The following is a 72,089-nucleotide window of genomic DNA, read 5'->3' as shown; positions in this document are numbered from 1 at the left end:
TTTTTTTTCCACTTGGAAGTCCTTGAGCACCGTGGAACATATTGATATCTTAGGAGGGTGATTCGTATGTGCTCTATGTGACTATGTGTTTCGGTGGTTTGCCTGCTGTGGAAACAGATACATGTATAGGCATAAGTACAAATCGTGTGTGTGTATGAGATCTCGAGTGGAGTATCTAAGTGTGGAAAATGAGTCTTGAATTTTATTTTTACCTCTATTTCTTATAGGATGTCTGGGTGCATTAGAGGCTGTGGCAGACCTTGTCGAGAAGGTCGGAATATTCTAGCCCAACCAGAGATCTCTCCACAAGAAGAAGGAGTGGGTCATAATAATGTGCCCTCTCCGCTGGCCTAAGATGCAATGGAGGCTTTTGCTTGAGAAATGACAAGGGCTCGTAAAGAGTCCATAGATATACTGAGAGCCGAACAAGCAGCTAGGACTGTCACAGGGGAGACTAGAACTTCTCTCCCAAAAAGGAATTCTTTCGTTCAAACCTCATTGAGTTCAATAGTCGGTCTGGCCCTATGAAAGCAGATGATGGTTAGAGCAAATCGTCGAATCTTTTGAGATTTTGGACATTCGTAAGGGTGAGATAACGGTGGCATTACCAACCTATCAACTGAAAGGAGAGGCCGAGCAATGGTGAAAATATGCCAAGAACAGTGTATAGCACATTTAGGAGGCATTAACGTGCACCTTCCAGGAGAATTCTTCCCTCCCACAACTATGGAATGGTTAAGAAGGCAGTTTAAAGAGCTATTATAGCTCGACACTCCTGTGGCCAAGTTTGAAGCCACATTTACTAGTCTTTCCCACTTTTCACCTGAACTTGTGGCGACGGAAAAGCGCTAATGTTTAGAATTTGAGAAGCAATTGAGACCAAAAATCTTGATGAAGGTAGTGGGTAAGATGATTCATGATTTTGATCGGTTAGTGGAGATCGCGACACATGTAGAAATCATGGTAGAGGTAGAGGAGGCAAGGCAGAAGTTGAAAATGACGGGATACTCGGAAACCCGGGGTGATTTGGGATCCTCTAAGAAGTCTAGGGGTTCATCATCATCATTTCAGTCACCACCATAGCAGACCAAGTCTTCTAGTTTTGTGATGTGTGGAAGTTTAGGGAAGACGGGTCAAATCCATGGTGCATGTTACCAATGTGGCTAGTTGGGTCACAAAGTTTCAGAGTGTGGACAGAAGAGTGGGCCACAGTCTTAGTCTGCTCATTCTCAAGGCCAGTCTCAGAATAGAGGTCATGCTCTTTCGTGTTACCAGTGTGGTCAACCAGGACATTTGAAAAAAAATTGTCCACAGAGAGTAGGGTCAGCCAGTGTGTCGAGGTCTTGTCAGTCATAAGGTTTTTAGACGAGTCTAGGGCAAAGACAATCTCACCAACTGGCCTAGTCGAGTCAGGCGCCTAGGGCAGTACACAGGGCCACATCTGCATAATCCATTTAGCAGGCCTATGTTTCGAGAGACGATCTAAGGGAGCAGAAGTTACAGAGAATGGTGTATGCTGTCACCGTATTAGAGCAGTCTTTAGGACCATCGGTTGTGAGAGGTACTTATCTTATTTTTAATATTTAAGCCAATGTGTTGATAGATATCGGGGCATCCCACTCATTCATAGCATCGACATTTGCATCTTTATTGGGGTTAGAAAGTGAGTAACTAGAGTCTTCGCTTATGGTGGAGTCACCTGTTGGGGGTAAGACTGCTTTGAATTGGGGATGTCGCAGATGTATAATTGAGGTCGCTGGTCATCAACTTCTATTCAGCTTTGTGTTGTTAGATATGTCCAGTTTTAATGTCATTCTCGGCATGGATTGGTTATCCTTTGACCGTGCCATCATAGATTGCTACCGTAGGAAAGTTACTGTGTGTACGTCGGGTGGTGATTGCTTATCTTTTCTGGGAAATAAAACCGACGGATCATTGCCACCATTATATGACCCACGTGGTTAAGGCGAATTGAACTCTCTCTTGACAATCTTCTTAGATGATGGAAGTGGTAGGGTTTGAGATGCGTTTCCAAAGTGGTTTGTGAATATTCAGATGTCTTTCTTGAATATCTCATTGAATTATCGCCTCACCGGGAGGTTGAGTTTTCCATAGACTTAGTGCCGGGTACGACACCTATCTCCATGTCATCGTATAGATTTGCACTAGTTGAGTTAGTTATCCCGAAGGAACAATTACTAGAGTTGCGAGATAAGGGCTTCATATGCCCTAGTACTTCACCGTGGGGAGCACCGGCCCTGTTTTCTAAAAAAAAAAGATGGTTTGTTGAGATTGTGTATAGATTATTGCAAACTGAATCGAGTTACAGTTAAGAATATGTATCCCTTGCCTAGAATAGATGACCTTTTTGACCAACTCAAGGGTTCGTGTTGTTTTTCTAAAATAGATTTGAGGTCGGGTTGTCATTAACAACGAGTCAGGGATGAGGATATTTCTAAGACGACCTTTCGTATGAGATACGGTCATTATGAGTACCTAGTTATGCCATTTGGTTTGATAAATGCACCCACTACATTTATGGATATGATGAACCAAATCTTCCAAGAATTTCTTGATGAATTTGTAGTTGTCTTTGTAGACAACATTCTCATCTACTCGCCTTCTAGGAAGAGCACAAGGAGCAGCTCCGCATTGTCCTACAACTCTTTAGGAAACATCGTTTGTGTGCGAAGTTTGAACAGTGTGAGTTTGGCTATTAGAAGTGAAGTTTTTGGGCCATGTAGTTTTCGGGGACGAGGTTACAGTGGATTCTTCAAATATCGAAGCTATACCGAATTGGGATCAACCTAAAAATGCTTTTGAAATCCGTAGTTTCCAAGGTTTAGTTGGTTATTACCGCTGCTTTGTAAGGAATTTCTCTTTTATAACACTACCTTTGACTGGATTGACTCGTAAGGGAGTGAAATTCGTTTAGAGTGAAGCTTGTGAGAAATCCTTTTGGGAACTAAAGCTTAGGTGGACTACTGCTTTTATTCTCATCATATCGAAATGTGGCTTGGGGTACACGGTGTATTGCGATGCTTCAAGAGAAGGGTTGGGGTGTGTGTTGATGTAGGAGGGTAGGGTGGTAGCATACAGTTCGTGACAATTAAAAACTCATGAGAGAAATTACCTGACCCATGACCTAGAGCTTGCCGCTGTCATATGTGTCTTGAAATTATGGAGGCATTATTTATATAGAGAAAAATTTGAAGTATTCTCCGATCCTAAAAGTCTTAAGTACCTATTTTCTCAGAAAGATTTGAACTTGCATCAATGGAGATGGATGTAATTTATGGAGGATTACGACTTTAAATTACACTATCTTGTCAGAAGGGCCAATGTGGTGGCTAATGCTTTGAGTAGAAAATCTATAAGTGCTATAGCTAGTCTAGTAGTGAGGGAATGGAAGATGATGGGGGATATTAGTGAATTTGACTTACAACTTCGTGAGTCCTCTAGACAGGCCACTTTGTTCACCATTGTTGCACAATCTACCCTAGATACACAAGTAGTAAAAGCACAACGAGGTGATCCAGAAGTGGGGACTATTCGGGAGAGAATTTCCAAGGGAAAGGAAGAGAAATGTTTAAATGTTTATGCTGATGCGAGTGTTCGTTATTTTGACCGATTGTTTGTGCTAGAATCTATTAGAGATAAAGTTCTTCAGGAATCTCACCATTCTCGCCTTACGGTGCATCCGGGAGGCACCAAAATGTCCTGTGACCTTAGTCGTCAATTTTGGTGAAGGGGTATGAAAAAAGATGTAGTATTGTTTGTGTCTAAGTGCCTAACATGTCAACAAGTCAAGGCTGAACATCAAAAACCTGCTGGATTATTACAACCTCTCCCAATTGCCAAGTGGAAGTGGGAACATGTTAATATGGACTTTATTACGGGTCTTCCAAGAACGCAAAAGGGGTAATGATGCAATATGGGAATTGTAGATCAACTAACCAAATCAGCCCATTTTCTTGCCATGAGTGTGGGGGATTCTATTGAGCTTTTGGCCGAACTTTACATCCATGAAATTATTCGACTCCATGGGGTTCCAATGAGCATAGTGTCAGATAGAGATCCTTGTTTCACTGCCAGGTTGTGGTAGAGTCTTCAGAGTGCCTTGGGTACCCAACTAAATTTTAGTACTGCCTATCATCCTCAGATTGATGGACAATCCAAGCGCACCATACAAATTCTAGAAGACATGTTGAGAGTGCGCGTGTTAGACTTCAAAGGGTCTTGGGAGAAACACTTGCCATTAGTTGAGTTTACTTACAACAATAGTTACCAGGCTAGTATTGAGATGGCGCCCTTTGAAGCTCTTTACGAATGTCCTTGTAGGTCACCTGTTTGTTGGGTTGAACTAGGGGATTTGTTTATGCTTGGGCTTGAGTTAGTCCATGAGACCACTAAGAAAGTAGCTCTTATTCGGAAGACATCAATCATGGCTCAAAGCCATCAGAAAAGCTATGCCGATCAGAGACTAATGTAATGCTCCAAAAATAATTAACATGAACCCATTACGTAATAGTGTTACAATAGATCAACAATCTCATATCTTCAATTCATTTTATTAGCAATGATTAAAAAAGATGACACATGCAATATATATTCACAAATCCAAGATTCTAAGTTTATAGCATAGGCATGGATACAAGAGCAAAAAAAATCAAAATCAAACAAGGAAATACCCTGATGGCTTACAACTTTCCAAGACGATGCTTGGTTACATCAAAACGAGTTTAAACTCAATACAAGTAAAGCTCGAGGCTTGAACAAAAATATTTACATCAAGAAATAAAAAGAGAATCCTTAAGCTCCGAGTCCTCACAAGTTATGTTCTTGGTAGAGGCATATCATCAGCACCTGAAAGTTTTTTTTCCATATAGGGTGAGCCAAAGCCCAGTAGAGATATTCTAACACAGTATATGAATTTTAGCAAAATCATAATTTGAATGCATATACATGCCACTTTCCAAACATTTCTCATTTTCCATCTCAAAACAATACAATGTCAGATTTTATATCAATTCATGAAAATAATTCTTTTATACAGAAAATAGGGCAGTGGATACAAAAAACTGGGAATCTCTAGGTATGTGTCTACCAGTAGGCTATACAAGGACTACCAAAGTCATTTTACTGGTACTAATCGGAAGAATCGACACCTAATTGCACGGGTTTTTGGACTTTCACGAAGGACACATAAGCCAACATAATAAAACCATAACCACACCTCCTAACCAGATTTACTACAGTATTCACCCCTTTTCTCAAAACCAATACATTTACAATGTTCAATGTATAATGATGCTCAATGCACAATGAATGAGAAATTAGTTTCAATTCAACCTAATCCTCATGCAAAATCTACAACAATCAAGACTATCCTCCACCGATAGTCCAAAACATATATTTCTATTCAATAGATAAATTCTGATCAAAAGATACATTTTTATTAATTACAATGGAAGTGACATTACATATCCAACTCTACCATCATCATCATCATCATCATACCCATTATTCCAATTTCATAATATCCAATATCATTTTCCATTTCCCTTTCCCTTTCGTAATTCTAGTATCCAAAATTAGGGCAAACCCCATTTTTTTACAAAATCAATTTTAAGAAAGATTTTCATCATTTCAACCAAACTCATCCATAACCATATTTCCACAACCATTTTCAAGAGTCAATTTAGAAAACCTCTTTTTAATTTCAAACCAAAACCTATGTTTTCTAAAAAAATCTCCCAAAGCAATAACCCTTTCGAAGAGCAAATAATTAAGCTAAAAATCATATAAAAGAGTCAAAGAAATTCCTATCCCAAAAAAGAAGACATGAAGAAAATATGGGTAGAACTTGACGGTGTCAAAAACACTAGATACTTCGATCAAAATGAAGCCCTCAACGTGCTCAACATTTTTCTCCAAAGGATTAGGGTGAGGAAACTCATGGATTGAGAGTATTTGGAGCAAGATATGAGAACTAGAGAGAGTGGTTGGATCTAGGGTGTTGGAATGTTTAGAGAGAGAGAGAGAGACAAAGAGAGAGAGATGAAAAAGTGATTAAAAATGGCTTCTTCTCGAATTGATATATGCACAGATTGCTCAAGCACAGGAATGGTCGTTAGAGCAACATAAGTGACATCGCTCGAGTGACCAAAACCATCTCTCACAATGACCCCCTCCTAGAAGTTTAGACCTGCAAAAGACTGCTTGAGCGCAAGAAAGACCACTCGAGCAAAAATATCAAACTTCCAGTAGTTTTGCAAACTATAAAAGACCGCTCGAGCATAGGAATGGTTGCTCGAGCGAACAAGCAAAATTCTGAGCAACTCTTTGAAAAACGGACTTTCCAACCTATTTCGAATACAACCAAAGCTTTCAATAGCCAAACCCAACAAACAATAAGATGGAAATGAGCTGGACAACAGTTAAATATATGGGTTCTCGGATGCAAGAGCAATAAATGGGTTGGGTCTAAACAAGAATCGTTATAACGAAGGTCGTTGTCCTTTCAAGTAGGAGACCATGTGTTTTTAAAGATCTCGCTAGGAGGGGGTTGATGAGGTTTAGTAGAAGCAGAAAATTATCTCCCTGATTTATTGGCCCTTTTAACATCATAGAGTGGATGAGAGAAGTCGCGTATCGTCTTGCCTTACCACCACAACTCTCAGGAGTACACGATGTATTTCATGTATCAATGCTCCGTAAGTATGAACCCAATCCTTTTCACGTCTTAGATTAGACGGATATTGAAGTTGATGAGGATGCATCATATGAGGAAAGATCGATTCAAGTCCTAAACACCCGAGAGCAAGTATTGAGGGGCAAGACCATTCCATTAGTCAAAGTGTTGTGGTATCATCACAGTGTTGAGGAAGCGATTTAGGAGCGTGAAGCCAAGGTCCGCAAAAAATATCCAGATTTATTCCAAAATATGTGATGTATCTACTTGTATTGTTTTATTTTATTTTAACTTTTTTATTGATATGTGGTAAACCGAGCTTAAACCATATTTTCTCATTCTTTTGTTTCTAGAAATGGTTTGTTGTTTATTTGGGGATTGTTGAAAACTGATGATTATTACGTTGTTATCATTTTATTGATGTTGTGTTGAGGATTGACATTATTTCAAGGGCGAAATCCCTTAAGAGGGACGATTGTGACATTTTGTTTTAGGTGACCGCTCAAGCGGTGGAAATACTGTTCGAGTGAAAATTAGGTGCTCCTAGTAGTTTGTTTTACAGGTCTAAGGACCGCTCGAGTGAACAAGTGGTTGCTTGAGCGAAGATCAGGGGCTCCTAGTATCTCATTTTACAAATAGAGATATTGAGAGGTATTGTTCACTACTCGAGCGATCTGCGCGAATTCAGCGTTTCAAAAATCACTTTTTAGATAATTTCTTTCACTTTCTTTTTCTCTCTTCCTTCCACTCTCTCTAAGTCGGGAAACCCTAGATTTCGCTCTCTATATATATATCTCTCATTTCACTAAGTTTCAAGCCAAATCACTTGCAAGCAGTGGAGTCTACATAAGGATCTTGCTTTTTACCAATTGGATTTTGATTCTACGAAGGATTCTTCTAGTTTTCTTGCCCTTCCTTGAGGTAGGGTTACTTTTAACTTAGTATATCTTTATTTTGAGGATGATTATGTGGTATTGTGGTGACTATGACACTTTATTTTGATGATTAAGCAAAAGTTGAGTTTATATTTAACACAAGGAGATTTTAACCAACAATTATTAAAATTTCAAATAAATTCTTATAGATTATGAGTATTGGTGTTGAAAAGTATCACATATATGAAGAGGAGGTAAAAGCCCCAAATTTGTCAAAACACTAGTTCTGGATTTGGGAAAAATATGATGCTTGGATGGAATTGGATTTCAAATCTTGAATTGTGTGTATAATTAGAGTTTTGAATACATTATTAATATGTTTTGAGTTGAGATTGTGGACTTGAAAATTGACAACCCATGTATTCTATTTTCACTATTCATGTCTTATTGAATAGTAAAAGGGGAGGTAAATAGGGTCTAGAGAGTCAGTTTTGAGAACAACGTGTTGTGTTGGTACCCGCGCAAGGAATTAAGGTGCCCAATTGCCCTATTGTAGACACCAAATTTTTGACCGCCCTTAAGACTTGGGAGTCTTAGGTTGATCACTCGATGATGAAAAGTTAAGCTGTACAATCGTTCGAATCTTCAGTAAAAGGCTTCAATTTTTTAGCTTCTAATCCCAACCTTACACCCCATTTTGACCAAAACTATTTTAGACCTTAAAACCCTCATTTTCAAAATATTTTTTTCAAATGTTTCTACGATGTTCTGAGGCTCGCATTTCTTTTAAAATATTGCACTTTTCGGTGAACTGAGTAAGGACAAAGTGGAAACAAATGTAAGGGAGGTGAACTCTTTGAAAAACATTTAAAAACATCTTATTTATTTGTTTGAAGTTGAAGGAAATAGGAGGTGTTGGAAAAAAAACTAGTTGGGGGAAATGTTGGGCATCAAATCGTTGAGAAAGAAATGAGCAGCCTTCACTAAATTAGGCATATCTCTTTGTACACTTAGAATTTAGATGTGAGGCCACAACATTGGAAAGTAGACTTTTGGGGCTTCAATTTGGACTAAGAATCACCTAAAATCGAGTTCGGATAAAAGAGATATGCTCATTTGACGTCGGGTTTGAGAGCAATTTTTTGTGGCCAGCCAGCCAACTTTTAGTGGCCGACCGTTCCCCACTTGGCCGGCCGGCCAGGTGTCCCGACAGGCAAATATTTTTCTGCCAGCTGTCCCCTCCATGTGCATGCCTTGCACCAATTGTCTCTATACAGATATTTCCGATTGGAGAAGTTGTTTTTCTATAAATAGAAGTCCACCCCTTTTGATTTTAGGTTGGAAAAATTTGTGAAGACTCCGAAACTTGCTAAGAACCCTTCCTCTCTATCTTGAAATATACATACATTATACATACACTTCCTAAACAAAAAATTTGAGTCTTCTAGCTAACGTTCTTGAGTTAAAATCTCAGCCCTAGAGAGTGAAAGTTTTGTAGTTTATGAACAAAAGAGTTACTCCTCTTCAAGAGGTATAACTTGTGCAATCCTTATACTACTTCTCCTGTAATAACCCAACCCTCGTATGTGTTTTTGGTATATTTTCAGTCCCTCATTCTGTGCATTTAAATGCTTACTGTGAAATTTTATGTGACATTAAGTTTAGTTAAGTGAATCTTATGAATATGGATTCATATTTGTCTAATAGGAGAAAAACCTGTTACAATTGAGATGATTAGAACAGAAATTGAAGACCTTAGAAGCTTAATAATCTGAAATTGATTTTACATTTGAGATCAGCATGATTTTTAAGTCATAATATGATTTTCTGTGAAATTTCAATTTGGAATGATTAAACTGATTGATTTTCGTCCTTATTCACATTTTAGATATATATCCATGTTCTTCACATAGTTGACTTAGAGCCATTATACAAAACATCTCCTGAGAGAGGGATTGAGAGAAGAAGAGAGCTTGAGGGGAAAGAGAGTAGGAATTGAGAGGGTTTATGAAGATTTGGCTCAAGGTATGTATGAATTACCTTCTTTCTAACCTCTTCTTAAACTTCTTTTACTTTCATGGAGTTTGGCATTGAGATCAAGTATGTGGGTATTGTTTTCTTGGGAAGTATTCTTAACATTTGGTTGTTTTGAAGGTAAATTGGGTTATAAAGAGGGGTTGTAACTTATCCTTTGAATTTTCATGTTGAAATTACATGTTTGCACATGAATATTGTTTGTATGATAAAGAGAATTGAATGGTGTTGTGAAATTGGAAAGAATTAATGTAATTGAGCTTGTAGTTCATGAATATTGTGGCATCATATACTTATAATCCATGTTATCATGATGTTAAGCTATTGTATTGCCTTAAATTTCCCTATTTTTGTACCTTAGTATGTGCCTACCAAGCCGTGGGAGTGTTTTGCTTCGGACTGCACAAAAAATTGGGCTAATCGCCGCACGTGCGGGGGTCATGGCCGCATGTGCGAGAGCACTGCCGCACGTGCGGGAAAACAGAGCATTTTGGGTTTTGGTTACTCGAAAAAAGGCACGTGTGGGACCTCACAGCTGTACGTGCGGGAGCCACTGCCGCATGTGCGAGGCTCACAGCCGCACGTGCGGCCATGCTGCAAAATTTCATCTGCTCTATTTTACGTGCTCGACCCTCTGATATTTTGGAAATCTGTATTTGATGCCTTTTTGATGTTTGTAAATTCATTCGAAGCGAAGCGAGTCCGAAAATGACTTAACAAGGAAAAAGAACTAATTTATAAGTTGTGCATGTGTGTAGGTCACAACCCGGGAGGAACAAGCACTTTGCTACCGCACTGTGAGTAATAGTATTGTAGATGTATATTTACTTACCGTTAATAATTATCGTTATTAACGCTCTGTTCTTCGCAAGTAATTACGTTAACATCTATATTGATTGGAAATCTGTATGAACTTATGTAAGCGTTGAAAGAATCTGTGTACATTTGTATCACTCTGGAAATTACTCTGCTCTGTTGATATCTGGGCCAGAGGCCAATCTGTAAAGTCTGTTAGGCTAGAGGCTGATCTGTAAATTCTATTAGGCCTAAGGTTGTTCTGTGTATTACTGGGCTTAAAGCCACTCTGTTTAAAGACTGGGCCTAAGGCCGTTCTGGAAACAATTACAGGAAGATTAACCATAAGTTCTCTGCACTTATATACATTATAATTCAAGTTATTCATTAGATTGTTTATGTACTATTAGTCACTGAGCTTCGCTCACTCTGTGTTATGTCTGTTCTGTAGGTACTCAGTCTGGAGGTCAGTCCTAGCCCAACCTGGACCACTTGTCTTTTGCCATTACACCATAACCAAGCCCTTAGGCGAAGCTCATTCATTTTGTGGGGTCCTTGCAGAGCTTTCGGCTTCGTGTACCCAACCTTTTGTCGGATATTGTAAAACATAATTAACTCCTCCTAACCCAGTTTTGTTACATCCCCATACTCGGGGATGGGTCTGTATATTTGTTTATATATATATGGCTGTGTGTGTGTTTACTATATGATGCATTACCTGACATCAAGTGCTTGATCCTGGCATGTTAGTATTGGCTCAATGGATGTTATTCTGTGTTGTTTAATGCTTTCGTTCAGGCCCCATATGTTATACATATCGGATTTTGTCTATTTTTGAAGTGGTCATGCCCAAACTTTTAGGGGCGGGTTGCGGGGTGTGACATCTCCCCTATCTTTTCTTGCTGTTTTTATACTGGTTTTACACTGTTTTTATGGGCTGAAACTTATGGCTTAATGCTATCAAAGGTGGAGGGGTTAACCACCCCTTTTTTGAACCTTGTTTTCTAAGCTTTTGCCCTTGTGTTTCCCATATTTTCTTAACTTTTTTCCAACCTTTTACCACTATTTTTCAAAGTTTTTCAAAGGCTAAAAATGTGGTTTTGAAGTTCTAAAAGTGGAGGGGTTAGCCACCACTCCTTAGGCTTGCTTATTAGCTTTATTTCTTCAATATTTTAGTTCACTTTTTCTAACTTTTTCATACTAATTCCAGCACTATTTTGTGAGTTTTGGGACTGTTCTAATTTGTTTACTTCATTCATGCTTCGTATAGTATGCTTATAGTGTTGTATTCCTCATAGGTTTGGTGGTTTAGGCCTTAAACGCCAACCTATTCGAGTTGATAGCTTCTGTTTTATGCTTTTCGTACATATGCTCACACTTGCAATAAACACTCTGCACTCTCCCTCCTTTCTTGGTTTTATTTGTTTGATAGTCGTTTCAAATGAGTGTTGTTTAAGCATGAGAAAGAGACCTTCCATGCTTAATGGTTTAATCTCCACGAAGGTTCAATACTAGGGCATTACATCTTTCTCATGTCAAAAATAATTTCTTGTTTGACGCTTCTCTTCATTTAGTGGACTTAACTCTCATTTTTGGACTAAAGTGATTAAAGAATGGAAAGGTAATTAAAAGGGCTAATAAAATTAGAATAAAAGTGGTAAAAAGATAATAAAATTGAGTTACGTTCAATCAGACGTTAATTGAACCCATTGAGTCTTGAGTCATTTTATACTCTCTAGTGATGATAATGGCTCAAGAATCAATGTCTACCACCTCCCTTGAGGTAACTCCGTGATAGGGAGGAGACGTTTGTTGGCCTTTATTTTCATTTATTGAGCCTTTGTCCCATCGATCCATAGATCATTATGCAATAACCTTGCGATCATTGATGATTTATAGACCAATTTTACTCCTCCCTTGATTAATTTCATGATAGGCAGTGGCAGAGAGGATAAACATCCTTTGGAAATACTCTATTTTTTCTCTGTTTCTGTTATGTTGTAGAAGGGCAGTACCAAAAAATAGTGGCCGGCCGGCCACCCTACCATCTAGCCGACCACTTTCCTTGGCTGGCCAGCCACCTCATTTCAGCCAAGCAGTGTCTTTTTTCTTGCAAAACAGAGCAGAAGCTGAGGCAAAATTAGAATTATTTTCTAACTGCGAACAACACAGTTTAGGTAGCAAAATAGAGGAGTTTTCAGGAGGATGTTCTCGGTTGCATGCATGGTTCTTCGGCTCCTGTTCGAATTAATTAGCTTAATAGCTTATAGATTAATGTGTCGTAATTAGTTAGCTTTCAATGTATAATAGCTACTTACTTAATTAATTAATTTAATATTGTAAGTAATTAGTTAGTTTACTCCTAAATTATAATAATTAGTTAGTGTAATTAATTCATTTATTTGATAATGTAATAGTTAGTTTAATTAGGACATTTATTCAGACCCTCCTGTGTGAGGGCAAACATATAATAATTTGTGTATGTCTTTCAACCCCCTTTTCTTTCTCCCTTTTATTTACTCACCTATGATGGATAACATATAGCATCATGTTTTCCTTAGCATTTTCCATGACTCACATCCATTCGTTTTGCTTGCATAAAGGTTTTGCTCATCATACCAATCAAATGTCAATTTCAAATTCCTTACTTGAATACGTGCTCTATCGCATGCCTTGAATTGACTCACATCCCATGCTAGTAGTCGAGCTTATTAATTCCATATTGCATGTGTTGCATTAGTCATTTGCATCGTTAGAATCATACATTTTTCTAACTATTTTTCTTCTATTTTGGCTTGCCTTGGAGTACTAGTTGAGCGGTTTTTTTTTTTTTTTTTTAGCATATTATATGTATGTTCGTGTTGCCATATCAAGCATGATTACCATGAGGCTAAGTACTTGGTTGATATACCTGTTTGAATGCCTGTGGATAAAGGCTAATTTGCTTAAATTGGGATGATTTGATTAATGTACATATGAGATCACTTTTTTTTGAAGTGGTACATATTCAAAACACTTTTCGAAACAAACATGAAATTAAAGCGTTCCAACTTTTGTGAATTAGTCTATACCTGCGTGTATCACATAGTAAAGATAGAATAATAATCGGAACAAGAGCATATAATGTAGATAAGAATCACACCATGATTAGTAGAGGTCGATCTTTGATCGGGTGAGTAGGGTACTCAATTCATGACCTTTCCCTCTCATACCTAAGTTCCCGAGCTGGGATACTTTGGTGATGACAGCCTTATGGCTTTTGGCATGAGTCACGGGTTTTCTAAATTTCTCAAAAATATTTAGGTGGCGACTTTGAAATCTGGCAATGTAGTCCATTTTTGGCATCTTTGATTCAAAATCGATTTTCTAAAATGATTTGCCGGATTTGGACTCTTTTGTGTTTATCCGTTTCATATTGCATTTGTGAAACCAGATTCAGAACCACGAGAGTGCGAACTGTAGGGCTATCTTATCTAAGGAGACTAAACCCCTCCGAGGAACATGAAAAGCAAGCTACACTTGTCTTGAGCTTATCGTCGGACGAATGTGAAAAAAGGTTTTTGGGTGTCCACTAGTCCTACCATATAATAGTCGGCGAAAGTGAAAAAATGAATGGTTTTGGGTGTCCACCTGCCGTATTAATAGTCAACAAATATGGGAAATCTTTTTGATTGTAAATCTATACGTATATGTAGTACGGGGCTCTGACGAGGGATTCATGGCATATTTATCTCCTGTGTCGAGAAAAGTTTTTTTTTTTTGTGGAACAGAAATGTAATTGTCTTTCTTAACCGTTTTATTTGTGAACTTGAACTCCAAAATTTTATTTGAGTTATGATGATGCCACTTGGATGTTCAAATGATTAGATATTCTGTTAAATGTATCTCTACTGGGCATATCGCTCATCTCTATCTAACATTTTCAAAAATTGGTAATGTACCACCACCTCAGTAAGATGAAGCATAATCTTTTGTTTTGGATTGGAGCACCAAGGCTCATGGATGTTTAAATGTGAAGTTCCGAACTTATTTTCTTAGGAACGTGAGTCCAATTTTGGTTTGTAACAAGGCAATGCCTTGAATTGTTGTAAGCCATTTAAGGCAATTTATTTTTTCCTCTAGCTTATTGAACTTTGTTATAAATGGAAGTGTGATTAATATGTTGAACATGGAGCTGTCAAGGAAAAACCGTAGTTCAATGAGGAAGAGAATCTTTTGGAGTTAACTGTGTTTTGATTGATGTATTTATATTATGTCTTTTGGGGGCATTGCAATTGGTGTGCTATAAAAATCAATCAATTGATCATTTATTGATTGACAAAAAAAATGTAAATGAAGTGTCCGTACTTCTTAGCAAGGGAGCATTTGAATATGTAAGGAGCACATGTAACTTTCATTGTCTAGTTATAATGCCAACGGCCATGGTTTGTACTCATGGGCATGAGTAAGGAGCCATGTGCTTCTCTTGGGTACTACTTACCTTGTATCTATTGCCAAAAGATTAAATTGGATAGGCTCTGATGGATACAATTGTGTTTGCGAAAATGTATTGACTGTCTCCCTTCTTGATATTTTACCTCAAACATTAGGCCTTTTACATTGTAATTGAATTCACATATGAGTCTTGAAACTTTTGTTTCTAAATTTTTAGCAAATTTTTATTTATTTATTTATTTCAAAATTTGGCTCCGGAAGGGATATGTGAGAGGTACGGAAGTGATACGCCAAATAAGTATCCAATTTATATTTTTTTTTCCCCAAAGGTCAGTGCTCTTAGGTCTATTTCTATCTCTACATATTTTGTTGGGCTTGCTTTGTGTTTGATTTATTCTATTGTGTTATCCTTGCTATAAGGGGTACTTACTCATGTATTAATTTGGGGAGAAGAAAAAAAAAAGTACACTGTTTCTAATGTTATTTTATTTTGTTTTTTAAATTTGGATATTGCGGCTTAGGGCTATTGTTATCACTATTTAATTTTGTTTTTATTTTTTTATTGTTGTTCTTTAAATTTCTTTGACTATTTGATTGAATCCTCTGTTATTGTTGGTTGTTAATCTATGAAGCATGGACACTGAGGTCACGTGTAAGTCTTTGACATGTGTCAAACACAAACATGCTTTGAACATGTGTCAGACACGTTGTGGACACGTTGAGGACACGGTAGGAACACTATGGCGACATGCTAAGGACATTCTGGAGACACGTTAAGGATACACTGAGGACTATTTTTTGGAAAAAAAAATTAATTAAGTAAATAAATTTTTTTTTAAAACTATAATAACATATCTGAAGTTGATAAATTTGATAAAATTAAATGATACGTTCATATTATCTTTTATTTATGTTGGTTAATCAGGAGTCTTAGCATTAGTGAGTTAGTGGGTTAATGGGGTTCTATTCTATGTGACGTGGGGTTAGTGGGTTTATAGGTAGTTATCTAGTCATTTATTTAAAGAAGTTATATTCAATGAAAAAGTAGGCTGGATGTTTTTTGATTACTTCTTGTGAAGTTTATGGGGGTGAGATTCACCTCGAATTGAACTAACAAGAGGTCTCCCCCCCTCGAAATGGGTTTCTTCTTCCATATTTCTTTTTTTTTTATTTGTGTTAATTTTGTTATGAAAAGCTTACATAACAATTGGTACCAAAGCCATCAATCCTTGGCAATGGCAATGGCTATACCGCAAAATATCTTGGAGTTAATTTCTTGATGGAGGAAAGAGCAACAATCAGTGTTGTCTTTTCAAAGTCGCAAAAGAATGTTTTCACTACAATGCTCAAGATGAATGTTAGTGGAAATCTAATTCAACAAAAAGTTAATTTTATATTTGTATAATTTTTATTTCAAAAAATGTGGGATGCAGGAGGATTTTGTATAACTTAGGGAGTAGGACTAATAGGTTCATATTATCTTTTAATATTATATTTTATTTATGTCGGTTATTATTAGGTAGTTAGTAATTAGGAGTTTTGGCATTAGTGGATTAGTGGGGGATATGGGGTTAGTGGGTTTATAGGTAGTTATCTAGTTGTATATTTAAAGAAGTTGTATTCAATAAAAAAGTAGGGTGGATTTTCTGATTACTTCTTATGAAGTTTATGGAGGTTAGGTTCACCTCGAATCCCCCTCCCTCTCCCCTCTCGAAATAGGTCTCTTTTTAAATATTTAAAAATATGACATTATAAATATATTAATATATGTTTTGCACGTGTCCCTAACGTGTCATATCTTGTATTTTTTAAAATTTTGCGTGTCCGTGTTGTGTTGTATCACGTGTCTGTGTTTGTGCTGCTTAGTTGTTAATTAAATGCTCTTTGCTTCACCTTTTTTTATTTTTATTATTTTTTTTTATGAACATAAAATTTTCCTTTTGATATTAAGGAATTTAGTACTAGATGGTTTGTGACTGTACTCTTGCATTTGGTTTTATTTTTATGCATACTATGTTACTAAAAAATTATAAAAACAATTTTATTTTACAAACGTATCATCGCTGTATCCATATGTTATTTTTTAAAATTTTGCTATATCGTTATATCTATATTATATCATATTCATACTTGTATCTATCTCCATGTTTCCTAGGTTTCCATAGGCTGCCTATGGTCTAGAATAACTGTTAAGGTCATAGTAATGATAAAAATGGTGGTGATCCGATTTCAGGGTGGAATGGGCATAGAGTAACCATTGAGGCAATCGAAGTTGTGAAGGAGTTTTATATATTTTCTTTCAAAAGTTAATTATTTTATGTGTCATAAATTCATGATGCACCACTTTACAATTATTATTATTTTGTTTTATTTTAATTTTGTTGGTGATAATTACAAATAAAACACTAGAAAATACAAATAATAAAAATTACAATAACTATTGTAAGGGCTGAGGCGCGGAAAATTTGCTCTCTTTAAGGAGATTCAAGCCCTCTGCGGTTAGACAAAGCCTCACACCGGTGCAACAGAAAAAACCTTGACTTGTCCCCCCCAAGATACAACAGCCCGACTAAGTCGTATGGTTTACCAATACTACACAATTGGTTGAACCCAAAGCTTTATCACACACACCCTTTTTTATTTGCCTGATAATCTCACACAAAACATAATAAAGCAAAAAAACTTCTTCTCGTGTGTTCCAAGATAGGAGATTAGCTTAATTTATAGAAGATGAAACTTGGTGGACAAGTTTCTTGGAGGATCCTTCTTGGAAGTTGCTTGGAGACTCCTTAGAAGATGCTTGGAGGATAGGTATGAAGACTTGACTCTTGGAAGACTTAAAGGAGACTTGACTTGGCAAAGACTTGGAGGATAAGAATAGGAAAGGAAATTGGTAGGCAACTTCCTTGGAAGACTTGGAGACTTGTAGAGAAAGATAATGAAAACTTGGAGGGAAAGAAAAGAAAATCAAACCTATAACACATTATAATATTAAAATATCTGCTAACATTCCCCCACTTATTTTAATATTATAGGTAACAAAAACTGAGATTATTAGGCAAATAAGGATATTATGCATCATGGTAGGTGTGCTCTGCATTGAACCTCCATTAGTGAAACAATAATATATACTCCAGAGCCAATAGTATGCTCAGCATTGAATTATGACTACTTAAGGGAAATAAATAATTATTGCACACACATAATATTCCAGGTATTCACATAAGCTTTAAAAGCTAGCACATTACGGCTTTGTGCGATCCCAGGATTCATGAGTGTGTTTGAGAATTAGCCCAAATCTCATAGGTAGCGGCCCCACTACCACACTCACATAGGTGAATTCTATCAAGGGTGCTTCTGTAACTATGACACCCCACTTAATAAGAGATACAGAAATTCATTAAGAGTTTTTTAATAACTCAACCTCTACAACGTTACAGGATAAATGCACTTACATCATAGGGATGGGTAAAAAGTAATTTAGTGCATTTCTCATGGCTATCATATGATCGTTTTTCTCATTGAACCCAGTTACAGGATCTTTGGTCCCTGGGTTGAGTATCCTCATACATGGCTCCTGCTATATTCAATGGGCTTCAACCCCATCCCCCTCGATGTATTCCAAACTCTATCTCTTGCTAAGGCCTCAATTAATGGATCTGTAAGATTATCACCAGATTTAATATAATCCACATTTATGATGCTATTATTCATATAAGATCTCACAGTACTGTGTTTTTTTCTGATAGGTCTGGATTTACCGTTATAATAACGGTTATTAACTCGACCAATTGCTCCGGTGCTATCATAATGAATCAATATAGGTGGAATCAATTTTTCCCAACAAGAGATTTCATTTAACAAATCTCTTAACCAATTTACTTCTTCATTAGCTATAGCTAAAGCAATAAGCTCAGCCTCCATTGTTAAATTAGCAATAATGGTTTATTTTTTCGATTTCCAACTTATAACACCACCTCTCAATGTAAATAAGTAACCAGTGGTTGATAATAAATCACCTGACAAGGTATTCCAATCAGCATCACTGTAACCTTCAAGTATTGCAGGATACTTATTATAAAACAAGCCATATTTTATGGTACCAAATAAGTATTTCATAATCCGCTCATTGGCTAGCCAGTGATCACTGCCAGGCTTACTAGTAAATCTACTACGTACTCCAACCGCATAAACAATGTCAGGTCTAGTACAGTCAGTCGCATAACGCAAGCTACCAATCATACTTGCATATGCCTTTTGATTAATTACATCCTCATCATTTTCAATAGAAAATAAACGCACATGAGGATCAAAAAGAGTAAGAACATGCTTGCACTTATAAAAATTATATTTTCTCATAATTTTCTCAACATAATGCGACTGATCAAGAAATATACCATCACAAGTTTTGATAATTTTCATTCCCAAAATATAATTAGCCTCACCAAGATCTTTCATATCAAAATGGCTACTAATCATATTTTTAGTTTCCACGATGATATGCAGATTAGAGCCAAATATAAGTAAATCATCCATATAGAGGCTAATAATGACATGTGAATTTTCTTCAAATTTATAGTAGATGCATTTATTATATTCATTCGTTTTATAGCCATTCTCAATCATGCTGGAATCAAATTTCCCATGCCACTGTTTAGGGGCTTGTTTTAAGCCATATAGGGATTTAACTAGCTTGCACACTTTGCTTTTTTGACCGGGTTCCACAAAACCCTCAGGTTAATCCATATAGATTTCTTTATCTAGGTCTCTATTTAAAAAGGCTGTTTTAACATCCATTTGATGAATTTTTAGATCATGAATTGCAGCCACTGCAATTAATAATCTAATGGATGTAACTCTAGTAACCGGAGAAAATGTATCAAAAAAGTCAAGATCTGCTTGTTGTTTAAAACCTTTTGCAACAAGCCTTGCTTTATATTTATCAATAGTTTCATCCGGTTTAAGTTTTTTTCTCAAAACCCATTTATAGCCAATAGTTTTACAACCTGGTGGTAAATCTACTAATACCCAAGTTTTATTAGATAATAATGATTCAATCTCATCATTTACAGCCTCATTCCAAAAAACAGAGTCAGGAGATGCCAAAGCTTCTTGTAAAGTTAATGGAGTTTTCTCCACATTAAAAACATGATAATCAGGGCCAAAATCTTTTTCTTATCTGGCTCTTTTACTCCTTCTAGGTTCAAAAACTACAGTATCTTGGTTTTGTAAAAGAGGAGTAGAGGAACCGGTTTCAGATAAATATTTTCTTGATAATTTTGACCCCCACCATTTTTAGATTTAAAAGGAAATTTTTCTTCATGAAAAATTGCATCACCTGATTCAAAAATTATTTTGTTTTCAATATCAAAAAATCTATAGGCTGTACTATTTGTTGCATATCCAAGAAAAACACATGTGGCAGCTTTCACACCTAATTTAGGTGTTTTAGGGTCCACAAGTCTAACAAAAGCTAGACAACCCCAAACCCTCAAATATCTCAAATTTGGCTTATGCCCTTCCCACAACTCAAAAGGTGTAACTTTTGTTTTTTTATGTGGCACTTTATTCATAACATAACATGCAGTTAAAATTGCTTCTCCCCACAAATTTGAAGGAGCACCTGCTTCAATTAGTATAGCATTTGTTAAATCAGTTAAAGTTCTATTTTTCCTTTCTGTTACACCATTAGATGCAGGTGAATATGGTTGAGTAGTTTCATGGATTATTCCCAAAGACTGAACAAACGAGTTGAATCCAAAGGATTCATACTCCCGGCCTCTATCACTTCTATATCTTTTAATCCTTTTACCGAATTGATTTTCAACTTCAAGAAGGAATTCTTTAAATTTTTCAAAAGTATCACTTTTATTTTTCAACAAGTATACATAATTGTATTTTGAAAAATCATCAATAAAAGTGATAAAATATCTATTTCCACCACGTGTTAAAATTCCTTCAAATTCACATAAATCAGTATGAATTAATTCTAACAATTCAGTATTTCTCACCACACTTTTATGAGTCCTTTTAGTTATTTTTTCTTCACTGCAAACTTCACATTTCTCAAACTTATTTGTTATTCTTGGAATTAATCCTAAACTACTCATGACTTCCACATATCGGCTATTAATATAACATAGACGAGCATGCCAAAAATTCATAGAAGACAGCATGTAAACAGAAACATGTGCTTTCTTATTCTCAACATTTAATTTAAACATTCCATCACAGGCATACCCTTTCCCCACAAATATGCCTTTTTTAGTGATTACATATTGGTCAGATTCAATAGTCTACTTGAAACCAGCTTTGTTGAGCAAATAACTTGACATCAAATTTTTTCTCGTGGACGGTGTGTACAACGCATCTTTTAAAACAAGCACACGTCTAGAGGTAAAATTCAGCTCAACATCCCCACACCCGAGCACCTTGGTTAAACTAGAGTCACCAAGCATAACAGTCTTCTCCTCATTAAAATGAGTGAAATCTTTGAACCAATCTTTATCATAGCAGACATGCCTATTGGCACCAGAGTCTACCCACCACCCTTCCACATATTGAACCATAAAAATATCTGTAATCATTGCCACAAATGGTTCCTTGGTAACATTAGCCTGTGGTCGAGACTGTTGTTTCCGAAATTTGCAAGTTCGAGCAATATGCCCACTTTTGCCACACACAAAACATGTCACATTTGTCAGATCTTGTGAAGGGGGTTCTTTGTTCCATTTCTTTTGCCTCGGGTAGTTTTTATTTTGTGGCCTTCCAGTATTTTTCCAAATTTTCTTAACTGGCTTCAAGTGACTATTTTTATGAAATCGACCTTTAGGTAAAGTATTTCCAGAAGTTAAATTTACCTTTGTAGTGGAATGCTCTTGTGTCATAAGCGCATCTTGTCCTCGTGCTTCCTCCTCCACCCGAATCCGTGTGATTAGAGTTTCCAAGGATGTCTTTTTTTGCTTGTGGCACATTGACTTCTGGAACTCCCTCCAAGATGATGGTAGTTTTTCAACAATACCTACTACAACAAGATTGTCTCCAATTTTGATGCCTTCAGATCTAACTTCAGCTACTAACATTTGAAAATCTTGAACTTGCTCCACCACTGATTTTCCATCTATCATCTGATAGCGGAAAAAACGGCTTGCAATATATTTTTTAGCGCCTGCCTCTTCAGTGTCATATTTATTCTGCAAGGCTTTCCAAATTTTCTTGGCAGTGGTGTAAGTAGTATCATAATAATCATAAAATTGATCCGAAAGACAATTCAAAAGATAATATCGACATTTATACTCATCTGTGTTGTATTTCTCGATTTTTTCAAGATGAGCAGCATACTCCTCGTCGGTCATCTCCTCAGTGGGGACTTTGTTCGGATTTTTCTCGGTCAAGATATAGGCCACCTTGAGGAGACTGAGGTAGAAAAGCACATTGCCTTTCCATCTCTTGAAATGGGCTCCCTTAAACCGGAAGGGCTTGTTGAAATCGCCGGGATTCTCGTTGGGCTTCTCCAGTACTGGCACCATGAATTTTTGTTATTTGAATCTCCTTAAAATTATTGGTGATAATTACAAATAAAACACTAGAAAATACAAATAATAAAAATTACAATAACTATTGCAAGGGCTGAGGCGCGAGAAATTCGCTCTCTTTAAGGAGATTCAAGCCCTCTGCGGTTAGGCAAAGCTTCACACCGGTGTAGCAGAAAAAACCTTGACTTGTCCCCCCCAGGATACAACAGCCCGACTAAGTCGTATGGTTCACCAATACTGCACAATTAGTTGAACCCAAAGCTTTATCACATACACCCTTTTTTATTTGCCTGATAATCTCACACAAAACATAATAAAGCAACAAAACTTCTTCTCGTGCGTTCCAAGATAGGAGATTAGTTTAATTTATAGAAGATGAAACTTGGTGGACAAGTTTCTTGGAGGATCCTTCTTGGAAGTTGCTTGGAGACTCCTTGGAAGATGCTTGGAGGATAGGTATGAAGACTTGACTCTTGGAAGACTTGAAGGAGACTTGACTTGGCAAAGACTTAGAGGATAAGAATAGGAAAGGAAATTGGTAGGCAACTTCCTTGGAAGACTTGGAGACTTGTAGAGAAAGACAATGAAAACTTGGAGGGAAAGAAAAGAAAATCAAACCTATAACACATTATAATATTAAAATATTTGCTAACAAATTTTATTTGTTAATAGTTTATAGACCGAGTGTTTTGTTGTGTTTTATTTCAAACTTGCATGAATAGGAAGATCTAAGTTAGCTGGAAAGAAAATCTAACTTAGTAATCACAAATCCTACCTAAACAAAGTAAATCTAACTTAATAATTACAAATTTAAGTTTATAATAACAAGATATTAGGAAATCAACTGAAAAGTTGATGGGAAAAAAAAAAACCTAGCCCTGGTTGCAAACTTTAGGTTAAAGATCAAGATTCCTAACTTGTAACTCAAATCCTGTACATCTAGTTTTTTCGAAGATCAACAGTGTGTTTATGAATTAGATCGAGAAGTTGAAAGGGGGGGAAAAATAAAAAATTGAGCTTTTGTACTGCTAAAAGCCAACTATGATGTATGGTTGTCACACAAGATTTTAAAAACCGACATTGCAGCTGTAATGAGTAGCGGAGGTAACCTATAACCATTACATGAAAGTAATGACCGCTTTTAAAACCTAGGTCTAGAATATGGCCAAGGTCTACATGACAAGTTTACCTTCTCTGCAATGAATTAGTTGACAAATGAAGGGTCCTTCCTAATTACTTGGGGAAGAGTGTGTTATACTTGTAGGCTAGCTTTTCGGGTCTTGGAAGTATGGCTTGGTTAAAGAAATTAATAGTGCCTTCTTGTTAAAATGTAACAATTTCAAATACTGCCATGAAGCTTCATAAACTTCTATTCTCCACCATCAACCTAGGCAACTTTTGTTACTCTTTTATCACATACCATAAGTTTATCCCATGATTTATGAGCAATATTGGAGTTGCATCTAAGAAAACATGATTTCGAAGAAAGTTTAATTTCTAAATTTTTACCTTTCGGTAAGGAGGTGCTTCTAACAACGGAAAATGGGCTCGCTTTGAATCCCTCCAAAGTAAAAGTAAATTGCATTTGGGTTCATCTAAAGTTCCATAACAAGTATGCATGAAGTTTTGCTGCATCTTGAAATGTGTAATGGAATTTTTAGACACCTTTCCTGTAGGTATTGTTTGCCGTATGAAAACTTTGGCCTTTTACAATCAACTTGTGAAAATATTTCCCCAATCATATACATTTTTATTTATGAATGCTAATGGTTTGACATGTATATTTCCATTCTTTTGGTTTGTTTAAAAATTACATTTTTGAGTTAGTAGAGCTTGAAATTTATGCATAGAACAAGCATATTGTTTTCATGCTAAACACTTCATTTGTTTTTGCAAAAAACGGTATAGAAAGCAATTTTTGAAAAATGTTAATGCTTTTTGTAAAAAATATTTTCTCGTGCTTGATTGCGACATTGAAATTGATGTGCTTGTGGTTGTACTGTTTGTGGTGGTGGTGGTAGAGAGTTTTTGGTACAGCAATGCTAGGTATCATGAAAGTTTTGTGACCCTTGGATTACACTTAGAATGAAGCACCACACACTAATCAAGGTAATCCAAAGATCATAAAAGTTTCATGATCATTTTCATGAAAATTTTTTCATAATCCCTAACTTTACTCTTTCTGGTAGGATGGTCGTGGCAAGACTTAGGGGTTGTTTGGAATGTCCTAAATAAATACACTTTTTGACTTTTTGGACTAAAAAGTTGAGTAAAAAAAATGATTGTTTAGGTTAACTTTTTGACTTTTCACGAAAAAATATGTATTAAAAAATTGCATAAATTAGTGTGTAGGAGAAGTTAAGGAGAGTAGGCAGTACGGTTATACCGTCTGAGCAGAGTGATTTGATATAAGAAATGGTTGTCTACTTTTCGGGCATTGCATTAGACGGTGTTGTTCAGCCCGTTGGGGGCCATCACGGGTCCCGTTTTAATAATCTGAACCGATCAAAAAGTAGAAAATATTTTATTGTACTTGATTGCGACACTGAAATTGATGTGCTTGTGGTTGTAGTGTTTGTGGTGGTGGTAGAGAGGTTTTGGTAGGATGGTGGTGGCCAATGAGACTTTAGTAGCCTAATTGACCACCATGTCTTCCTTAGGCCTTAGTCCCAAGGAGGTTATAGGTTCAATTCCTCTTAGGGGGGTTGAATTAAGAGTGTGCAAGAATTTAGTGCTTTGCCAAGGATAGAGAGATTTTCTCCTATAGGTGTTAATCTAACAACTAACAACTAACATATGCTGATAAAAAAAAAAAAAATGAGACTTTAGTATCACCTTTAAAAAGTAAAAAAAATATATATTTTTTTCCAAATAAGCTCATGTTTTGTTGATCATGGAAATACTTTCCTTGATTTTCATTTTTCATCATACAAGCTCTTTTTGCTGAAATAAACGAAGACATCCTCATATTTTATCAGGGTGCTTTTACATTTTCTAAATTGATGAAAAACTTTGACAATTTTTTTTATTTATTTTTGATAAATAAAAAACTTAGACCACTTTCATCTTCTCTTATTACCATAATTTCACTAACTGGCATATATATGAACTGGAGGACTGCTTGGCAAGACTTGAAGCTTCCCTTGCTAATAAGAAAGGTAGGGTTGAAAGCAATTTTTTCAAATTATTTTTACATCACCCGATATTTTTTTCAATAGAAACAACTTATCTAGAAATGGAGGTAAGGAATCTTGCCTTCCCCAATCTTCGCTTTAGTAGGAGCCTAAAGCCTCTTATATTGTCCAATGTTTTTTCTATTGCCGTCTCATTTTATTGTTTTAACCTTTTTTTTCTTTCTTTCTTTCTTTCTTCCTTCCTTCTAGATGCTGGAAATGAGGAATTGTTGAAGAGAATTAGTGATCTACAGTCAAAGCTAGAAGGTGTAGAAGCTTAGCAAGTTTCAGAAAAAGAGAAGGTTGCACTCATTTATTTTCTTCACTAATCTCATGTCGTAATGAAGAGCTAGAGTTATTATGAAAAGAAGGGAAAAATAAGAATGGAGCATTAAAGTTTTATTGCTTGTGACTAGCAGGCTTCAGAACAGGTTGAGAAGCTTTTATGCAGAAAATGTGAAACTCAAATATCAAATTACCCATCTCATAAAGGCATTAAAGGAGGATGATAGAAAGTTGGCATCCAAGTGAGGTATTATGATTTCCCTAGCATTTCTTATTACATGGTTGATAATGCAAGTCTTATGCATAGTTTCATAGTAAACTCGAACATATTTTGTTGGATGTATATGTACCCATTGTTGGAACAATCTTCTGTGTAAATAAAATAAATCAAAACAACTTCAAACAAAATAAAATAAAACTTACAGAATTTATTTTGTCGAATCAAATAAAATCAAAAGACCAAGTCGAGTGTGTGACACTCTATCCTTAAGACAGATTCGCCCCGCTACGGTGCTTACGGTTGAGTGACGTCTATCTCCCAAGATACAATGATCTTCACAAAATTGTTGTAGCACACCAAACAAATTTGTACGGCGAACCAAACCTTGTGTTCTATACTCTCTTTGATTTTTCCTAAAACTAAAATGAAGAAAAATGCACACAATAAAATCTGGACAGCAATGAGACAATTTCAGACTGAATTTCGGGATCCTTAGACTGCTGGAATATGGCTCTATTTATAGACAAACACTGCTGTCCGAACAGGTTCCAATTTGAAATGAACAGATGAGATTCAAATGAACAGGTACAAACTGTTCAAACAGTTTCTGCCGTTGCACATGGAATAGTTTTTCCTTCCAAACAATTTGAAAAACAAATAGCCGTTGGTGGACAAAGTTCTACACTGTTGGAATAAATTTTATTAAACTATTTGAATAGTTTAATCATAACAAAAAACCTTCACTGTTTGGAATAATTATATTAAACTATTTGAATAGTTTAATCATTTTTTAGGAAACCACTTTAGGAAACCAAAAAATAAATTTATATTTAAATAAAATTCCCACAATAATTTTTATTGAAAAAATTCAAATGAACTTTGTCTAAAAAATTAATGTTAAACTCGAAAACGACGTCAACTTCCCATTCACCCATAAATGGTTTTGACGTTCTGTCTTCACTGTGTGACTTGCCACGCGGTAAGGAACACGTCACCTCTTCGGATCCACCCCAAAAGACGTTTGGGGTCCACTTCATTTTGGCCTTAAAGTTGGCCCAAAATAAGCCATATAAAACACCATTTTTTCCAACAATCCCCCACATGAATGGAATTTGACAGAGAGAAAATGCAACAACATGATCTAATTACAGAGAGTACAGAAATTGAAAATATTATGCAAAGGATAGGTAGCTTTTGGCTTTGAACCTTCCCTTGTGAGATACTATCGGATTTACTAGCTAACCAGTAAACATGATGTCTTGAACTGTTCAACCGTTTGTGCAAACTAAGACAATAGAACTCACACAGTATATCCCTAGACACAGTTTAGTTCTCACTATTGTGTTCATTTTGGCCCTGAACAACCTGGTCTTTCATGAGTACTTTAGAGAATTGTAGACCTTCACAAATCTCATAGAATCGGCCCAGTTCACACTCACATAGGTGATTCTTATGAAGAGTATTCTGCTATACTCCATTAGGGTTACCTAGATATAAGAATCATTAAAAGTTTTACTTAACCTAAAACACTGCAGATATCACTATTTCATCATAGAAATGGGTAAGAGTTAGACTCCCCAGTGATCCTTCTGAGTTATTCACAACTCGGTTGTCCCTTTGAACCTAGATCTTGGGATCTCCAGTCAACTAGGTTGGGTTGCTGTTGTGGTAACTCTTATTTAATAGGCTTAAGTCCCATTCCCCTCGATGAATTCTCAACTAACTCCCTTGCTAACCCTTTGGTTAGTGGATCCGCTATATTGCCTTTAGACTTAACATATTCTATGGAAATAATTCCATTAGAAAGTAGTTGTCTCACGGTGTTATGTCGACGACGAATGTGTCGTGACTTACCGTTATACATATGACTCTATGCTCTACCTATAGCTGATTGACTATCGCAATGTATGCATATAGCAGGCACCGGTTTTGGCCATATTGAAATATCTTCAAGGAAGTGGCGAAGCCATTCTGCCTCTTCCCCAGCTTTGTCTAAAGCTATGAATTCAAATTCCATAGTAGACCTAGCAATGCAAGTCTGTTTGGAAGATTTCCAAGATACAACCGCCCCACCAAGAGTAAAGACATACCCACTAGTGGATTTTGAGTCTCTTGTATCCGATATCCAATTTGCATCACAGTATCCTTCAAGTACTGCTGGGTATCTAGTATAATTAAGCCCAATGTTACGAGTAAATCGGAGATATCTAAGAACCCTTATAATTGCTTTCCAGTGTTCTACTCCCGGATTACTCGTATATCTACTTAATTTACTTACTGCATAAGCTATATCTGGGCGAGTGCAGTTCATCAAGTACATTAAGCTTCCAATAATTTTAGCATACTCTAATTGAGAAATACTTTCATGTACATTCTTAGAAAGTTACAAATTAACATCTACAGGTGTTCTAGCAAGATGATCATCATCTTTGGTGAATTTGTCAAGTATTTTCTCAATGTAATGAGATTGTGACAAAGTATATCCTTCTGATGTTTTAGTAATTTTCATACCAAGAATTACATCAGCAAGGCCCATGTCCTTTACGTCAAAATGTTTATTCAACATTTTCTTAGTAGTTTTAATCATATCATTATTACTACCTATGATGAGCATATCATCCAAATAAAGACATACAATGACATAACCTTTGTCTGTGTTTTTAATATAAACACATTTGTCACACTCATTAATTTTAAATCCATTTGACATCATTGCTTTGTCAAATTTCTCATACCATTGCTTTGGCGCTTGTTTTAAACCATATAATGATTTAACCAATTTACACGCTTTCTTTTCTTTTCCTGGAACAGAAAACCCTTCTGGTTGTTCCATGTAAGTTTCTTCCTCTAACTCACCATTTAAGAAAGCGGTTTTCACATCCATTTGATGAATTTCTAGATTGTATAAAGATGCAATGACAATTAGCATTCTAATGGATGTTATTCTAGTAACCGGTGAGTATGTGTCAAAGTAATCAAGACCTTCTTTTTGTCTAAATCCTTTGACCACAAGTCTTGCCTTGTATTTGTCAATTGATCCTTCCGCTTTCAATTTTCTTTTGAAAATCCACTTGTACCCAAGAGGTTTACAACCTGGTGGCAAATCCACCAATTCCCAAGTGTGATTTTGCAAGATGGATTCAACTTCATTATTGATAGTTTCTTTCCATAAAGGAGCTTCAGGACTAGACATAGCCTCTTTAAAAGTTAAAGGCTCATTTTCTAACAAAAATATTAGAAAATCTGGACCAAAAGATTTTGAGGTTCTAGCACGTTTACTACGCCTAGGTTCCTCTTCCTCATTTTGATCTAACTCTTGTTCTTGATCATGTTCTTGATCCTGACTAGTAATAGCATCATAAGATCTTTTATTGTTACTAGTCTCTTGTCCAGTCTTATTTGGAAATACATGTTCAAAGAAAGATGCATTCCGTGATTCAATAATAGTATTTACATGCATTTCGGAATGTTCTGATTTATGAATCAAAAACCGATATGCACTACTATTCTTGGCATAACCAATGAAAATGCAATCAATGGTCTTAGGACCTATCTTAGTCTTTTTAGGACTAGGAATAGCCACTTTAGCCAAACACCCCCACACTTTTAAGTATTTGTAGGATGGCACTCTTTCATGCCACAATTCATAAGGTGTTTGATTCCCTTTCTTTCGGGGTACTTTATTAAGTATATAATTAGCAGAAAGTATTGTTTCCCCCTACAAGTTCTGAGGTAATCCAGAACTTATTAACATGGCATTCATCATTTCTTTTAAAGTCCTATTTTTCCTTTCAGCAATTCCATTTTGCTGAGGTGAGTAAGGAGCGGTGGTTTGATGAATTATTCCATGTTCTTTACAAAATTCACCAAAAGGTGATTCATATTCATCACCTTTGTCACTTCTTATTTTCTTGATTTTCTTACCAAGTTGATTTTCAACTTCATTCTTATATTAAATGAAAGTTTCCAAAGCTTCATCCTTGGTTCGAATTAAATAAACATAACTATATCTAGTATAGTCATCTATAAAAGTGATAAAATACTTTTTCCCACCTCTAGTTTGAATTGATTTAAAATCACAAATGTCACTATGAATTAATTCAAATGGTTCCGTACTTCTTTCAATTGAATGAACAGGAGTTTTAGATAATTTTGCCTCAACGTAAATTTCACATTTATGATTTGAATCAATGTCAAGTTTAGGTAAACATTCCATATTAATTAATCTACGCAAAGATCCATAATTAACATGTCCTAGTCTACCATGCCATAAATTTGAAGACTCAAGCAAGTAAGAAGAAGATGTATTTTTATTAATAACTGAGGGTACAACGGTCATTACATTTAACTTGAAAAGGCCATCAGACATGTAACATTTTCCTATATACATCCCATTCTTAGTAAGTACAAATTTATCACTCTCAAATATTAGCCTAAACCCATTCTTACTCAACAGAGATCCGGAAACAAGATTCTTGCGAATATCCGGTACATGCAGCACATTGTTGAGAGTGAGTTCCTTTCCAGATGTCATCTTAAGTACAATCTTTCCTTGTCCTTCAACTTTGGAAGTAAAGGAGTTGCCCATAAAGAGTTGTTCACCATTGTCCACTGTAGAATAAGATGTGAACATCTTTTTGTCGGCACAAATATGGCGAGTAGCACCAGTGTCCACCCACCATTCTTTAGGATTTCTGACAAGATTTGCCTCGGAAACAACTGCAGAAAGATTAATGTCCTCGACACTATTGGAAATATTGTCCACTTCGGTCATATGGGCTTGAGTAGGCTTCTTGCTTGTTCTTCTTTTGCTTTTGCCTTTGCTACGACAATCTTTGGCCTGATGTCCCTCTTTGTCACAAATGTAACATTTTTCATTAAACTTGTACTTTTTATTTTCCCCCCCTTTAGAGCCTTGTGATGAACTTTCTCCAGAAGACTTTCGTTTCTTGGTTTTTGAAACATGTTCCACTACATTTGCCTTAGACTCCATAGGATGCTTACCAGCCCGCTTTTCAGAATTACGGTTGTCCTCCTCAATCCTCAAACGCACAATTAATTCGTCCATAGAAATTTCTTTGCGCTTGTGTTTGAGGTAGTTCTTGAATTTCTTCCAACCTTTTGGTAATTTTTCAATTAAGGCTGCAACTTGGAAGGATTCACTGAGAGACATGCCTTCTGCGTGAATGTCATGCAGAATGAGTTGGAAATCTTGAGCTTGGCTGATCATAGTTTTTTAATCAACCATTACAAAATCCAGGAATCTGCCAACCACAAATTTTTTTAAGCCGGCATCTTCCGTTTTATACTTTTTCTTCAACGATTCCCAAAGTTCCTTTGCTGTCTTGATTGGATTGTAGACGTTGTATAATGTGTTGTCAAGTCCGTTCAAGATGTAATTCTGGCAAAGGATATCGGCATGTTTCCAAGCATCAACCGCAGCAGCCACTTGCCGGTCGGTTTCATCCTCTTTCAGGATAGAAGCATCTTCACGGAGGAAACGAGCCAGGTTTAGAGTTGTAAGATAGAACAACATTTTCTGTTGCCATCTTTTAAAGTTAGTTCCTGCGAATTTCTCTGGCTTTTTACCGTGATTTACCGGTACTGTTACAACAGGAGAGGGGGTTGGCGTCATTGCAGCCACCACAGTAGTACTTGTTTGGGCATTAGTTTCAGTAACCATCAATTCTAATTTATAAAACAAAATTATAATTAGAATTTACACTACACAGAAAATTAAACCAAATTCACAAAATTAAATTCTGTAAAAATAAAAGAAACAAGAATGTAACTTTTATTTTCCAATTAATTTGGAAATAAAATAAAATTTTATTCAACCAAATTAATTCCACACAGGAAATTAAATTCTGTAAAATAAAAGAAATAATAAAATAACTTTTATTTTTCAATTAATTTGGAAATAAAATAAAATTTTATTCAACCAAATTAATTCCACACAGAAAATTAATTTATGTAACACTTCAATAATTAAAATACTAAAACAGAATTTTAAGTAATGAAAACACAGAAAATAATTTCTAAAACCCAAAATTAATTTCTGAAAAAATTCCACAAAAATATATTTTGAATTGCTAATGACACCAGTATCGTACTACTAGTTGTCAAAGAAAATAGACAGTATATTACTACTATCTATCGTACTACTAGTTGTCAAAGAAAATAGACAGTATATTACTACTATCTGTCAAATAGCATATAATCACTATTTGTTTTTCCAACCAGAATATTATTTTGTAAATCCACAGAAAATAATTTTCTTAAAAGAAGAAAGAGAAAAGGAAACCAACGAAAAATTCTGTAAACAGAATAATTCGAATCTGTCTTAAGATTGTTGGAACAATCTTCTGTGTAAATAAAATAAATTGAAACAATTTCAAACAAAATAAAATAAAACTTACAGAATTTATTTTGTCGAACCAAATAAAATCAAAAGACCAAGTCGAGTGTGTGACACTCTGTCCTTAAGACAGATTCGCCCCGCTACGGTGCTTACAGTTGAGTGGCGTCTATTTCCCAGGATACAATGATCTTCACAAAATTGTTGTAGCACACCAAACAAATTTGTACAGCGAACCAAACCTTGTGTTCTATACTCTCTTTGATTTTTCCTAAAACTAGAATGAAGAAAAATGCACACAATAAAATCTGGACAGCAATGAGACAATTTTAGACTAAATTTTGAGATCCTTAGACTGCTGGAATATGGCTCTATTTATAGACAAACACTGCTGTCCGAACAGTTTCCAATTTTGAATGAACAGATGAGATTCAAATGAACAGGTACAAACTGTTCAAACAATTTCTGCCGTTGCACATGGAATAGTTTTTCATTCCAAACAATTTGAAAAACAAACAGCCGTTGGTGGACAAAGTTCTACACTGTTGGAATAAATTTTATTAAACTATTTGAATAGTTTAATCATAACAAAAAACTTTCACTGTTTGGAATAATTATATTAAACTATTTGAATAGTTTAATCATTTTTTAGGAAACCACTTTAGGAAACTAAAAAATAAATTTATATTTAAATAAAATTCCCATAATAATTTTTATTGAAAAAATTCAAATGAACTTTGTTTAAAAAATTAATGTTAAACTCGAAAACGACGTCGACTTCCCATTCACCCATAAATGGTTTTGACGTTCTATCTTCACTGTGTGACTTGCCACGCGGCAAGAAACACGCCACCTCTTCGGACTCACCCCAAAAGACGTTTGGGGTCCACTTAATTTTGGCCTTAAAGTTGACCCAAAATAAACCATATAATACACCATTTTTCCCAACACCCATACCTTAACGCAATTGTCAAGTGTTCAACACAGATACTTCACAAATTTAGAAAAGTCCATACGACATAGATATCTATGGAAACGAATAGGTGAGAGAGATACAACCCGGACATGTCAACACATCTTCATGGATTAGAAGTTCCAGGCTTCTTGTCACAAAGTTGACACTGTGATATATTGGTCATTAATTTGGCGAGCACCAAAGACCTTCAAATTAACTGTTCATACCTTAGTTGCCTTTGGGTTTTCATGGTTTAGGACACTAAGTGCTACTGCTGATTTCTTAAGATAGGTATGCAAAACTGGCTCCTCCACCCATTTATGTATTGACGACGCTACTTAACAATATAGCTTATATGGTATTAGGTGCATTAGTGTTGACATGATCGCATACTACTATACGATGGAAATGCTACATAGATGAATAAATGGATCATATGGTATAAGAAATGCTATACAAATAGATTTACATTCATAATGATGTGGCTTATTTTAAATGAAATTATATTATCATACATTTTTATAGTGGTAATTGTAGATATTCTAACCTGCTATTGAGAATGGTCTTGTATGCTTGTTTAAGAACTACATACACTTTTAAATAGGTGATATGTGTGTCAAATACCGACACTCACTGAACACTTTTTGACACGTATCAGATGCTCAGTGTAAATATTTTTTTTCTTCACATATCCTTTACCTTTTATGGGACTTAAGGCTTGGTTTGGTTTAGTTTTGGTTTTACATATCCCTTGCCTTTTATTTCCTTCACATATCCAAGATCCAAACACACCATAAATAGATGAATACTTTGTTCAGTAACTTTTTTGGTTTAATGTTTCATATTTTATGCGTGTGCGCACCATGCTAATGAAACGGTGAAACCTGTGTTAATTCTGATTGTGCTTCCTGGAATTCTTTGGTTCCTCAGGTTGATTCTTGAAGTAACTGAGCAGAAAATCTTGGGAGTCATCATCCAAAAAGGGAAAATCTTGAAGTCAGAGGATTCTTTATGTTATTGCTGATACCCATACTAATCATTTCATGTGTAACTTTCCTTGTAGGTAAGGTAGTAATTGTGTTAGTCACTATTTAATGTACGGATTTGTCATTCATTTCTCTCCATAAATCTAAGATCCAAACTTAGCATTATCGGATGAAAAAATAAATAAACACAAAAAAGATTGCCATGGAAGAATTGAGATATAAGATGTGCATCTATTAATGCATAATGTAAGAACCTAAAATAGCCATATATAGGTTATAAACGAACTAAATTGAGCTGAGCTTTATAGGGCTCAAGCTCGACTCGTTTGTTTATCAAGCTTAATTATTCAGCTCGAATCCGACTCATTAATATTAATCAAGCTTGAGCTTGATAATAAATTATTTTTACTATTATTTATATATTATTTGAATAAAAATGTTATTTATTTAACACATAAACCATATATTTATGCTATTATTTATACATATTTTTATATTATTTAATATATAAATAATATATTTATTTTATAATTTAAATAAAAACAAACGAGTCGAGTTTGACGGCTAAGCGTATTCAAGCTTAAGCTGGACTCGTTTACAAAATGAGCCTAAAAATCATGCTTCAGCTCATTTATCTATATAACAAACAGAGTTGAGTCGAGCTCGCAAACAGCTCCATTTGCAGGCCCAGCCATACACATGACTTGTTTTGACCGTAACCACACTTGGGCCAAAGAATTCCAAACCGACGCACTGTCTCCATAAAAAGCCTTACTTTCATTAATTTCCACCAGATCCCATCATTTACTTGTAATGAAAAAACCTACCACATGTTTGTGTACAAAAAAAAGCTAAGTTTGAAACTCGCCTGACATTTTCTTTTCTGTACATGGGTCATTACAAAAAAGGGGCAGTCATGTTGAGAAATGATTGTAAACACTGAGATATTAGAAACCTAAAGCTTTACGCTATGCCAAGATGGCTCCTTTTCTCCTCTTTTCCTGCATGCCACATCCAAAAATGGTCCCTAAAGTAAAAAGATCACTAGAAATTACCTGATGAGTAACAAGAGGACTTGATGGATTGCTATTATGTACAACCACCTCTATCCATTAGCTTCAGACTGAGTACTTCACGGAGCTTGGCTTTTGTGAGCTTGCAATATCCTTTCACCTTTTCTGTCTTTGCAATGGCTCTTAGATCAACTAATGTCAAATGCTTTTCCAATCCACTTGGTGCCGGATGAGGGAGTGTAGGAGAAGGAAGACATTTTCGAGTCTTGTAATTATTATCACCAGTGGATGAGCACTTAGCGGTGCAAAGGTCGTCTTCCACACTTGTATATTCAGCTGTATCAGCACGAAATTGTGCTAGAGTAATTTGAAGGCCCTTGAACTTTTTAGTCTCCCCAAGTACTGGCGAGCTTTGACAATTCCTTTTCTTTTGAGACAGCAAAGTTGAATCTACATTGATATCTGCATGCAAGTCTGGCGTAGCTTTCTGCTGCTGCTCTCTTTTTGCCCTCTGCTTTTGTGGCTTTGGATGCAAGCTTGAATTGGACTCATTGTCATTAACAGGTAATTTAGCTTTTTGCTTTTGTTCTTCCCTTGGATGTTGCTTGGTTATATGTTTTCTTTTCTGATACATCAACTCAATAAGTGAGTCTGCTGCATTCTGCTCGGTATCAGTCAGACCAGCTTCTGGACCTTTCATTCGCCATGGAGTTTTTGTTCTTTTCTTTTCTGTCTTAAACGATGAGAGAAGAGGGTCGATCATGTTGGTCAGAGGAGAATCCGGGGCTTTGCTTAGTGCTGGGTTCACTTCAGACTCTTCAGATACTTCTTGTAAAGCACTAGATCTGAACTCCACAATATGATCTGCAAGCTGGCACAAACTTGCAAATAAACATCTGAAAGACATGGTGAATTCTGACAGTTTAAAATCATCATATCCTCCAAATCTTCTACAGTGTGTATCCAACGTAGAGCCCGTTAAATCTGAGGTTGTGGTACTATATTTGTGAATCTTGATTACGGATTAGAAGCTTAAGATGTATGGTAAACTGGAATTCAACATGCAATCCATGTGTCTGTCTATGCATGTGAGATTATATGTTTTCCGAAGAATGAAAACAAAAAACAAAAACACAACCAAACAGGTCCCGTAATTTTCTGAAAAAGTACTTCCATGTTTGATTTAAAGCAGTCAAAGAGCTATTTGTACGGTTGTACCTCAACTGTTTCTGAAATATTTGATTGCTTTCCTCCATGTTGCAAACATGATTTTGAGATTACGGTTTGGTCCGTAGAATTGTGTTCTTTGATTTCTTTATGCCCATGAACTTTTGAATCAATCCTGCACAACTTGTTCTTCCCTTTGGGATCAATTACACGTTTTGATGCATCTGAACCGGAAGCATTAGCAGGCTGTTTCAGTGTAAGAGAAGATTAGTATACAGACTAATGCAAGGAAGGATGTAAACTGAATATAGAATCATACAAACTCAGAATTCGAAGTCACTGCGTCATATTATTTGTGCTCCTAACAAAAGACTGCTTCCCTTAGAGCTGAACCCTAAAGTTCATAGTTATTATGTTCAAATTATATTCAAGGAGAGGAAAACAGTACATGTAGCTTAGCTGTTCTTGGTTTCTGTGCAGGCTTCAATGATGAATTCAGGACTTCACTTCTTTCCTTTGAAGCAGAATTGTGTGTTTTGAGTCCATTCTTTCCATTAATCATCAAACCAGACTTGCTCAACCCTTTCTTTTGACTAGAGTCATCAGTTTCTTGATCTGAGCTGGAATCTTTGGCAATGGTGCACTTGGGCTATTCAGTGCAAGACGAAAGAAATAAGAACATATATAACCTCAAGCAAGCAAGCATATCTGTGGCAAGGATACACTGAATATGGATCTCACAGTTGGAGCCTATTATGTCTATCTAGGAAGCACAAACACTTCAAAATGGGTGTCATGTTCTTGTCCGACACATATTAGACACCGACACACCACGGACATGTGTGTCCATGTTTCGGACATGGTATGTGGCTTGTCAAAATTTTTAATTATTATTTTTTTTTGCAAGACACTTTGGAGACACTTTGGAGACACTTCATGAACATGCGTGTCCTATGTTTGGACACGCCTTGGGACACCTTTATGGGTTTTGTTTTATTTTAAAGTTGATTTGGGGTCAAAATAAAATATATGGAAATAAAGAGGGGAAACTAGAAAAAATATAAAAACACACTTAATATGCAATGATGTCTCTACATTGATATCTCTTATATGTCTGTGGCTTAAATTTATATTCATATACATAAAAAAATAAAAGTAAAAATATAATTTTATATTTCCATTTCCCTGTTGTGTCCATTCTCAAGTCCATGTCCGTGTTTGTGTCCCTATCTGTGCTTCGTAAATGTCTATCATTCACTTAACCTAAGGTTCCAAACCAATGTTGCCATTCTAAGAGTTGTAAAGGAGAAGAGAAGCTGCTTTTACCTTGCCCTTCTCTGCTACATCCTTCTTTTTAGGTTTCAAAGATAAATCTTCTTCTGGAACAATGCTGTTGACAGGCTGTTCACTCATGATAATAAAAGAAGAATGCACCATATCAGTTATTCAAGTTTGCTTTTGCCAGAGAATAACTATAAATTATAACCAAGAAAATAAACAGAACTATGTGTTCATGTAATAAGAGACATTCCGTGGTTGATGAAAAAACCTATATTTGGGAAAAAGTAGGAGGCATAATGGAAAGTGGAGTAAAGCTGTAGATAAACATTTTTATTGGAAGATTTTTATTATGAGATAATTCCTCCTTGAGAAAAAGTAAGGTAAACGATGGCTGCTCCCAAATGAATATTTCATATAAATCTGTTAGTTGCATATTCTACTGGGAGAATCACTGTTGCCATACTTTATTTTTCCACAAATATTCTATCAACTCACAGACAGCTCCAAGATCCTGTAACAGGGAGCACCAAAAAGGTTACAGTTGCAGGTATTATAGTTACTATCAGACTCACAGGAAATATTAACAATTTCAAACCATAGAATCAGGAGGTTTACTTTTATTTTACCCATTCCTGTCACTAAAAAAACTACAGATCTGTAAAAAAAAAATGAAGTTCTTAAATTAAGGAATTGAAGCAATAAAGAAAGAGGTTAGAATGAATTTACCATCAAATAAAAAAAAAGATTGGAATGACAAAAGTCAAAAACTATAATCACAACTCTAAACATCTCATGGATTAAATTCAATTAAGGGGAGGACAGTATAGTGTTATGAGAAAGCATTTAAGACAACTGTATACTTCAGACTGCATTTTGAATTTGAACGCATTCTTGATCATTCTGAATGTAATTTGATTTTCATCTATTTACAGCATTTGTCTTTGTTGCCTTTCCATTCTAACACATTTTAAGTCCTCTTCATTGAGGCAAGCAAAGACCCAGGTGGTTCTCTCCACTTGACCACACAGTCTCCTATTTAGAAGTTAGATATCAATCTCGTTGGACTGGACTCAGTCTTGGCATGCCCAAGCATTCACATCTGAGTCCAGAGATTGTTTTAAAAAGTAGAAACACAAATACAAACACCAAAAAATTCCAATGAGAGATTTTATTTTATACTTTCTTTGATATAGGCAAGCAGAGCTGGGTAATGAAGGGATTGTTCAAGTTCCTTAAGAGAATTGAAATCAATCATGTGATACTACCACCAACATGCCTTACCAGCTAAGTTAGCTAGCATCTTCAGCCAATAAGTTACTTTTCTATTTCAGAAGGAAAACCAATGAGTCTGTATATACTGTGATCTAACACAATACTGTTCAAATAAAAACATAAAAAAAATAAAATGAAGAGTTCCACAAACTACTACGGGTGGCTATATGCCAGTTTGAAAGGTGGTAGACAATGAAATCTAGATTCTCTTTTTAATTCATAAACTGGACACAATGACTTAAGTGCAAGGCTGCAGAATTGTTAACCAAAGAGCCAAAGCATCGCACAGGCAGTTTTCGAATTTAAATCTAGATTTTCTCTTTTTAATTCAGACATGTTCACACAGGTGAAACGTGGCAGCGTGTTAACTAAAGAATCTTCAGGCTCATGCCCAAGACAGCTTTTCCATTTTTGAGCTGTTAATTTCAACTTGCAAAATGAATTACTATCAGAAAAAAGCAATAATGAGCTGCCTGATACTTAACTGGTTCTTGATTTCTTCTCTTCACTGGAGTCTTTGGAGATGACTTCTGGGTCATGCAGTAGTCTGCCGCAGTCATATCATATTTACTCACTTCCAATTTTGTATTGCTTACTGAATCCAATTTGTTCAATATTTTCTTCCCATTGGTGAGGCCAGCTGCAGTTGCTAGGCTAGAAGTTTTGATGAAAGAATTTGCGTGCTGTTTATTACAAAAGAAATTAAATCAAGTAACAAAGTGCGTTTCTATTTTTATGGAGGTACACCCTAGAAACATGCAGAAAGGACGAATTTTTCATATATAAAGCAAAGAGATGACCTCAACTCTAAACATTTATTTGTGTTCAAGTATCACCAACAGATATGGAAAAAGTGCTCATACAACAGCAAGAATGTGGTAACAGAAGAAATTTATATATATTTCTGCACACACTATAACCTTTATGTACAAAATACATAAGGTTTCATTAGTGTTTCTAATCTTCTCTTTTCATTTTTATTTTGTCTTTTGATTATTTGTTTTTTGCTTTTGTTTTTGTTTTTGTCTTTGTCTTTTTTAGCATTGGTTGCTGAACATTATGATTCTTATTTTCATAGCATCCTCCCACTTAAACAAAAGTCAGAATTTAGAGAAGAGCAATCACCTGAAAGTTTTTAATCCCAAATTACCAAATTAACTTAATTTTTTGCAAGTGTAATTTACATTACCTCATTCCATCTCAAACTCATTCTGTAAAACTAACACTAAAGTGTCTTTCTAGGAGTCAAAGTTAAAACCAAGAGAGACCTTCACCTCCTGAATTTTACCCCAGATTCTATCATACCCACACTTTAGCCAAAAACAACAGATGCTTGCCCTTCTCTCGACAATGTTTTTGTGAGTCCCGCATGGAACCAAAAAATAAATAACAATAATAATAAGTATGCAATGGAGCCCAACGTGAAAATTAAGCAGTATAAAATAAATTGGTCATAATTGCAATCAAATCCAAGTAAAAATAGGAATTTTTCGAAATTGAGTTAGGTTTTTATAGCTGAGGCAGGTTTTGAAAAATAAATTTCCGGTCAGAGTAGTGCAAATAGCTTATGTAATTCTTCAGTTAAATCAATTGAACGTGAATGTTTTAATCCAAGCAAATGAAATCATATATATCAATGTCGATTAACCAATCTAACCATGTAGAATAAGATACTTAAAAAAATATATGTAGAATAACATAGAGCGATCACAAAAGAGACAAGGTTTTAATATGGAAAATCCAAACTCGGTAAAAAACCATGAACCTAGGGCATCCACTAGTATCCAAAGTTCAAGTACAACTTAAAACATTAGATGCCAAGATCCTACCTACTGTGACACTAAGAGCAATTCCATGGAAAATCTTTGCACATTCACTATTTGCATCCACCACATGAACCTCATCATGCTCCAAACGGTGATCAATGCACATGACCCAAATCAATATGCAATATGAGCTATACCAAACAAACCTATTCCAAAACTCACACTCATAATAGATCTAGCAAGTCCTCTTAGGACTATAAAAGATAGAAACCTAAGTAACTAAAGAATATAAAATCACCAAGATATGTGTTCAAACAGTCAGTCACTGAGTTTGAACGGTGAAAAAACTGGTCAAGAACAATATGCAACGCATATTAATCTGAAACAGTCTGCCCTGTGTTCAAACAGACAATACATTGGTATTGTTACCACACACACACCACACAAAACCAAAAAAAAAGGAAAAAACCTCAAGGGTGGGCATTCACCCTTTTGTGTGTGCATAAAGATTCAAGAGTATTCTCCCTTTTGTGTGTGCATATTTCTTTTGGGTATTGTTTTCACTGGTACATGGGTTTATTTCTCTCCACAAAGGGTATCAGACTTTAGGTGGGCTTATTTTCACCAACACCAACAACCTCAGAGGGAAAAAGTAAGAAGTCAGAAACCATAGAAAATAACGATTTCTAGTGTACTGAAGAGAAATAGACAAGTGAAAATCAAGATCAATATGTTTGTACTTTTAAACTTTTTAGGGTAGTTTTGAAGTATGAACAGGGCAATTGTGCTTCCAACATTGTTTGATAATGAAGCTTATTGACAGTTCAACTGTGCATGTCCTTAGATTTTCCAAGCTAGTTTATCTCTGTTTGTATATGTGTTTGCAAGAGAAGTTGGGGTCATACATACACATACATGAGAGTGACACGCACAGAGAGTTCATAATGGTCACAAGTATGACAAGTTGACAACCAGTCGCATTTACAAAAGATAATATGAGCACCACAAAGGTTTTAGTACTTAAATAAGTAAAAAATATCCGATATCTGAGGCAGACATTTTGACATGAAGACATGATTTCATAGTTGAGATGTAACATGTCAACATTTCATGCGAAAAGTAAAACCCAGGGTTGCTTCAACTTGAATATCTTTTAACTTTCAATTCAAATTAGCAGAAGAATTATTTACTAACAAAACAAAGCAATAAGCAATAAGCAATAAAGCACCAGGGACCTTAAGAGTTTCTGGAAAACATGTTTTTTTTCCCTGAGACTTCAAAGATGAATGGAAGATCACACGTCTTTGTGCGAGAATAATATTGGCCTCTTCGACTTCCTCCTTTATGATAGGCTCTGAAGCAGAGCAGCCCAACCTTTTCTTTTGCACCATAAGGTCACTTCCATGTTGCAAACCAGCTGAGCTTGATTCTTTGACAATTACATCAACGGACTATCCGATTGCCATGGAAAAATAAAAGACATCATTTAGTTTATCAAGCATTATTTTCTCAAATGCATTCTTCAAAATAACTTATACAACAGTGAAGTATTTACCTATGCTTGATAAACAGAAGGCAATTTCATTCACTGTAAATACTCACCGGAAAATTTTCAAAATAGAAGTCAAAAAGATTGAAGGCCAACCAGAACAATAATTTCTTTGACATATCATTTATCCAAAGTTTGGAGGGTGATTGACAAAGGGTGGCTATTTATACTGTTGCACTATAATTCACATCTGCATGGGGGTGACAGGTCATAAGAGTTTCTAGTTTCACCCTCTATCAGTTAGATAAAACCTTAACAGGGATGATTTCAATCAATAAAGAGAAGCTGGGATTTGTGGTGATCTCTTCATTAGGTATGTGCCCAGTCGACCCCTCCCAAGCATCCTATGTAAATGGGGAAAAGCATGAGTAAGGGGGAGTCACTAGCATTTTTTGGGAGTGCAGGGGGGACGTGTGGTGAAGTAGTGCACTTGTGTTCACTGTCATTATTACTCCTAAGTAGCCTTTTTTCCTACTCATTTGTGTACTTCACTGCATTTCTCATGATCTGTTATTGACCATCAACTGGACATGCTCAAATTTCACTCTACTGATTCTATATTATAAGGGATTACAACAAAATGTTAAAGAGTACCAGGCCTAACTCAAGCAAAGCTAGATACTTCTTCAATAACAGTTTATGTAGTAAGTTTTATGCTTACTAAATCATGTAACCAGTATGAGCTACCTTAACTTTTATTGTGCAGAATATATAGTTCCCCAGGAAGCAAAAATTGCAAGAAGAGGAAATGACCTTATAGTAATGACTTGAGTCCAACACATTACATTACTTTTTTGTTGGCCAACTAGAACATGATAAAGTTTGTTACAGTAAAATGCTCCAACGTGGAAAACATAGAGGGATTAGAAACTGATGGTAGACCACTTCACTGTGTAAGAGAGAAGGTTGAGAAAGTTAGTTAAGTTCGACGTACAGGGTAGTTTGTAGGTCAGTTATACAGGGTGTTGAGCATGTTAGTGAGTGAGGTTTGTCAGCTGTGTGTTTGTAACAGTAGTTAGTTAGGGAATGTACTGAGGTGGAATTGGCAGGTGCATAAATAGAGAGGTTGTGTGTTTGTATCAATTGAGCAAGAATGGAATAAACACAAACATTTTCCAGAATCATCTCTTTTTTTCTTCTTTACGATTTCATTTTCTGAGATACCTAACAACTTCTACACTTTGAAAATATATAAAACCTTCATAGCTCCTTCGAAGGTTTCAATATCGAATAGGAAGCACAGAGACTTATATGCAAGTGATGTGTCTATGTTGGACACCGACACTCAGTCACATGTTTGATACTCTTTTTTTGTGTCCATAATTAAAAATAAAAATCTTAATTTCAAACACATGTCTCCGACACTCGTTTTTGTGACGAGTCCATCACTTCTTGGCCATGGCTATCACTTAAAAATAAACATGAGACCAAAACTTTGAACATTTGCTAACACATGATTTTCAAAGTTTGAGAATTTGCCATAATATCTTATATCTTTAAAAATGTATAATTATTAAGAATGATCATCCTGTAGAATTCACATAAAAATAAGTGAAAAATGAAAAAGATATGTAAATGTATTAGAAGATAGCTTAGGAAGATGGGATATGTATACTATAATTTGTCTGCTTTTTAACTACAATGGTCCAGTAGTCTATAAATTCATGTCAGAGAATTGGATACAAGATTTATTTCGTATAAATTAATTATTTAATTTTGAATATGTTATGCACATAATTATTTGTGATGTGTCTGAACCGTGTCTGAACCGTGTCTATGTCCTACTTTTTTGGGACTTGTTCTATCGATGTGTCCGTGTTTGTGTCTCATGTCCGTGTCTATGCTTCATAGGGTATCAACAACGGCTTAATTGTTGTATCCATTGATAACTTTTCTTTGATTTGGTGCTTTTGTATGTGAATATGCCTAGCATGTTCTCAACCTTGTTCCTTCGTTTTCTTTTAGTTAGTAAAATTATCAAGGGAAAAAGAGGGGGTGAATCTGCTTATGCATAACATCAACCTGATAAAAAAAAAAAAATTGAATGGCAGAGCCCCAAAAAAATAACTGACTAAAATCAACAGAAAGCCAGAAGAAAAATGTGAAAAATTCAAGAGTGAACCTGCTCATCTTTCTGGTGAAAGTATTTCTCAAGCATAGCCTTTACTATTTCATGCATTCTCTCAGCCGGTTCTCTGTGCAATAGTAAACAACCCCCAAAATCATGCTCATCTTGTACATTTGTGTTCTTCAAGCTCTGTATTGAAATATCGAGACAGTCGATTTTCTCTCTCAAAGAAGCAGAGCATATTTCAGACCATGATTCATCAGCCCAGGCTAGTTGGCTTTGAAGGGTGACTAGATCTTCTTCAAGTTCAAGAATTTCATTATTTGCTTTTGTTATCAATATCCTTAGCACTTGGATACAAGATTTCTCATTCAAAGCATTTTCTTCTATCACATCTACAATAGGAAAGTAAATATTTAAGATAGGAGCATACATTAGTCACAATAAGGTACATAACCGATTACAATCGCAAAGTTCAAAAGCTAAGGGACATCACATTACCAAACCCACAACCAAAGTAAAAGTCACACTGCCATTCACGTCCCATATAACTGCTTTATCGTGCAACTGAGAACAACCATTTTAATCGACAACCAGGTTTATAGATGAAAGCAATAATATTTATGCATCAACTTATAGCACTAAGACCTCGTTTGTGAACCCTCCTTTTTAGCCAAAAAGTCAAAAAGTTACTAAATTAGCCAAAAAGCCAACAATCCATACCAAAAAGTTAAAGATTCTCTTTTCTCTCTACTTTTTGCACATCTTTTCGTAAAAAGTCAAAAAGTCATCCCAAACATACTAGTTTTTTTTAGCTCATATTTTAGCCAAATAATCAAAAAGTTACTAAATTAGTCTATTCCCAAACGAGGCCTAAGATTATTGCACTCTCCCTTTTTTTTTTTTTTTTGGCAAAAATGTTAAAGGCATAACAAAAGCAAAAGGCATTCCAATTAGAGAACAGGGAAGGAAACCTTGACCATGTGTTCCATCCCAAACAGCCCAATCCATAACTTGGAAAAATTTACCCTGAAAAGCAAACAATGACAGCATTGTAATTCTTCCATGAAATCAACAGAAAATGAAGATGGTCAGACATAAATCTTTTTTGACAGTGAAAAACGAAGGTATCTTATGTATCCAAAAAAGAAAAAAAGGAAAAAAAAGAAAAGTGAATTGGAATATATATCTTTATATAAATTCATCAATCTGAAAGATGAACGAATACTGTAAAGACTGTTGAACACTGATACTGGAAATTGGACTAAATTATCAATTTTAATCATCATGGTTAAGGGTTTATAACCTAGACTTGTCACATTTTACAACCATACATCTCTGGGTCAACATACACAGCAATCTGTAAATTTATGAAAGCAGGGTCGGCCCTGACTTTTTTAGAGCTCAAGGCGAACTCAAAAAATGAGGCCCGACTTTCGTACATATTTTAATATTGAGATAAATTTTGAATATTTTCAATTGTTAATGTTATTAGCTTATTCACACTTTTTCGTGACATAGTGGATTGAATTGTAAAATTTGATAAATTTCAACTTAAAAAAAAAAAAAAAAAAAAAATCCTTTATTTCTCTGAAGACAATTGTAACCAGTATAGTCAAACAATATTCTATAAATAATCATACATTTGGCAAACAACCATCCAATAATTTTAAATAATTCACCAATTCAATTGTTTAAAATAAATTGTAAAACTTTGTTTGTTAAACTATAATGTACTATTTGGTTCACTGAAATGAAATTGAATTGAATGAAATGACTATTTCTTAGTCTCTTTACAGAATAATTATTTCCTCACAATGGTGAATGATAATTTTTTAAAATGTTTTTTGATTATTTTTTAGTAAATCAAATGTAAGAATGAACATTATGAAGGAACGAATGTTTCATTCCACTTTATTTTAATGAACCAAACATAACTTAAGATCAAAAATTATTTGGAGGGCCTGTTTTTAAGACAGAATTCAGGGGGCTGAGGTGGGGGCCTTGCTTGCCTTGCCTCATGGCCGGCATTTCAATGAACCAAACATAACTTAAGATCGAAAATTATTTGGAGGGCCTGTTTTTTAGACAGAATTCGGGGGCCCGAGGCAGCGGCCTTGCTTGCCTTGCCTCATGGTCGGCGCTGTATGAAAAGAAAAAATTATCTTAGAATTATCACAGCAATCCACAACAATTTATGAAAAAAACAAATACCTTAGAAGTATCTGGTGAAAGAACTGGATATGGATTGGTGGTTCTTAATGCACAAAAGATGAAGTTTGTACAAACCTGTCAGGTCTTAAATGTCAGCCAAGATTTTTCTTTTATATTGTCATCTACTTATCAACAGTAGAAAAAGGTGACCCACAAACTTACTGGAAGATTATGCAAATTTTGCTCAAAGAGAATAGGAAAAAATTGAAAATAATCTAAAAGTAAAAGAACAATTACAGGGTTAGGAACACATCTGGGCCTTGTGGGGCCTTACATGTTACCATTTCTTGAGATCTCTCTTTTGATTCAAAATCGTGGTGTGATGTGTATATCCCCTGTTCCAGTCATGGAATAGATGAAATAAATAAAAAATTGGAATTTTGTTGAAGAATGAAATTTATTGGAACTGCCCATAGAGGGCTTGAAGCTAAGAAATCATTATCCAGAATGGGGCCATTGAAGAACATGGAGAACAGCCGATGTAAGATTACATAAGATGTTGCCGTCTCATAATCTTTTCAATCATTGCATAACATTTCTCAAATGACCACTCTTGTGAGAAAGGATTTGTTCTCAAAAGTACATGAAACGCAATGAACCAATTGGATTTCCAATGATCATCCGAACACAAGCTTAGACAAAAAAAAAAAAAAAAAAAAAAAATTGTAAATAATTATAATAAAAAATAAAATAAAAAATAAAAAAGATTCAGCAGAAGAACAAAACAGAAGTAAATACCTTAAATTAGAACATTGAAAGAGCGTTCACAAGGAAACCCACAAAATAAAAATCGAAAGAGAATTAGAACAAGAACAAAAAAAGGTCCAATTTCCAATAAGATAAATCAAATTACAATAATTGTTTCGCAAGACTTGAAAACACAATTTAGAAACAACATAAGTACTTCTTCAAACACTAAATGGTTGAGAACCAAAACATACATTCACAAATAAACACTTAAAATGAATCATTAGAGAAAGCTAACCAAAGAACCAAAACAGAGTGATTAAAGTTAAGGAAATGCAGTATACAGGAAATTGGACAAAAGAGAGTGAACATTAAGAATATATCAAGATTCTCTGATACTCAACAGAAAGTGAGCGAGAAAATAAGCAAATGCAGCTTTCCCGAGAACCAAACAGTGATTTTGAAACAGCCAAGGTCGAGAAACGTTACCAGAAAGCACCGCAGAAAGCACGAGATTCGCAGTGAAAGAGAAGTAAAACAAAGCTGCGAATGATTTGAGATTTTCGACTCTGACTCCCTAGGGTTTCGAACTCTCCTCGAAGTTAGAGATAGAGCTCTGTGAGGTTTAGAGAGCGACAGAGAGAGAGAGAGAGTGGAGAGGGACTGATTAGACTGACAGGGACGAGGTTTTAGAGAGAGAAATCCAAAAGGTGAGAGAGAGAGAGAGAGAGGGCGGTGTATTAAATACAAGAAGATTTGGGGTACGATTGACGTGGAGGCACCGGGGGGACTGTGGACCCACTTTGAGAATCGAGATGGGAAATGCCACAGAAATAATTTATTAAATTGTTTACAATAATCATTGAGACCTTTTATTTAGGGTTGATTTGGTATAAATTAAAAAAATAAAAAAGTTAAAAAGTTAAAAAGTTACTATTCTATTTAAGTTATCTCATCTTATTTAAATCACATCACTTCTCTAATACATCATATCAAACTCAACCCAAACACAACCCATATAAACCAATAAGTCAAAAAACATACTTTTTTAGAACATCCCAAACCTATCCTTAGGCTTTATAATCCTTTTAATCTCAATTATTGATAGTGTGAGTTTTATATATACATGAATATGTTTCACATATACATCGATGGTTGAGATTTAAAGGGAGTTGTGGAGTCTCTAAAACCATCTCCAACGATGAACCAAACTTGGCATCAGATTTAAATTTTGGTGAAAAAGTCACTTTTTTGTGCTCCAACGGTTTCACCAAATTGGTATCAAAATGAGAATTCAACAAAAAAATCATCAAACTGAGAACAAGCTACAGATTTGACCAAATTACTGTGCGTGACCGTTGGAGGAGGTAAACCGGTCAACTAGCCAGTTGACCAACCGGTCGACCGGTTTCCTTTCAAATAGGTAGGTTCAAACCGGTCAAAAAAAGTTCAAACAGGTAAAAAATAAAAAAAAATTGCCCTTACCGGTCGACCAACCGGTCGACCACTTCCTCAATTCTGCTTTGATACTCACCGTTGGAAGAAGAAGTATCAAATTGAGAAAATAACCTATTTTTTACTCAAATTTGGTAAAAAAAGAAGTGAAGGGTTGGAGATGCTCTAACAAAAGGGGGTCCCAAGTATTTTTCAATTGTTTATATGACTACAGACACTACATAAATCTATATTTATATTCATATTAGACATTTGGTAAAAAATTTGATAGATTATTTGATTCCTTAGACCATCTCCAACGGTGAACCAAACTTGGCATCAGATTTAAATTTTGGTGAAAAATTCATTTTTTTGTGCTCCAACGGTTTCACCAAATTGGTATCAAAATGAGAATTCAACAAAAAAATCATCAAACTGAGAACAAGCTACAGATTTGACCAAATTACTGTGCGTGACAGTTGGAGGAGGTAAACCGGTCAACTAGTCGGTTGACCAACTAGTCGACCGGTTTCCTTTCAAATAGGTAGGTTCAAACCGGTCAAAAAAGGTTCAAACAAGTAAAAAAAAAAATTGCCCTTATCGGTCGACCGGCCAGTCAACCGGTCGACCACTTCCTCAATATTGCTTTGATGCTCACCGTTGGAAGAAGAAGTATCAAATTGAGAAAATAACCTATTTTTTACTCAAATTTGGTGAAAAAAGAAGTGAAGGGTTTGAGATGCTCTTAGACCATCTTTAATGGTTGCTTAAACATTTCATCAAATTTAAATTTGATGAACAATAACTATTTTTCTTACTCCAACGATTTTATCAAATAGTTATTAAATTGAGAATTTCACTTTTCTTTCATTAAACTAAAAATTAATGTATCTTTCATCAAATCATTATTAATTATCGTTGCCGAATGTCCTCCTAATATCTTTCCGGTCGTCCCCCGGATGACTATCTGAAGGCAAAAATTTGTAAAAAACATTACACTACCCGGTCGATCGGCAAATCGTCTACCCAATCGACCGATGGTTTGATAAAATTTCAAAATCATTCCTTGAAACACTTTTCAAAAGAAATTTGTACTTAAAGGGCTTGTGTTAGCATAAACTAAATAAGTTCATCTTTTTATATTTTTTTAATCACATCAATTAATATTTTCTCTCTATTTTTCTACACATCTTTTTATAAAAAGTCAAAAAATATACTTATTAAAAATATCTCAAACTATACTTTAATAAATAAATAAAAAATTAATACACCATTAAAGATAGTCTTACCATAACCCTCCTCGAGACTCCATCTCCATGATGAATTCATTTGATGTGAAAATCAACGGCCCATATTCTCTGATCACATCACATCCAGGGTTTAGAAATTATATATTTCATGTGGGGTCCACATAAACAGACGGCTTTTGTGGGTGTGTAGTGTTGATATGATTTTTTTCATGATACGGTGTGAGTGGGTTGTAGTAGATAATTTGCTCGAAGTTGGGCATGTGGTAAGAGTGTAAATAGTGGTGAAAGGACGTGCATTTGAGATAGTACGAAACTTCAGTAGGTTCCTCATTTGGAAATTTGCTAACGTGTCGTACTGTGGACCTTGCAACGACTATTTTCCCTGTAGCGTTACGCGCAGACGCGGGTGGTAATGAATACGAGTTGGTATCTGCTGCATTACCTTTTCCATTGTGCCTTCATTTGTTTGGACCGACTAAATGAAAGTTAATTACAATTTATTGACTATAATTGTTTGATTGGATTATGATTCATCTTGTTTTTTTTGAAAATTCAAATTTTCATTTTTCATTTTTTTATTTTTTATTCTTAGTAATTTTTTTAATACTTTTTAGATAGACTTAAAATGGGTACAATTGAAAAGTATAATATTTGTGAAAAGAATATTTAAAAAAATTACTAAATACTAAAAATACAAAAAAATAAAAATAAAATTTAGTATATTTTCCTATTTTTGTATATTTATTGATTTTTTAAAATATTTTACTTTTTAGGTTCATCTAGGTTAGGTGTATCTAAAATGTAAAAAATTTGATTAAAATATTAAAAAAATTTACTAATAAATAAATAAATAAATAATTCAATTTCAGAAAATTGAATTTAGAAAATTAAAGCTAAACAAGGTGATTTGCATCCTATGCTTGTTTTGTTATAAAATTAGATGTCTAAAAATAATTATTATAATATATTTCATTTTCAATCTAAAAAAAAATATGAATTTCATTTTTAGTTGACAAATTATTAAAAAAGATGTTCAAAAGGCTAATTTCTTCTTTTCAAATATAGCCTGCGTTTGGTTATATTTTGTAAATATGATTTGAGAGTATGCGTTATATTTTGAGTTTGTGTGTTATAAAATTATGATTTGAGTGTAGAAAATTTGTTTGGTAAAGAATTTTGAAAATAATTTTGAAAAAGAGATTTAATTTGAGTGGGGAATTGTTGATGTGACATTTGATATGTGATACAAAAATTTATAATTCATAACTAAAAATACAACTCAAAATTATTTTAAAGCATATAAAAAATTTAAAAATTTTCAAAAAATATTTTTCCCGATTATATAAATCAATTGCAAAAAAAAAAAAAATCACTGTTTCGGACAGCCGGCCGATCAACCGGCCGGACGTCCCGTTCCCTCAAACGCCCCCTCTGCAACAAACAGAATGTTTTGACATATAGACAAAGCTTCCGGCAGAGTTTTGGAAAATTAATTCCAAAACTCTTACCAAACATCATGCTCAAATTCAAGTGTTGAAAACTATTTTCAAAACACAAACAAACAGAGCCATAATAGTGTTTGTTGAAAATGCAAAAGGAACTTTTGGACATTTTGCCTTGTTTCGTTGTTTTTCAGGACAAAATTTCAGGAAATTTTTGAAAAAATAGAAATTAACTTGATAAAAATAAATATTAAAAAATATTTTTAAATTTTTAAAAATTATTTGGGACCTTCCTAAAGATAAAATTATGTAAAAATGATAAGTATTTTTGATTTTTTTAATTTCTTTCACTAAATTAATTTTTAACTTTCTACAAAAAAAAAAAAAAAATTCTAAACACGTTTTTGAAAATCAAACCAAATATGCGTCTTTCCAAAGATTTGTAAGGGGTTGTTTGGGGTATCCTAAATAAGTGTACTTTTTGTCTTTTTGGACTAAAAAATTGAGAAAAAAAATATGGATGTTTGGGTTAACTTTTTGACTTTTTATTGAAAAATTTGTATTAAAAAATTGTATAAATTAGTGTGCAGGGAAAAATTAGAATTGGGAGTTGTGCAGCTGTAATTTTTGAATTTTGGTAAATAGTGATAACTTTTTAACTTTTTGAATAACTTTTTTACTTTTTTTCAACTTGTCAAACTTGGCCTAAGTAATGGTAATCCGATTTCTAAATTTTCTTTCTTTATTTTTCTAAATGGGACTTGTAACATATTTTAAACATTACTAATTTTTTATTAATTAGCAAAAAATTAAATTTTATTAATGAAGCAATATTTAAATAATGAAAAATTTATTATGAAATCTGCTTTTAAGTACTTGTATCCCAATTAGTTCATAACATATTCTTTTATTTTAATAAGTCCTATTATTTAGATATTGATGTACCAAATCTTAATTATCATATTTAAGATATTTTATAAATAATTTTACCTTTACAAATATTTTTTGAACCTTTAGCGATTTAGTGATGTGAATATTCATATTTAACAACGTGAATGTTCACATTACGAAACATTCGCATTATCAATGTGAACATTAATGCGCCATTCAACCTATTATCATTAGAGATATTTTAGTACTCTTATGTTACTCATAAGACCTATTGAAATATAAAAATATAATTTGGACTAAGTAAAATATCAATAGGAAAAAATAGATTTATGAATAAATGCCTGAATAATAATATAGTAGCCTCCCATGTAACAGTTACCAAATTGGTGTCTCAAATATATAAAATATTTGGCAAATCTGTATATTACATAAGTAAAATGGAATTTTTGGTAAGAAGCCTTAGTTTAATATCTCATACTAATTTTTTAAATTTTCTTAATTTTAAACAATTAATAAAATTTTCATTGGCTAACTTCCATTTAACTTTTATTTTACAATCGTACATCGAAAAAAAAGAAAAAAGTGAATTGTGTCACTTACATAAAATGAATCTTATGCTCTCATTTAATATTATAGTATTGTACATGTTTCAGTTCAAGACAGTTCAAATTTTAATAAAATAAAATTTAAAAATTTAATTAATTAATTTTTGTGTAAACCGATTGGTTTTTTGACCTAACTGATTAAGTTGAACCGTTTTCGATTTGAATGATTCCTTAGTTTAATCGTGATTTTAGCAGTTTTATCAAAATATATTGATTAGATTTGTTTGATTCGAAACAAACTGAAGATTGACCTAATTAAAGATTGAACGGTTAAGATTGCTTGATTCGAAATAAACTTTTCGCCTGAACAATTATTAACTTTTATTTTACAATCCCACTTCAGGAAAAGAACAAAAAGTAAGTTGTTTCACTTATATAAATTGAATCTTATACTTTCATTTAATGTTGTGGTATTGTGCAGGTTTCGGTTTAAGACCGTTTAAATTTTAAAATAAAATTTAAAATTTTTAATTAATTGATTTTTGTGTAAATTGGTTGGTCTTTTAACCCAGTTGATTAGACTAAATCATTTTCAGTTTGACTGATTCACTATTTAACCGCGATTTTAATGGTTTTATGAAAATATATTGGTTAAATTTGTTTGATTTGATAACATGATTAAAAATTGAATGACTGAAATTGCTTGATTAAAAATGAATTTCCCGCTCAAACAATTATTAAATTTTATTTTATAATCCCATATCGAGAAAAGAAGAAAAAAAAAATTGTTTCACTATAAAACTTTATACTCCCATTTAATATTGTAGTGTTGTGCATATTTCAGTTCAAGACAGTTTAAGACAGTTTATATTTTAAATTTAAAATAAAATTTAAAAGTCTTAATTAATTAATTTTTGTATAAATTGGTTGGTCTTTTGACCTAGCTGATAGGTTGAACCATTTTTTATTTGACTAATTGCTAAATCGCGATTTTACCGGTTTTATCAAAATATATTGGTTAGATTTGTTTAATTCGAAATAAATTAAAGATTGACCAAATTAAATATTAAACGGGTAAGATTGGCCAAATAATTGTTAACTTTTATTTTATGCAATTTCACATCGAGAAAAGAAGGAAAAAGTAAGTGATTTCACTTATATAAAACGAATCTTATGCTCCTATGTAACGCCGCCAAATAATTAACATAAGAAAACTGAAACATATTCTAACAATATGATCTTGTTTCCAACCTAATAACTTCCATTGCATAAATGTATGTGAGATATAATGCCTCATCGTTAACATCATCATTAAATCTCTAACATTTATATTCATTATACTGTAGAGATTAACAAAAGTATTCTACATGCAATTATACATTTAATATTTCCTAGAATATGAATCTATAGCATGTGGCATATCAAGTTGAATACAATTTAATGCCCTTATGGGCTACAAGTTCCAAGGCTTATGCCCGATTACACAAAATAGTTATCGAAATCCATACATGTAAAGCTCTCGGCTTGCCAAAATAACAACAAAATAAAAGAGCCTTATGCCCTCAAAATACACTCCATGCTGTGGACACCCCATTTTAACCGCTCTTAAGACTTGGGCGCTTCACTCTGAACACTCAATGATGAAACGTTACGCTATGCAGCCGTTCCAAATCTTCAGCAAAAATATTTGGTTTTAAGCTTTAAAACCTAAACCTTGCACCCCCTTTGGACAAAAATCTTATTTTTTCTAACCCGACCACTCAGAGAACAGTTGGCCAATAGATAGCCAGCATGCCATTTTGACCGGACCGGCCGTACACCCTCATGGCCGCCGGGCCTTGTTCAGCATAGCAGATATTTTGGTAGTTGCCAGCTAGTCCCATGCACATGCTTTGGACTAGCTGTATTCTTTACAGATATTTCCAACGTGAGAAGTTTTTTTTTGTAAATACAACACCCCTTTTCATGGTTTGGAGTTAGAAAAATTCTGCAAGAGCCTATATAGATACACAATACATATACTTTACAAGCTTAAACTTGAAGCCTTTGCTGAGATTCTTGAACACAATTTTAGCTCTTTGAGAGTGTTTAGCTTGTGGTTTGTGAACTAAGAAGAACATTCTCTCTTTCAAAAGGTGATCTTTGAACTCTTTAACCATCTTTTCTCTCTTTTTTTCTTGTACTTTCATACTAATTTCAGAGTTGTTTTTTAAGCTTAAAATGTAATTAAAGCTTTGTTAAAAGTAAGTGAGCTAGCCACCCTTCCATTGGCTAGCTCACTAGTTGTACACCCGTTTGTTTTCTTTCAAATTTTTTTTTCACTTTATTTGGTAAATTTTAGTACCTTTTTAGCACTGTTTTTAGGTTATTTTTGTGTGATATGAATTGAATATGGGCTTATCAAACGGTCTTAGTCCTCCCCGCTACTTGTGCTCTTACTTCCTATGCTTTGAATATCATATTTGTGTTGTTGTAAGTTCTCTCGGATTTGGCGTGTTTAGGATATAGCGGCCAATTCGTTGAGTTGATTGTTTTTGCTTTCCTTATGCAACTTGGAACCATATGGTCATGGGAGGAATAGAGCTTAGACTTAGCCACCCCGCCACAAGTTTGCTTAACTAGTGTAAATTTCTTACTTTCATATTATTGTTGTCCACCTTGAGGCTAGATAGTAGCTTATGTGGTCAAAGTGTTGAAAAACTCTCTTATCGATCATTTTTCGAAACATGGAAATGAATGTCTCATCCTTGTTCCATGAAAAAGAGGAGTTGTCAACAACTTTGACAAATTGTGTGTTTAAGCTTTGATAGATAGCTTACTTTTGTCTTTTTTTCTTTACTTGCTTTGTTGCTCATAAAGAGCTCTTTATCGAGAAGTGTTGAAAACTCTCTCCTAGTTCTAATTTGAAGCATGGAAAGGGATGTTTCATCATTATTCCATGAGTAAGGAGATGAGTTGACAACACTTTTTGAGTTGTTACTTCTTTTTGATTTTGGTTGCTTTATGATCATCACGCACTATCTTGTGACTTGATGATTTGTGAGTGAAGCATGGCTACCTCTTTCTTGACAAATTTCATGATACAAAGGAGGTAAGGAGAATAGCTTTGTTTTGTGTTTAGCCAAGTCTTTTCCTTTTGCTCTTATGATCATCATGCAACAAATTTGTAATGATTGATGATTTGGGAAGCAAATCTACTCCCTCCTTGACAATCTGCATGATAGGAGGGAGCATAAAGGTTCAATAGCTTTTGAAAACCCTTTGTCTTGCTCTATTCCAGTTCTACTGTAGCAGGGTATTCTCCGAAAATAGTGGCCAACCGGCCATTACTCTATATGGCTAACCATCTCATCAGGCCAGCCGACCAAGCATGTTGTGCGAAAGTGGTTTTTTCCAGCAAAACAGAACAAATTTTTTAAAACAAAACATAACTATTTTCTAACTGCAAACAGAGCAGCTTCTGGCAACAAACAGAGAGGTTTCTGGAGGATGTTCTTGTCTGTGCATATGTGACTCGCCACTCATTCAAGTCCATTTGATCAGCTTCGAGATTCATATTATGTAATTAATTAGTTGCTTTCATTCGGACTTAAAATAATTAATTTGTTCATTCATTTGTGTTTGTAATAATTAGTTAATTAAGCCATTTGGACCCTCTTGTGCAAGGACAAATTTGTAATATGTGATATATATCTTCCAACCCCATTTCTTTCTCTTTTTTATTTATATGCTTACCGTGGATTGTACCATATTTTCATTTCATATCATTGTCATGCTTTGCATCCACTTTTGCATACATTAAGATTTGGCTCATCATTTTTTAATATCATTGTCATTTCCTACTTTCTTAAATACGTGCACTACCACGTGCTTTGAGTTAATCCATATGACATAATAAAGCCGAACCTAATAGTTTCATTCTTGCATGTGTTGCATTAGTATAGACACTCTATTTTTGACCGACCTTAAGACTCAGACGTCACCAGTTGAGCACTCGGTGATATTGCATATAGTGCTCGTTCAGAAGTTTCAGAGTCTCGGCTGCGAGCCTTGCCTCCGGACTTCCGGACTCTTTCGTGCCTTGCCTCGGTTTGCGAACCAAGCTCTGTTTTCTCTGTTTTCTCTTCCTGGAGGGAGGGAGAGGTCTCGTAGACCATCTCTCAGTGGCCGTAGGCTACGTTTCGCGGTCGTAGGCCATTTTCCTCATTTGGAGCCCGGTTTTCGATTTTTCGGAGCCGACGGCCGTGTGCCTCAGTTCGGGACCGCCTAACCACCTCCGTTTGCTCCGATTTTTGGCATACACCTTATTTCCTCCCTTTTGAGGAACACTGTGGCCTGAGAGACCAACTTCGTGGTCGAACACCACCTCCGGTGCTTAACAGCCCGTTTTCGGGGCCCCGGGCCGCGCATTTCGGTCCCCGAACCTTCGTTTTGCATCCTTTTTGGTTCATTTTTGGTGGAGACTTTATTTTCATAGTTGGGAAGCTTGTAGGAGGGTGGGAGGCCAGCCATTGTTCTGAAAAGCCAGCTTTACTTCTTCATCGCTCTCTGACGCCCGTTTTCCTTACTTGAAAGCCAATGTTGACCACCTCGGGGCCACTTTCTTGAACCCTAGACCCCATATTTGTGATGTACACACCTGGGAGGCCACCAATATTTGGTGGCCGACCAGTAATTATTCCTGACCCTTTTGACCCCCTCTAAAAAATGGTCTTTTCTCTTTCCTGGTTCACTTTTTTTGGGTTTCAATCATATAGTTGTGTTGTGCACACATGGGAGACCACCAATATGAGGTGGCCGACCAGTAATTTTGCTTGACCCCTTTGACCCTTGGTCGGCCGACCATGGGAGGTGGTCAGCCGACCACCTGAACCCCCAAAACCTGACCGGCCATGACCCCCACACCCTGTTCCTTCCTGCTGTGACCTTTTTTCCCCCCCAGATCCTGTATCCGGGGAGGTGCCCTTTTGGGGGGAAATTTGAATTCATTTCCCTCCCTTTTTCCTCCCCTCCATTGCCTATATAACCAGCCCCTCAGCTGCATTTTGAGGGGTTACAAAATTGGTTTAAGGCCATTGCATACAACTCTCCCTCTCCCTCTCTTCCAAGCCACAAAACACCCTTAGCCCTACACCATTTACCCTACACCTCATAGCACAAGGCCTCCATCCTCCATTCCAGCAACTTGAGGCTGCTTTCCAGAGGTGAAGAACTCCCAAACTTGGCTCAAAAGTTGTTGGAGCATTGGTCTACAAGGGTGAGTCACTTTCTTCCATTTTCTAGTTCTTTTTTGCTTTGTATATAAGCCTTAGTTGCTTGCATTTTTGGGCTCCAACCCTAACTGTAAATAGTCATATTTTGAGCCCCTTTTCATGTTTGATTAAGGGTATTTATCTTTTTGAGGCCTCCTTCTATCACTTGCTTCTTTAACTCTCTTTTAGGCCTTATTTTTGCATAGTATTTTTGGCCTGTTTGTGAGTTGTTTCGGACTTTTCCATAAACTTTAAAATAGCTTTTTTTGAGCCCCTATTCAATATTGTTGAAGGGCTCTCCTCTGTTTGAGGCCTCCTACTATCACTTGCTTCTCTATCTCTCTTTTAGGCCACTTTTTGCATAGTACTTTAGGCCTATTCGTGAGCTGTTTTGAATTTTTCCATAAACTGTAAAACTTCTTTTTTTGAGCCCCTCTTCAACATTGTTGAAGGGCTCTCCTCTGTTTGAGAACAGAAGCTGCCACTTGTCTCTTTATCCCTATTTTAGGCCTTTTCTTGCATGATAGTTTGACCTTACTTGTGATTATTTTTGTGGCTTAATATAAACTGTAAAGTACCTTTTTTTGAGCCCCTCTTCAACTTTGTTGAAGGGCTCTTTGAATTTGGGGCCAGATGCTGTTCCTTTGTGTTTAATCTCTCTTTTGGGGCCATTTTTGCATGATAGATTAGCCCTATTTGCATTCATTTTTGGGACTTGTTATAAACTGGAAATATTCATGTTTTGGGACATTCTTGCATCTTTCTTCATGCTTCATGATCAAATAATGCATGTTTTGTATAGCTATAGGCCAATGCGTATGCCTAGTTTTGTGTTTTGGGGCCATTCCATGTATCGGGTGCCATGTTTGTATGCCATATTTTGTGCCTTACCATGCCTTGTTAGAGTGGCATTTGTGCCTTAGGATCGGCCCTCGGTTTGCGTGCATGTGTGCACGCATTTCGAGTGTCTCATTTTTCATCTGATGGCTACTGATGTGAGTGTGGCTGAGGTCCACTCATGTTGGTGTAAGTCCATTATGCATTGTGTATGCCATTTCGATTCATAGCATTGCGTATGCTAGGTTGTATGTTAGAGCATTGTGTATGCCTTGTTACATCGTGCATTGTGTATACCGTCTCATAGCATTGTGCATGCTAGGTTGTATATTAGTTGCATTCATGCATGTCATGTATATTGCATTGTGTTTGGATAGGAGTTAGCCCGAGCACGGGAAACAAGGGACGTTTCGTACTTCGAGTGACGGAACGTGTCTCAATTCCCAGTCACCGACACTCCGGATTATCCATGATGGAGTTTAGGTCTTGTTGTGTTTATATGTGCATTCATTTCATATTGAGTCGTGCAATTCAACTCCTCGGCCATCATGCATCGATATGCGTGATTGGTGACACGAGGATCAAGGACTACACTCCCCGAAGAGTAGTCATGCATACATATGTGAAAATACTTTGCCATGCCCCTTTGTTGCTCTCTGTTGCAGTAAATCAGAAATCGATAGCCTTCTGGAGCTTGGCACACATTCCAAGAACAATTGCAAACAGAGGCAAACCGGGGCATCGCGAGGGATTCTCCGCACAAAGCAACCCGAGCATGCATCATTCATCACCCGGAGCAGATTTGAGGCAGTCCCTGGCTTGCATCCCAATTTATTGCTTTCCTAATTTAATTTGTTAATTAATTAGGGTTTTGTATATATTTGGACTATAATTATTTGGGACCGTATATTATTTATTCGGACCCTCTACGCGAGGGAAATATTGTAATAAGTGTGCGTGTGTGTGATGTATGTCTTCCAACCCCACGTCTTTCTCCCTTTTATTTACCCGCTTATGATGGTTAGATTAGGGCATGTTTCAATTAGCATACAGTATGATAGCATGTTTGCATTCATTCATCTGTCTTGCATGCACCGGGCTCGGCGCATCATGCTAACTGTATTGTATTTTTAATTCCAAAGTTGAATACATGTTAGCTGTAGCATTTCATATGCCATGTTTAGAATAGCCGAGCCTGCTATAGTCGCACTTTTGCATGTGTTGCATTAGGCATTTCTGTATAATTAGGATCATGCATGGATTTCTAATTAGCTTCTGTTTTGGCTTGGAGGACTCGGTAAGTTTTATGCTTTAGCATCTTGCATGCGTGTGAGTGACTGTCATGATAGCATGCTTACCATGAGGCTATGTGCTTATGTGATATAACTGCCTGAATGCCTGTGGGTGAAGGTTGGGTTATTTGGATTGGAACAAATCATTCATTGTGAGTTTTTAAGCCCACTAGATAGTGGCAAAATCATGTTTTCTAAGCCCACCTGAGGGTGGCAAATCCACGTTTTAGCCTACTTGCGGGTAGCACCATCAAACCATTTTCAAATAAACAAACATGAAACGTTTTGTTCCAATTCAGGCGATCCAGTCTATACTTGTATGCTGTGCGCATCACATAGTAAATCTAGGCTAATAACCGGAATAAGAACACATAATGTTTTCAAAAATAGATATCATGGTTAGTAGAGGCCGATCTTTGATCGGGCGAGCGGGGGTGCTCACGAAGTGACCTTCCCCAATCGTACCCAAGTTCCCGAGCCGAGGCAACTTTGGTGATGACGGACACGTGGCCTTAGGCAACGAGTCAAGGTTTCCTAAATTTCCCCAAAATAAAATATTTAGGTGGCGACTCTGTATCTGGCAAAGCAGTCCATGTTTGGCACTTCTTTCAAAAATCTGTTTTCTCAAAACGATTTGCCAGATTTGGACTCTTTGGTTCAGATTTAGAACCATGACAATTTGAGAGTCTGAGCTGTAGTGAACCCCAATACGAACAGAACGGGACTCGTTCCTCCCAGGGCGTTCGGGGACGTCTATAGTTTCTGGCGACTCTGCTGAGGAATTAGAGAACTTGACTCGAACTCATGATATCTTGTTTTGACTACACTTGTGTGTTTCTTTGCATTGCATGTGCATTGGTGCGCCTAGGACACCGTGTTTGCCATCTGCTATTCCTGAACGGTTTGTCAGAGGCTTGTCTTGTCAAGGCATGACCATAAGGCTGACCGGTTATGGGCTCTGCCAGTATGGGAAGACAAACCCCGGTTTTACCGGGGCGCCCTTTTTGACCATTCGACCTAGTGCATATTCGGAATCCATAGTGACCATTCCAAGCTAGGACAGGTTGCTTACTTGATTTAGGTTGTTTGAAACCGCTGCGTGCGTAGTGAAACCCTAGCTCCTGACAAAATAGGACAGGGAAACCCTACCCTCCATAGCGGTGTTTTGGCTCTCACATGCTTGCTATGTGCTTTTAGGGTGTGTCCCTATAGGAATGCATGTAACAGTTTGCAAGTCTGGGTATCAGGCCTGCGGGCATCAGTATCTGGGAATCAGTTTTACCTGAGGGTATCAGTTCACCGGCAGAATTTTGGGCAGAATTCAGTAGAGAGCACACTCATTCAACTATGCTCATATCTGTTTAGGTGAAATCAGGCTGAGATGCTGCATGTTTTCTCTTTTGCTAGGGTAGTCTTGGAACCATAGCTTCAGAAGGCTCTGATATCCCCCGAGGTTCATCGGACTTGTGCTGATAGACTTTGTCAGGTCAGAGATTCAGTTCAAGGACAAATCAATGTTCCTCCGCCAGAGGCAGGGTAAAAGGGGCCAGTTAGGCACAGATCACCGGTTCAGCAGTTACTAGATCAGTGGCCCTTATCCACCCCACCAGTGAATAAGTCAGGCTGAGGCCTCAGTTTTTATCAGTTTTTAGTCACCTCACTAGTCAATCAGCCGGAACAGCAGAACATGGCAGGGATGGAGGAAATGATGCGTCAATTCCAAGAAAGTATGAAACTCATGCAGCAAGATGCTACCCACCAGACAGAATTTGCCAAACAGCAGGCTGCAATCATGGCCCAACAGGCTAAGCTAATCACCAGGCTGCAACAGCAAAACAGAGCATCTGCTTCGCATCAGGCTCCTCCCCCACCTGGAGCTCCAGTACCTGGGGAGACACCAAATGTCCAGGAAGATACGGGCATTCCGACAGGACTGGCTCCGCCCCCAATCTTACCCCAGCTGTCTAAAGCACCGATCAACTTGCCGAATTCACCCTTTGAGTTCGAGTTAGACCCTACAGCGCTGAAGGTGAGCAAGCTGGAAAAGATGTTCAAGAAATCTCAGGGAGTAAAATCCATTCCGGACATTGAGGACGGGTATACCGACGCAGCTGTGACGCTGCCGGATAGATTTAAGATGCCACACATCGATCGATTCGATGGATCTGGCGATCCCGTAGTGCACCTCCGGTTGTTTTCGGACATACTAAGGCCGATGGGCCTCACCAGGCTGTAGAAACTTTCATTATTCGGCCGGACCCTGTCAGGTGTGGCCGCTATCTGGTATGCAAAATTAGAAGACGATGTCAAACGGAACTGGGATGAGATGGCCGAGGCCTTCGTTGCGCAGTACTCCTATAACACGCAAATCGAGGTCACAACCCGTGATCTTGAGACAACAAGGCAAGAGCCTAAGGAGAGTTTTTATGATTTCGTAGCCCGCTGGAGGGCCAAGGCCTCAATGATGACCCTTAGGCCCACTGACAAAGATCAAATTCGGATGATTGTGCGCAATCTCCAGCCCAAGCTTATGCAGAAGATGATCGTTCTCTCCTTTCCTACCTTTTCACATTTACATGAGATGGGAGTACAGATCGAGGACGCTATGAAGCAGGGCCTTATTGACCAGGAGAAAGAGCAGCCCAGGAGGGCGTTTTCCTGCAGTTCAAATGCGACCACCAGTGGTGATACAGCTGCAAGATCTTCTGAAGTGGGCATGGTTACCACCACCGCATCAGAAATAGCTACCCCATTCACCGGTGCGTCCGGAAGTAGCTCACAAAAAACCAAATACCCACCTCGAGTCATGAGGGTTTTCACTCCACTTCATATGCCTTTGTCAAAGGCTCTAGAGGTCTTACTCCGGAAAGGACATCTGAAACCGTTAGAACAACGGCCCCTACCCGATCCTATCACTGTAAAGCATGACCAGACTAAATATTGTGTCTACCATCAACAAACCGGTCATGACACCGATAATTGCTTTCGTCTGCGCCATGATGTACATGATCTGTTTGACAACGGGGTCATTGCTGCACCAGGTCCTGCAAAGTCTATCGGCACTTGATCAGTGAACTTGTGGGGGATAAGGTGACTATGTGATCGAGGGATGAACAACCTGCGGATAGCACTCGATTTACTCCAGATATGGCGTATGGCACGCACCGTTTTGAGCATTTGGCGAATGTTACATTTTGACTTGGGTATTTAGTCAATCTTGTTGTTTTGTTTTGAGTCTTGTCATTTTGTATTGAGTCAGTCTTTTCATACTGAGTCAGTCGGGTCTGTCTTGTTGTATCGAGTCAGTCCTGTTTTGTTAGAGTTGGGTGATTTCGGGGGTGTTACCTCGGACATCATTTGCTTGTTTTGTGTTTGTCTTTTTACTTTTTTTTGAGTCTATTTCTGCCTTGGAGCCAGTTATGCCAACAGATCTGAATGAAACAGCAGTGATTTTCACACTCTTGTGTTTGTTTCTGCCTTGCGCCAATTGTGCCAGAAATTATGAACGAAATGGCAGTGCTTTTCACCTGCTCTTTTGTGCCTTGAACTCATTGCATTGACCTAAGTTTTTTTAAAACCTTTTGAACACTGTGGTGAAAACAAAGAGGAAGGAATTCCTCGGGATTTGCAAAACTTTGATCAAATTGAGAGAAAGAGAGGCGTGCTAAGCCCTTAATGATTGAAATCATGCTTGTCTGCGTGAGTGCTGAGAAGGACCCTGGCTTGATCCAGATTAGTTCCACACTATCTTCAGCGCGAGCGATTTGTCGCTTCTTTAAAAACTTTCAAAAAACAAAATGTTTTGCGCGATCTTGCGAAGACCTGTGTGGAATCGCTCTTGAGATTGTGCAACTTAGGATCGCTCCCAGCTTCAAGACTTAAGCCCTTACTTTAAAACCTTGAACCACAATTCGAAGTGTTCAACGATCGACCATTAAGGGAGGCCTGTGTGGCCAGATTAGAAGCAGCCCTCGAGCAAGAGGCACCAAAGTCAAATCAAGAAGATCAGATCTCATCAGAAGAAGCTTGTAAAGCTAGAACAGAAGCACCCCTCTAACTAGGGGCAAAAATGTCTGATGTGCTCGAAGAGCCGAAGATGGGTCCTTCAGCGAATCAATACTGCAGTCATTTTCCTAGAATCAGATGACTTCAGGATCTCAAAACCATTTGGCATGGACTTGTTACATTTTTACCCTTTGAGAGGCTCGCTGGGCCGAAAACCCAGAAGGGCAACCCAGGCAAAAGTTATAGCAAGAAAAAAAAAAGAAAAAAAAAAAAAGAAAAAAAGATACAAAAAAGGAGAAAGGAAAAAGAAAAGAAAAAATACAAAAAAATGCAAAAGAAATGAAAAGAGAAAAAAAAAAGAGAAAAGAAAAGAAAAGAATTGAAAAAGGAAAGAAGAACAAAGCTCGCAAGGTCGAAAACCCGCAACAGGCGCCTTGGCAAAAGTTAGAGCGCAAAAGGAGAGGTTAATACCTGAGTGTACCTAACCCCGAACTACGTAAGGCTTGATTCCCATCTTTGGGATACGTAGGCAACTTCACTCTGGAGTCCAGCCGTAAAACACTTCAAACTCAACTATGTTCATGTAATGGTTTTGATCATCTTCGCTTTCTCTGTATCCGAGAATTTGGTTGTGTTCGTCACTCTGAGGACTGACTACAATGCGCTGCGGGGCCATTCAGACAAGGGGCAACTTTCCGTCGCCATTCAATGCGCTGTGGTGCCGTTCAAACAAGGGGCAACTTTCCGTTGCCATTCAATGCGCTGCAGTGCCGTTCAAACAAGGGGCAACTTTCCGTTGCCATGCAGCTCCCTTCAAGTAAGGGGCAATTTTCCTTCGAATCTGAGGTTGTGCATCTCGAGAGTGGGTTTTATGCTCGGTGAGCAGTGGCCGTTTGCAAAAACAGTTTTTGAGAATTTTTACTAAGGTTGACTGAGTTTCTCTTGAAAACTATTCCATTTTTCCAAAACTGGACCTTTTTCTTGGACCCAAAAAAGAAAAATTTTCAGTGCTCATAACCTAACTTGCATGATTTCAAATCAAAAAATCGAACATGCATGTTAATCTAACTCTCATGTCGGTCAAAATTGTTTTAGTCGAAAACCAAAACAAAAAAAAATTAGTCAAAATGATGAACTAGGGGCACAGTTGAGTCAGGCTTCCTGTCTTTTCCCCGTTACCAATGCCTTTGCCAGAAAGGGCACCATACTTGCCAAGAAGGGTACTCTCCCTGCCAGAAAGGGCACAATTGAAACTGTCAACAAAAGAGCTGAAAGCTCTCTCATCTTCCAAGCAACGAGGTATCAAGCCCAGTGCGAAGCACGAACTGGAATGGATCAAGATATCCCACTCCCTCATCTGGACAGATCTAACCACGTCCAAACTCCCCGGCAGAGCATCGACAGTCGATGTTAGCTGCAGATTCGCTACACGCTTAGTTGCAGCGCAACCCCTCTGTGGGAGGAACTCACTAGCAGCGCGCAGAAGAAGAAGAATCTAGCTGAGTGATAGGGGCAAGAGCCCGCAACTTCTTGTTTATCCATTGACCACCCAGGGGAGGGATTAAAATGAGAGATTGAAGAATAGAGAGATGTGCATTGAGAGAAAAAGTGAGGAAAAGGGCTTTTTCAGAAAAATAAAGCCTGAGGGTCGAGTGATATGAGAATCACAAATGAGAAAGGGTGAGAAACAATACCCAGAGAAACAGGCTCCCTGTGCGCGTCTGAGTGTCGTGTCTTTTTGTTTTACCTCGATTCTTGTCTTGAGTCGTTTTTTTTTTAGTGTCTGTATTTGTGTTTAGGTTGTTTACCTTTTGTTTTTCGTTGTTGAGTCGTAGTGCGCTGTGTTCAGCCGTAGGCTCAATACCCGGTCGAGAACTCATTTATCAATTTCAAAATGAACCGTTTTGTGCTCAAAGTGCCGTGCCGTTCTCCACATCTGTGCAAAACAAGATTTGTTCATTCATAAAAACCGCAGGGTCCACCCCCGATAAGTGTGAATGGTAAAACAAGGACCTATCTGAAGCTATATAAGTTTCGGACTGCAAAGCAAAAGAAAAGAGAGAAAATTTTGAGCATCTGAGTGTGTTTCACCTTCAGAAAATTCTGAGATTGCATTCCACATGTACCTCTTCAGGCCTTGTCAGTGCTCCGAAGTATGAGTGTGCCTCTACCTCATGCTCAAGATCAAGTCTGCTTCAAGCCAGAATGGCGATCAAAAGTGCTCTCCCTGAGTACCATTCCCTGCCAGAGGCATCTTGGCTGTGTTCGCAATGAGTTCCTAAGAGACCAACTGCGAAGGTGGAAACTAGAGTTCGAATGGCTGATGCCTAGAACGTAAAGGTTCTGGATTTCCGGGACTAAAGTCTGGTTTAAATACCCAGAGGCGTGTCCTCGACTTGAAATCTGTATGGAAGCCCCATAGGTTGAGATAGCGTGTATGCACCTCAATTCTGGATACTGAACCAACCTAGTCTGTCACCCCGTTGGAGAATAGGGAAAGTTGTGAATATGATTAGGAAGAAAGGAAACATCCAAAGTGTTCTACATGAAGAATCCTTGTCAGTATTTCAGAGCCTTTGTACTGTGAGTTGAAGGTAAGTGTTCGAAGAGCACGAGGGGAGATCCCCGTCAGAGTAGAGCGGTTCATCGCCACTCACCCCATGAGGTGCTTTCTAAAGCGCCGCTACGCTTGTTTATTGCGTTCCTTAAACATCATGCATTGTATTGCATTGTACCTATCAAGTTTCTTTCTCATTCATGCACGATATTATATGTACGGTTCATTCAAAGAAGTTCCGTTTGAGATCCTTTATTTAGTGTATCAATCACACTTCAATCACACTTCATTTCTTTAGTGTATCAATCACACCTCATTCACCCTTAGTGTATCTATCACACTTTCTTCGTTCGCTTAGTGTATCAATCACACTTCATTTATTTAGTGTGTCAATCACACTCTCTTCACTTAGTGTATCAATCACACTTCTTTCATTTTGTGTATCTATCACATACATTCTCGTTTTGTGTATCAATCACACATCACTTCATTCACTTAGCATATCAATCACACTTCATTCACTTTTGTGTATCTATCACACACATTCTCATTTTGTGTATCTACCATGCACATATTCACTTTAGTGTATCTATCACATACATTCTCGTTTTGTGTATCAATCACACTTCACTTCATTCATTTAGTATATCAATCCTACTCTGTTCACATAGTGCATCTATCACACTTTGTGTTCATTTTCAGTATATCAATCATACTCTGTTCACTAAGTGCATCTATCACACTTCGTGTTCACATTTAGTATATCAATCATACTCTGTTCACTTAGTGCATCTATCACACTTTGTGTTCGCTTTTAGTGTATCTATCATACTCTGCTCACATAGTGCATCTATCACACTTTGTGTTCACTTTTAGTGTATCAATCACACTCTGTTCACATGGTGCATCTATCACACTTTGTGTTCACTTTTAGTATATCAATCACACTTTGTTCACATAGCGCATCTATCACACTTTGTGTTCACCTTCAGTGTGTCAATCACACTCTGTTCACTTAGTGCATTTATCGCACTTTGCGTTCACTTTTTGAATATCCATCATGCTTTGCTTCACATAGTGCATCAATCACACTTTGTACCCACTTTTAGTGTATCCATCACACTTGTTCACTAAGTGCATCTATCACACTTTGTGTTCACCTTTAGTATATCTATCATACTCTGTTCACATAGTGCATCTATCACACTTTGTGTTCACCTTTAGTGTATCCATCACACTTGTTCACCAAGTGCATCTATCACACTTCGTGTTCACCTTTTGTGTATCCATCACACTCGTTCACTAAGTGCCTCTATCACACTTCGTGTTCACATTTAGTATATCAATCATACTCTGTTCACATAGTGCTTCTATCACACTTTGTGTTCATTTTTAGTATATCAATCATACTCTGTTCACTAAGTGCATCTATCACACTTCGTGTTCACATTTAGTATATCAATCATACTCTGTTCACATAGTGCATCTATCACACTTTGTGTTCACCTTTAGTGTATCTATCACACTTGTTCACTCAGTGCATCTATCACACTTTGTGTATCTGTCACACGTTCACTTCGTGTGTCCATCACATGTTCACTTTAGTGCATCTATCATTACACTCGCTTTGTATGTCTATCGCACATGTTTACTCACTCTGTGTATCTATCACACCTCGTCCACTTTTGTGTATCTGTCACACATGCTCGCTAAGATTGCATAATCTTCTTTTATCCTTTCTGCATGAAATGTAGTTGTTGCTTTGCATTCTTGCTTAAAACTGTTGCATCTATTGTGAATATGTGCTTCATTACAGCTTGCTGCATTTGCATGATCATTAAGTTACCTTCGGCTTCTTGCATTGTCGGTTGCATTTTGCCCCGGCCTGCGGGCATGCCTGCAGGCACATCTCTGTTTGTCTTGCCTATTTGTCTAAGTCTTCGGCCTTGTCAAAAAATGGGTCGTCTCTAGGCTTTGACATTCACTCCCGTCACTTATGACTTCCGAGTTCTGTCAAAGAGGGGCAACTGTAGAAACCCCATTTTTGACCGACCTTAAGACTCAGACGTCACCAGTTGAGCACTCGGTGATATTGCATATAGTGCTCGTTCAGAAGTTTCAGAGTCTCGGCTGCGAGCCTTGCCTCCGGACTTTCGGACTCTTTCGTGCCTTGCCTCAGTTTGCGAACCAAGCTCTGTTTTCTCTGTTTTCTCTTCCCGGAGGGAGGGAGAGGTCTCGTAAACCATATCTCAGTGGCCGTAGGCTACGTTTCGCGGTCGTAGGCCATTTTCCTCATTTGGAGCCCGGTTTCCGATTTTTCAGAGCCGACGGCCGTATGCCTCGGTTCGGGACCGCCTAACACCTCCGTTTGCTCCGATTTTTGGCATACGCCTTATTTCCTCCCTTTTGAGGAATACTGTGGCCCAAGAGACCAACTTCGTGGTCGAACGCCACCTCCGGTGCTTAATAGCCTGTTTTCGGGGCCCCGGGCCGCGTGTTTCGGTCCCTGAACCTCCGTTTTGCATCTTTTTTGGTTCATTTTTGGTGGAGACCTTATTTTCATAGTTGGGAAGCTTGTAGGAGGGTGGGAGGCCAGCCATTGTTCTAAAAAGCTAGCTTTACTTCTTCATCGCTCTCCGACGCTCGTTTTCCTCACTTGAAAGCCAATGTTGACCACCCCGGGGCCACTTTCTTGAACCCTAGACCCCATATTTGTGATGTACACACCTGGGAGGCCACCAATATTTGGTGGCCGACCAGTAATTGTTCCTGACCCTTTTGACCCCCTCTAAAAAATGGTCTTTTCTCTCTCTTGGTTCACTTTTTTTGGGTTTCAATCACATAGTTGTGTTGTGCACACATGGGAGACCATCAATATGAGGTGGCCGACCGACCACCTGAACCCCCAAAACCTGGCCGACCATGACCCCCACACCCTGTTCCTTCTAGCTGTGACCTTTTTTTCCCCCTAGATCCTGTATCCGGGAGGGGTGCCCTTTTGGGGGGAAATTTGAATTCATTTCCCCCCCTTTTTCCTCCCCTCCTTTGCCTATATAACCAGCCCCTCCGCAGCATTTTGAGGGGTTACAAAATTGGTTTAAGGCCATTGCATACAACTCTCCCTCTCCCTCTCTTTCAAGCCTCAAAACACCCTTAGCCCTACACCATTTACCCTACACCTCATAGCACAAGGCCTCCATCCTCCATTCTAGGTACTTGAGGCTGCTTTCCAGAGGTGAAGAACTCCCAAACTTGGCTCAAAAGTTGTTGGAGCATTGGTCTACAAGGGTGAGTCACTTTCTTCCATTTTCTAGTTCTTTTTTGCTTTGTATATAAGCCTTAGTTTCTTGCATTTTTGGGCTCCGACCCTAACTGTAAATAGTCATATTTTGAGCCCCTTTTCATGTTTGATTAAGGGTCTTTCTCTGTTTAAGGCATCCTACTATCACTTGCTTCTTTAACTCTCTTTTAGGCCTTATTTTTGCATAGTATTTTTGGCCTGTTTGTGAGTTGTTTCGGACTTTTCCATAAACTGTAAAATAGCTTTTTTTGAGCCTCTCTTCAACATTTTTGAAGGGCTCTCCTCTGTTTGAGGCCTCCTGATATCACTTGCTTCTTTAACTCTCTTTTAGGCCTTATTTTTGCATAGTATTTTTGGCCTGTTTGTGAGTTGTTTCGGACTTTGACATAAACTGTAAAATAGATTTTTTTGATACCCTCTTCAACATTGTTCAAGGGATCTCCTCTGTTTGAGGCCTCCTGCTATCACTTTCTTCTCTATCTCTCTTTTAGGCCAATTTTTGCATAGTACTTTAGGCCTATTCGTGAGCTGTTTTGAATTTTTTCATAAACTATAAAACCTCTTGTTTTGAGCTCCTCTTCAACATTGTTGAAGGGTTCTCCTCTGTTTGAGAAGAGCAGCTGCCACTTGTCTCTTTATCCCTATTTTAGGCCTTTTCTTGCATGATAGTTTGGCCTTACTTGTGATTATTTTCGTGGATTAATGTAAACTGCAAAGTGCCTTTTTTTGAGCCCCTTTCAACTTTGTTGAAGGGATCTTTGCCATTGGGGCCAGCTGCTATCCCTTTGTGTTTAATCTCTCTTTTGGGGCCATTTTTGCATGATAGATTAGCCCTATTTGCATTCATTTTTGGGACTTGTTATAAACTGAAAATATTCATGTTTTGGGACTTTCTTGCATCATTATTCATGCTTCATGATCAAATAATGCATGTTTTGTATAGCTATAGGCCAATGTGTATGCCTAGTTTTGTGTTTCGGGGCCATTCCATGCATCGGGTGCCATGTTTCCATGTTTTGGGGTCATTTTACATCACATTTCAGTGCTGAAACTTGCATGTTTGTATGCCGTATTTCGTGCCTTGCCATGCCTTGTTAGAGTGGCATTTGTGCCTTAGGATCGGTCCTCGGTTTACGTGCATGTGTGCACGCATTTCGAGTGTCTCATTTTTCATCTGATGGCTACTGATGTGAGTGTGGCTGAGGTCCACTCATGTTGGTGTAAGTCCATTATGCATTGTGTATGCCATTTCGATTCATAGCATTGCGTATGCTAGGTTGTATGTTAGAGCATTGTGTATGCCTTGTTACATCGTGCATTGTGTATGCCGTCTCATAGCATTGTGCATGCTAGGTTGTATATTAGTTGCATTCATGCATGTCATGCATATTGCATTGTGTTTGGGATAGGAGTTAGCCCGAGCACGGGAAACGAGGGATGTTTCGTACTTCGAGTGACGGAACGTGTCTCAATTCCAAGTCATCGACACTCCGGATTATCCATGATGGAGTTTTGGTCTTGTTGTGTTTATATGTGCATTCATTTCATATTGAGTCGTGCAATTCGACTCCTCGGCCATCATGCATCGATATGCGTGATTGGTGGCACGAGGATCGAGGACTACACTCCCTGAAGAGTAGTCATGCATACATATGTGAAAATACTTTGCCATGCCCCTTTGTTGCTCTCTGTTGCAGTAAATTAGAAATCGGCAAGCTTCTGGCGCTTGGCACACATTCCAAGAACAATTGCAAACAGAGGCAAACCGGGGCATCGCGAGGGATTCTCCTCACAAGGCAACCCGAGCATGCATCATTCATCACTCGGAGCAGATTTGAGGCAGTCCCTGGCTTGCATGCCAATTTATTACTTTCCTAATTTAATTTGTTAATTAATTAGGGTTTTGTATATATTTGGACTAT

General features: G+C 36.7%; 2 protein-coding genes across 2 annotated transcripts; one reads left to right on the top strand and one right to left on the bottom strand.

Moving 5' to 3' along the window:
• Positions 1-3,295: 3,295 nt before the first annotated feature.
• LOC145803524 (uncharacterized) lies at positions 3,296-3,748 on the top strand. Its single transcript, XM_082896815.1, has one exon. It carries the CDS (start codon positions 3,296-3,298, stop codon positions 3,746-3,748), a length of 453 nt encoding a protein of 150 aa, XP_082752941.1.
• A 31,354-nt stretch (positions 3,749-35,102) lies between these two features.
• Positions 35,103-48,073, bottom strand: LOC114297449 (uncharacterized). The gene is made up of 11 exons (XM_082898412.1): positions 47,851-48,073; positions 46,675-46,749; positions 45,435-45,489; positions 44,515-44,855; positions 42,079-42,294; positions 39,563-39,760; positions 38,269-38,316; positions 37,851-37,925; positions 36,973-37,173; positions 36,576-36,770; positions 35,103-36,228 (listed from the first exon to the last, which is right to left on the bottom strand). The coding sequence occupies exons 3-11, from the start codon at positions 45,469-45,471 to the stop codon at positions 35,434-35,436; spliced, it is 2,106 nt and encodes a 701-aa protein (XP_082754538.1). The 5' UTR covers positions 45,472-45,489; positions 46,675-46,749; positions 47,851-48,073; the 3' UTR covers positions 35,103-35,433.
• Positions 48,074-72,089: the final 24,016 nt, after the last annotated feature.

Source organism: Camellia sinensis, chromosome 12 (genome assembly GCF_055761805.1).
Source record: "Camellia sinensis isolate YWXY chromosome 12, ASM5576180v1, whole genome shotgun sequence".
Lineage (NCBI taxonomy): Eukaryota > Viridiplantae > Streptophyta > Magnoliopsida > Ericales > Theaceae > Camellia > Camellia sinensis.
The sequence above is the reverse complement of the archived record's forward strand: the minus strand, read 5'-3'. Positions and strand labels throughout refer to the sequence as shown.

Bases quoted from the DNA above. Each gene is read 5' to 3' on its own strand.
- LOC145803524 (XM_082896815.1), top strand. From the start codon at position 3,296: ATGGAGGATTACGACTTTAAATTACACTATCTTGTCAGAAGGGCCAAT.
- LOC114297449 (XM_082898412.1), bottom strand. From the start codon at position 45,471: ATGGATTGGGCTGTTTGGGATGGAACACATGGTCAAG. The intron at 37,926-38,268 runs GTATGGCAACAG...ATGAGTGAACAG, and splicing joins AATATTTGTGGAAAAATAAA to CCTGTCAACAGCATTGTTCC. The intron at 36,229-36,575 runs GTACAACCGTAC...AGTTTGTGCCAG, and splicing joins ATATTTCAGAAACAGTTGAG to CTTGCAGATCATATTGTGGA.